General features: G+C 29.7%; 3 protein-coding genes across 8 annotated transcripts; 1 reads left to right on the top strand and 2 right to left on the bottom strand.

Annotated features, from left to right (window-relative positions):
- The first annotated feature begins 1,653 nt into the window (after positions 1-1,653).
- LOC130804063 (oxysterol-binding protein-related protein 2A-like) lies at positions 1,654-13,763 on the top strand. Of its 6 annotated transcripts, none has more exons than XM_057668373.1 (11): positions 1,654-2,593; positions 4,854-5,213; positions 7,631-7,727; positions 8,531-8,949; positions 9,075-9,230; positions 9,936-10,103; positions 10,200-10,340; positions 11,676-11,906; positions 12,012-12,125; positions 13,046-13,237; positions 13,390-13,763. In XM_057668373.1, exons 1-10 carry the CDS (start codon positions 2,171-2,173, stop codon positions 13,220-13,222), a joined length of 2,286 nt encoding a protein of 761 aa, XP_057524356.1. In that variant the 5' UTR covers positions 1,654-2,170; the 3' UTR covers positions 13,223-13,237; positions 13,390-13,763. The 6 variants fall into 6 exon arrangements, with proteins under 6 accessions (XP_057524356.1, XP_057524358.1, XP_057524355.1 ...); XM_057668375.1 differs by having other exon boundaries at positions 13,317-13,763; XM_057668372.1 differs by having other exon boundaries at positions 1,705-2,593; positions 12,006-12,125; positions 13,317-13,763.
- Positions 13,764-26,083: 12,320 nt separating this feature from the next.
- On the bottom strand, positions 26,084-34,824 carry LOC130804019 (protein NRT1/ PTR FAMILY 6.3-like). The gene is made up of 5 exons (XM_057668307.1): positions 34,481-34,824; positions 34,020-34,197; positions 33,112-33,151; positions 31,827-32,392; positions 26,084-27,234 (listed from the first exon to the last, which is right to left on the bottom strand). Exons 1-5 carry the CDS (start codon positions 34,623-34,625, stop codon positions 26,361-26,363), a joined length of 1,803 nt encoding a protein of 600 aa, XP_057524290.1. The 5' UTR covers positions 34,626-34,824; the 3' UTR covers positions 26,084-26,360.
- Positions 34,825-49,908: 15,084 nt separating this feature from the next.
- Positions 49,909-58,028, bottom strand: LOC130804029 (protein NRT1/ PTR FAMILY 6.3-like). The gene is made up of 5 exons (XM_057668321.1): positions 57,815-58,028; positions 57,435-57,612; positions 55,920-55,959; positions 55,162-55,727; positions 49,909-51,063 (listed from the first exon to the last, which is right to left on the bottom strand). Exons 1-5 carry the CDS (start codon positions 57,930-57,932, stop codon positions 50,184-50,186), a joined length of 1,782 nt encoding a protein of 593 aa, XP_057524304.1. The 5' UTR covers positions 57,933-58,028; the 3' UTR covers positions 49,909-50,183.
- Positions 58,029-72,089: the final 14,061 nt, after the last annotated feature.

Here is a 72,089-nt window from a genome sequence, read left to right as displayed (position 1 = left end):
ACTCGGAGTATCTTTTCACCTTATTTATATATTTCTCTAATTGTTCCATAAATATATCTTTTTATCGATTTTTACTTTCTTCATTTTGAAATACTCGCAATTGATTATAACATTTTGCGTGAAAAGATATTACTATCCATAGGCCCATAACAAATATAATATAATGAATTACTTTTCATAAATTCTTGTGAGAGAGTATTTCTAATTGGGTCAATCCATTATATATTTTTTAAAATATTGTAAGTAGGTTTTAAGAATGATGTAAATAGACATTTAAGATATTGAAGTAGGTATTAAGAATACGGTAAGTAAACATTAAGAATAATATTAATTGACATTAAAAATATAATAAATAGACAGTAATCTTTAATGAACTAGAATTTAAATACGTATCTCAAAGAAAAGTATCTCAAAGAACTAGCGGATTACTATTTACTTTTCTTGATGATGCCATGGTATGTTTATAATTGAAGCTAAAAAGTATAGTAGTAGGAGTAAATTTTTTAATCCATGTAGAGTACATAGGAAAAAGTGTAAAATACTCTTACTAATTAATTTAGGTTATGTTTACGCAAGGGGGTCCTTTTGGTGAAGAATTTCATGGTTTTCTGAATCTCAATATACTCCAAGTAGAAGTATAATTATTCATTATATTGGTAATGTATCTACTTTAGCATACATCACCTCAATGATTATATAGTAGATGAAGAAATGAATAAGTAACTGAGAATCAAGATCAAAATTTTATTTAAAAAAGTAATATTATATATATTTATCTTAATTGAAATTAAATTTAATTTTCTTATATCTTGTATTAATGACGATGTATTAATGTCATAAATTTTATTTTTTGTTTGAAATTATTCGCAATTTCAAGTAATTTTTTTTTAAAAAAAAAAACTTCTAGTTATTTAGTTAATGGGTGGTAGAATTGCCTACATGTATTATTTTTTTCTTGTTGCTACCTACCCATTAATCTTAATGGATGTGATTTACCTGTAAAATTAATTTTTTTAAAAATATTATTATACCCTCTTATTTCTTATTTAACAGGATTATCATACCTGCTTGTTTAATTTAACTTTTATATTTGAATTTATTTTGAATTAAATTAAGTTATGCTTAGTTTAATTACTTTGCTCGAATTTAAATAACTCTAATTACAAGTACAACAACTCACAAATAGCAAAATATACCATAAGAATGTGAAATGATATTTTTAGGCTTACAAGACCGCCGTCTTATGTGAATAATGCTATTATCTTTGATTTTGGTGGGTTGTTCCTTTGTAATGATATAAAATTAGACTCTCTATTCACTCTAGTTGTCTCTCCTCCTTCCCTGTATTTGAGGAGCATGAGACTGTACTCTTTTCTCATGATGTTTCCTAACTTTCTTATGTTTAATTTCTATAATATGTTGTATTTCTTTTAAAAAAAAACTATGAGAAGGTCTCATATTGAAACTTACTTAATAAATGAGTTAAATAACCAACTAATACAAAATATTGAAAGTATAGTTCATTGTATCAATGTCGTATCACTCTCATTAATACTGGATGAATAAGTCTAATACTTCCTCAATCCCATTGAAAATAATGATATATTATGAGAAAAAAATGAAGTATGAATAGGAAAATTAACGAGAGGGAGAAAATAAAGATTAGTGCTCTTATTTATGTTATCATAAGACTATGCAGTCGACCAACTCACACTTCTTCGCTAGAAGCGTTCAAAATTAAATATTGAATCAATCTGAATCTAAAAATCCGATAATGATTCAAGTCTAAAATTAGTGCACATATTTTCATCAAAATCAGAAACCTTTTCCCCTCCTTCCTCCTTCATCCCGGCCCCTCATTCTCAACTCCCCACACACTCTCTCTCCCAACGGCAAAAACCTCCCTCTTTTCTTCCTGCTAAAAAAACTTATAACCATTTTACAAACTCTTTACCTCCCATAAATAAGATCTAAACCCACTCTCTCAGTCCCCAAATACACCCACATTTCAATCTCTTTTTCTCTCTCTTCTATTCATGGGGATTTTAGATTTATCCTAAAATCACACCCAAGAATTAACAAATACCCGCCTAATAATGAATGTCAAATCCTAAATAAAAAAATCATCATTTTCTGGGTTTTAATTTGTACTCTCTTCACGATCAAAACCATGCGGGTCAAAGATATGCATCCTTTATGTTGCATATCTTTGGAAGATAATCCGAGTCCGTGTATTGGGTCACCCGAACTTGTTCTTTCACGGGCGGGTAGTTTGAACCAATGTCCAACCCTACCCGGATCCAATAAAGGTAATGTAGGAAGTTTCCGGCGATCTGACCTCAGTGTTGCCGGAGCTTTATATAAATGGACTAACTATGGTAAAGGATGGAGATCTAGATGGTTTTTGTTACGTGGAGATGGGTTACTTTCTTATTGTAAGATTTTTTCTTCTAATAATCTTAATTCTCTCTCTTCTTCTTTGGATGATGACGTCACTGTCATCGGAGATTTGACGTCACCCCGACTAATTCGTTTGGATAGTTCTGGTAACAAGAAGGATTCCAAAAGAAACTCCGTCGTCGTTCATCTCAAGGTATTTAATTTAATCAATAAACAAACAAACAAATACTCAGAATATATGTTTTAATTTCTTTTTGATGTTAATTTCTTTTATTGTATTTTTTTGTTGGGTTTATGTTTTTTTATTTTAATTTGATGAATTTGGGAATTTTGGGTAGAAAAATTTGAAAATTTTAAAAATTTTTAAGAGTCCCAATGTAGAACGGGGAAGAATTTACTGTACTTGGGTTATTTGATTTTAAATTAGAAGGCTGAAACTGGGTGTTAATTTGGAGTGGGTCACATCAGCAGGTGGCTAGACCATGGAAATAGGGCAAAAATTAAGTAGAGTGTAGGCCTAGGTTTATAAGGTGTGGGTCCCTACCATCTATCAGTCATCTCTATCAGCAGCAACCCAAATTTTTTGGTCTTTCTATCTTTCCTTCTGTTTGGCTTACTTCTTTTAATTTGTTGGCCTTCAATTGGGTAGTACTAAAAATTTTCCTCCTTTGCATGTCTTTTTTCCTTCCTATTATACCCAATAACCCCTTACAACATTTTAGTATTTTGGCTCCTAAGGTCCTAACTTTAAGCAATTTTTGGTTTTTTCAAAAGTAACGGTAAGTCCCAATTGAGAGTGCCTACTTTTTCTTAATTTATTAGCTGTTATTGCTATTCTCTGTTTGTTTTTGGGCATTGGTTAGTTGATGAATCATTGAAATTCAAAGCTATGGAAAGTTAAGCATCTACTTAAATATAATTAATAATCTTTGTTCCCCTTCAAAAAGAAGAAAAGCAATAATCTTTAGTTTCAGAATCTAAATTTATTTGACGGGTTGGTATTGGATTTAGCCCACATATCTATTTGAGCTGGATTTTGGTGTTATCATAACTAGTAGTTGGTTGCACATATAGCTCATTGTGGCGATTTGGGGTCAAGATATTTCGATCCATATTGGTTTTTAGATGATTTTAATCCTTTTTTTAAGTGAGGTTAAAGTTGAGTTTGGTTATAAAGTCGGATAAATGTTAGGTCTGATTGAATGTATATTTTAACTCTGTGGTCTAGAGTGTTGAAAAAGTCAAATGGTGTGCATACTTTGCTTTCATTTCAAGTTTAAACAATTTAATGTTTTGGTGTTTAGGTAATTTGCTTTGAATGTGGGTTGTTGATGGTATGTGTTTTGGCTTGAGTAGAGTATCTAAGGAATAACAAGCCACAAGGTGAAGTTTCAGTTTTATGATTCCATATTATGTTTTATTAGGTGCAAAATTTGCCTAATAAAATGTTTCTACTTTATTATATTTTAAAGCATGCAGATCTAAGGAATAGCATTAGAAATGGGTATTGACTGATGTTTCTCATTCATTGATTATAAGTGATGCCTACTTGCATTCGAATAAATCTTAAATCTAGGTGCATGCAACTACATTTTAGTTTATTTAATTTGGCCTTATTTGTGAAATGAAAATAATAAAATCTTATTTGTTTATTTCATAAATGAAAATTATTAAACTAAAAGTACACTTAATATACACTCTTTTAGTGCAACTTAGATCTAAGTTACTCATGATGTGTAGTTTCCCGTTTCTGGAGGCGTTCATTTGTGTCATCGGATTGGTTTCGTTTTGAGTCAATTCAAAATCGGGTGTTGTGTCCAACTATCCATATTAATTTTTAGTCAATTGAATACGGGGTTGTCGAGTCTGTTTTGAACAAATCATCCGTTTCTTTGGCTATTGATCTATTTTTGTTACTCACAAAATCACGGCCAAATCTAGGATATTAGTATAGGGTTGGCTGAACGTGACCTCTAGCTAAATCTAGGGTCTTTGTTCAATAAGCACTCTCTAATTTTCTCCATCAGGTCTTCTATTAGTTTCAAGTTTGAATTTGCAGAATATATAATCTTTTGGTGCTTAAATTAGGTTGGTACTATATGATTTGCTTGTTCTTAGCTATTTGGGTATATATTAACAAATAGTCAAAAATGTACTCCTGCTTCATGCTGATATTGACTACTATAACCCTAATGGAAATTTGGATCTGTTTTGACTTTTGAACATATTTTCTAACATTCTAGATGAATTAATATTGATTATACTGTTTTCCCAATTGCTGCTGTTTTTCTGTTGAGACAGTGGATTTGAAATTACAAAACTGTATGAGTTGCAATTGCCCAAATAAGTATTCATAATTTGATTCTTCCTGCTTTCTGGGGAAGAAATAATAAATTATTTGTTAAATTGTTTAATTGATTGCAGAAATTTAATTATATACCAATTTTAAACAGGTATCATCATTTCGGGAAAGCAGGTCTGATGATAGGAGATTTTACATATTTACAGCTACAAAGACCCTTCATTTGAGGACTAACTCGAAAGATGATAGGGAGTTGTGGTTAGACGCTTTAGCATCAACACGATGTTTGTTCTCGTTGAGACCGTTGAACGATAATCTACGTCTTTCACCTGACAAGATTACCATTTCAGCCGAAAGATTAAAAAGGCGATTGGCCGATGATGGGATCAATGAATCACTAGTACAGGAATGTGAGCAGATTATGCTTTCAGAATTCTCTGAAATACAAGGAAAGCTGAAAGTTCTTTGTGAGGAAAGATCCAATTTGCTGGATACTTTAAGGCAGTTAGAGGTATATTTTACTACTTACGAGTTATATTGTCCTTATTTTCTTTTTAAAGTATGTAAGAGCCATCTGTTGTGTGTTCTTTTCTTGAGTGTAACATAAATTTTATAGCATGTGGATCCCTGTTTGTTGTTAGTTAGTAAGATGTATATTCTGTGGACTGTCTGGGCTGGACAAAAACTATAATGCAATGATCAAACAAACTAGGTAGGATGTACATACTATTGAACGTCTTGGTTGGAAAAAAGATACTACTTGAGCAACCATATTTTCTTAGAGGGGTTTTGTTTTGGCTATAACTAGACCTGTCAAATTTGATCCAACCCAGATACTTGACTGAATCCAATCTGACCCGTTTTTCTAAAATTTGGTTTTTTTAGTTTTATATCAATACTTGTATGTTATAACCTACCATTATTCGTGAATTTTTGTTATTCGAATTCATAATGCACACCTATGACTTGAAATTTTGTTTTTGGTGCACAATATGATAAGAAAAAACTTATTTTTAAATTTTAACGAAAAAAATTACATGGTACTTATAGCTATTTATAGCAATTAGAATAAAATAATACTTAATCTATCACCAGTTGGGTCAAACTCGATCGATCCAACCAACCGACTGACCAATCTAATTGATCTAGCCCTAACAGAACTCACATAGCCTTATTTAGTCGAAGAGAGCTAATCCTTATTTATGACACATTTCAAGATAGTATATTGTTTTATGGAATAGTAGGCTTCTCTAGGAAGAATTCCAAGTTTGACGTTTGCCACATTTTCATGTCCCCCTTGCATGTGCTGAAGACCCTACAACATATAATGGGGAAAAGTTGATTGGGAAACAAAAACAAGAACAACCTTCCTAACGTTTTTAGGTAAAAGCCCAACCACCAAAAAGACATTCCTAGATAGGTTAGGCCCAACCCATTACTTCTTTCCAGTCACCACAAAGGAAAGTGGGGTACATGTAGAGTTTCAACTTGGCCTTCAGTGAAGTCAATATGAAGTTTTGAGTAAAAAAATTCTTGCTGGTATGTGTTTGTTGTTTTCATTTGAAGTTACAATAAGTTGTTCCTTGTTAGTCTGGACTTTAATCTTACTGGCCACTAGTTATTTGTCTACTGACTATTAGAGGAGTTTTAGGTGATCTAAAAACAGATTATTTCCTTTTTTATGAATACTCCTTCCGGCCATTCATTTTGCTCCAATTAGTTTGTTGCTTTGATAAGGGCGAGAGAAAAATGATGGGGTCAAACAAGTAGGGAGGATATAAATCGAGAGATAAAATTTTCAAAACTAAAGAGTTATAAAATTGACGTAACACCCAAAATAATGTGTTGTAGTAAAAGGGAGATGGGGTTAGTATGTTACTTCTATATACTTGGCAGTCTAGGTGTATTTTGGGTTAACCGTTTTGAGACGAAAGTTACATCTCTCTACTTATCCTTCGGTTTGAAAATCGAGTCAATGGACCAAGTCAAAATAGTTTGAAGTTAGCTTGGACTATCCAACAACAAAATTTTTTTGTTAATATTTGTGTCCTAAGAAGCAAACAAGGAAATCCTTTATCCATTATTCAACTTTCTCCCTAACTCTATCCTTGGTTTGTCTTGTAACTCTCTCTTACTCCTTCACACACGTCATTATGGGTATACATTTAATCCATATAATGTGAACTTATCAAGTCACCTTCTGGTTTGAGTTCAGAGAATACAATAGCTGGCAATTTACTGGTCTCTAAGTTACCTATTTGTGTGTCTTTTCTTGTGTGCTTGTTTTTGATAATATTTGCTGCACCTTTCCTTGTTTTTATATTATTATTTGCTTTCTTGAGTTCATTTCTGTAAACATTTTTGGCTCCATGCTTGTGTGAAAGAAAGAGGATGGATTGATCAGATTCGGAACTGATAAATTTGGTATATAAGTTCTTGAATAGAGCTGGAAATCTTGGTTTTTCTAGGAAAAATATAGGCACCAATCTAAATTAGTAGTGGGTGACAGTTTAATAATCTGTAAATGAATTTAAGTTGGTGTGTTTTCATTTTTGTTGCAAAAATCACATGCTCTCTGGAAATGTTTCGGAATTTGTTAGGTTATTTAATTTATTAAAAGTGAGACCATTTAATCTAGTTTGCACGCATCTAGCTTACCATTATTGGAAGGTGTTGTAGCACACAAGAAAGTTGCTTGACTTGCTTTGGCAATTGCAAGCTAAAATTATGTCCATCTAGTCATTAGAGGTGTCCTTTGCTAAGCATTCTCTTTTACTTGAAAATATAGAGTCTAAGATTGCTCTCTTTTAAGCTTTCGAGGTCTTACGATATGTCTATGCTATTTATGGTTTTAGAAATATTGATAAAATGAAGCTATTTGTTTTTTGATTTTAGTATTTGGTTACAATGTTTATGTTTTTCATGTAGGCAGCAAATATTGATTCTGAAGCTCCAGGCTTAAATGATAGTGGATTTCAACTTTCGAAGAGTCAATATTCCAGTTTAGAACGTGCTAAATATAGTGGTATTATTGCTACGGTGCTCCTTCTATCTACTCTTTTTGTTATATTATCAAAGAAAATTGACTTTTCATTGAAGAAAAATCACGTCCAAGTTTCTGTGTTCTTCCTAGTGTCAATGTAGTTTGCAGTTTTGCACAGTGCCTTGTTAAGGCGCAGAAGCTTGGATGTTTTGCCGCGTTGGATGTATACCTCCTTTTGTCTCGCTTGCCTTGTACACACTACATTGGCAAGAACTAATGAGTTAAATAGCTTATTTGCTCCGTGAAATGCATTTTTGAGAAACCCTATGGATGGCAAAGATCTCTGGCTCGTTAGTTCACCTTTTGGATTCGCAATTCGCTCAAAATGGTCAAAAGTAGCCTAAAACCGACCATAATTCGCTTTTTTTGATTCGCGATTCACAAGTTGATTAGCAAATCAGTTGACACTGCATAAGTGTTACCCTATTTTAACTTCTTTTATCTTGACTTTTGAGAATTATCATGTCTAGCTTCATAGCCTTTTCATCTCCGATAGTTAAGTGGAGTTTGTGCCAAGTGGAGGGTTTGCTTTGTAGGGAAATGATTGATTATGTTTGGACTTGAAGTCTTGCATAAGGACTTAAAGTCTTGAAGTCTAGCACCATTAACTATATAAGTGAAAGTATATGATAAGTATTATACTGATCCTTAACACAAGAATACTCGCTTAGAAAACAGTTCTGAGTTCGTATGAAGGAATTTTCATGTGCGAATCTGATGTTGTGATCCTTTAATATAATAATTATCAATCTGAGTTTGACTTATGTTTGCTTTTGAATGTTTAGAATATAGTACGACTGAGTCATCTGATGACACTGAGAAACGAGACGTGGAGGAAGCATCAGATGAAGAGGAACTTTGCTATTATGATTCCAAGGACTACTTTACTGAATCTCCGTCTCATCTTATTGGCAGTGGTATGGACACCAAAGGCCAAGGTGGTAGTGTGAAAGACGCTTGGTCTATGGATGCCTCAAGTGAAGCTCTATGTTCTCATATTGTAAGGCGTAAAAAGCTTCCGGAACCAGTTGAAAAGGAAAGACCTGTCAGTCTTTGGTCTATGATCAAAGACAATGTAGGAAAAGATCTTACGAGAGTCTGTCTCCCTGTGTACTTCAATGAACCTATATCTTCGCTTCAGAAATGCTGTGAAGACTTGGAGTATTCTTATCTTTTGGACCGAGCATATGAATATGGGAAAATGGTAAGCTCACGTTTGTTGTGTGTTTCTGTCTAAGAAGTTTGACATCCATTGGCTTCTAGAGTTCTGTTAATTATGCTTGATTGATACTCTTTGGACTGCATTACTGATCTGTCCTTTTCTTACAGGGTAACCATCTCATGAGAACAGTCTATGTTGCAGCCTTTGCTGCTTCTGGTTATGCGTCTACTGAGGGCCGGCTTTGTAAACCATTTAATCCTTTGCTCGGGGAAACTTATGAAGCTGACTTTCCAGAAAAGGGAATTCGATTTTTCTCTGAGAAGGTTTGGTAACTGTTTCTGTCCTTTCAATTGCTGTCAAAGGTTTTTTTGGAAGTTAGAACTATGAAATGCATGAACCATGCATCGAATATTTGTATATAAAATGTCAAGTTTTAGGAAAAACAAGAATACATGTGCCCTGTTTAGGAATAGATATTAAATGGCGGGAATGTTAAATTAGTGTAACTATGATACGAAAGTTTCTTGACAAGTTTAATAGTCATTCTTAATCTACTTGAATCATCTTTTTTTTTTACAAAATCTATTCCATTGGTTGTCATTTGGAGATGATGCGGTATTAAGTGTGGTAATGGAAACATATGAACAAAAAACTTTTATATATTAGAAGTTTCATCACCATGAGAATGACTTGGTACACTTCATAAAAGTGTACATTGCAAATCATTTCTATTACCACTATTTACTACCAACCAAGACCATAATGATTTATTGAAGCTTCTTTTGCTAAAAAAGGATTTGTTACAAGTTCGTAAAGTTACTTTTTTTATTCGAAAGTAACACTACCTACAAAGAAGAAAGGGGAATAAATTCTTTCTATAAGTTGTGAAAATCGAACTCCTGCCACAAGGGTGAAAAAGAAAACCTTCAACCACTAGGCCAACTCATGATTCTCTATGTTGAAGAAATTATTGGTGTTGTTTATTGTTCGGTTGGTTTCCTGATTGTTCCATCATTGTTATATCCCAGGTAAGCCATCACCCTACACTCATAGCTTGTCATTGTGAAGGTAGAGGATGGAGGTTCTGGGCAGATAGTAACTTGAAGACCAGATTTTGGGGTCAAACTATACAGCTTGATCCAGTAGGAATATTGACTCTGGAGTTTGATGATGGAGAGAGATTTCAGTGGAGCAAGGTGAGATCACTTACAGATGATTCTTAAATTTACTTTCTTTGATTTTCTTCTTATTAAATTGCGAAAATCTCTGTATCTTCTATTTGTTGTTTTCAGGTTACAACTAGCATCCATAACCTTATCATTGGTAAAATTTATTGTGATCATCATGGGACAATGAACATATGTGGTAATCGTCAGTACTCCTGCAAGCTTAAATTCAAGGCGCAGAATTTTCTTGACAGGAATCCCCGCCAGGTAATTGTCATTTCAACCGTTGGTCGCAAATGTAGTGATAATAGAGGTGATGAGCCTGTCATAGCTACTGATAAATATTGGTTGAAAGTCGAAACCATGCATATCCCTTGAACTGACTTTTTTTTTGAAGAAATCCCTTGAACTGACTCGAAAACTACTTTTATGTACTTTATGGTGTGGGTAGTATTAGCTCGTAAATTTGAAAACTTTTTTGATTGGCCTATGAAATGATTTGAACCGTTGTTTTTGCACTATGGCAGAGTTGTGGTTTATTTGTGCCCTAACGTTCTGTATGTCTTGGATGTGTTAGAGCAAATGCACAAGTTATAGATTAAAAAAAACAATAAAGAGAAATCGTAAGGAATTAAGAAGAAAGAGAAGATTTAAGGAGGTGTGAAAAATCCTAAGAACATTGCATTCTTAGACTATAAAACCCACCCAAAAATTGAAACCATGTTAGTGATGTGTTTCTTAGTGTTCTTGATTACATAGCTTTAATTGATCAACACTAACACTATATTTGCATAAATTTTACTGGGAAAGTCTTTCTTGTTTGTTCAGGAGGAAAAGGGGAGGGAGAGGAAGAGAAATTGTATTTAACTTTCAAATCTTTCTTACATTTGGAGAGATTTAGTTATCAACAGAATTAAGGGTCTTAATCCCTTAAATCCCGCCCCTTCATAATTAGTATCCAAATAAAGTAAACTATATTCCTCCCCTTCTTTTCCCTCCAATTCTCTGATTCCAAAAGAGTGTAAATGTAAAGCACTCACTGTTGATTTCCATAAGTTTAATCATCTCACTAAACGCTACTTGGGTGGCTCTCAAATATTCATAAATGTGTTTTACGATGGGTAGATACAAGAACTAATATTCTATACAAATTAGTGGGTGAAAGATACTAGGAGTTTTAATCCCGTAATAGAACAGGGTACATGTGCTTAACGAGAGCAAAGGTGGGCTGGAACGAGCACACACAAAGTCAGCATTGGATAGCTTGCAGCACAAAAAACTCAGCTGGGGGGCACTCGAAGGAGCATATGTGCTACTGCTTGTTCGAGCGTTCCTAGCTGCAGCCAGCAGCTTAGTCTTCAAATCTTGCTGTCTTGAATTCATTCCTATACAAGCTCTCTTCCTTACTCCACCATAGGCACATCCATCCCATCGAGTTGTATTATGAGTTACTCACAACAGGGGGAAATTTTAAACTAAGGCTTTTAAAGCTGTGTGTTGACAGCAGTGCCCATCGCTAATCAAAGACGTCCATGTTTTTTTTTGTCATTCTTTGGTCTCACTATGTTGATTATTTCTAATCTATAATCTAAATTTGTACAGGTTCATGGTCTTGTTGAAGATGGCAAAGGGAACATTGTTGCAACAGTGTTTGGTCGGTGGGACGATAGTATTTATTATATCGAGGGAGATGTGAAGAACAAGTGGAAAGATTTGAGTTCATCAAACGATGCTTCCTTGATTTGGAGAAGGAACAAGCCTACCCCTAATCTTACTCGATACAATTTAACTCAGTTTGCCATTACTCTAAATGAATTGACTCCCGGACTCAAGGTAGATGTGGTGTATAAATTTGTCTCTGTGCAATCAAATTAAGCTCAACTGTTTCTAATTTTTACTGATAGACTTTTGATTCTGGTTATTTGATCACGGATTAAGGAGAAACTCCCCCCGACTGATTCAAGACTTAGACCGGACCAGGGATATCTAGAAAAAGGCGAATACGATAAAGCAAATTCTGAGAAGCTACGTTTGGAGATGAGACAGCGAATGGTATGCTTAATCTCAAATTTCATGTATAGCATCACTCTGATTTTGATTGCTTGTCCTATTCTGATGCTTGTTGGGATAGTTTTGCACTTCTGGTGAGAGTCTGTTTATTCGAGTTTTGAATGCTGTTTTCCTGATATCGTGTTGTTCATTGAGTTGTTATGTTTATGGTGATGTTGACGAGATCGCTTGGTTCGGAGTAGAGGTGTTCAACAGGCTTGGTTGGGTGGGTCATGTCAAATTTAAAAAGGGTCAGGGCGGGTCAAAGGCCGTTTACAACCGGCCCACTTTGACCCTTTTTTAAAAGTTCATATAATAGTTTTTTTATTCTACTTTATGGCTCGTTGAGTCGACCCACCTATGTATATATCATATAAAAATATTTAAAAACAGAGTGGTAAAATTTTTTTCGCAACCATTCTTATAATTATCCAACCCGGCCCGGCCCTTTTCACCATGACCCGTTAATAACCCGTTAAAATGTGACCCGACCCTTAACCCATTGGGGCGACTTGCCTGTTAAACACCTCTAGTTCGGAGTAATAGCAGTGTCGTTCCTGATAATTTCTGGGCCTAGGCGGAATATAAAAAAGAGCCTTATATAATTAGACTTTTGGTTCTTGTTTTCTCTAACTATGCATCATATAATTTCTTTTTTTTTTTTCCATCACATTAATGTAAAATAACTGTATAAATTTAAGATCATATAATAATAAGATACACAAATTAATTTTTAATAATAAAGATTAACTTAATTTGGGCCCCTTTGTAAGCTGGGCCCTAGGCGGTTGCACCTCAAAAATATCCTCAGGAACGGCCATGAGTAATATAAGGTGCATTTTTCACATTGTTCACTACCTAGGCAATCATTTGTATTCTATCAATTCAGTTTCAGTCGTTCTGATTTTCTAATTGTAATGCAGTCAAGGAAATTACAAGAAGACGGATGGAAACCTAGATGGTTCGAGAGAGACAGTGAGGATGGAACTTACTGTTATAAAGGTGGATATTGGGAAGCTAGAGAACAGGGAAATTGGGATGGATGTCCAGACATTTTTGGAGAAATTATACAAGGCGCTGACGACTCCACTGAATACTGAACATAGTTTATTCAGGTAAGCAAACACTGGTTTCTTAGCTTATTTTCTGCTTGTGTACAGACTATTTATCTGTTCTGTTGTCTAATGAATGAAGGCCGATTTGAATTCATGGAATAAAAATGAGGCCGTTCTTGATCGAATCTTTGTTGGGTTTATTTGAAATCCAGAACTTGTCCAAATGTGAAGCTGCTGTCATTGAACTCGCTGTTACCATTTGAAGCGCACATTGATTTTCTTATAAGTTGGAGGCGTTCGAGTGAATCGAACACTCAGAGTTTAGGTTCGATGATTTCAAGTAAAGCCTGAAGATGACAGTAATGTCTACCAAAAACTTTCTGGTGAAGCTGCGGAAAGATGAAATACGTATTCCTTGATGCTGTAGTTAGATGATTATTTGTATTTCTATGACCAATAAATGGAGTCGGAAAATTTTGTGAGGTATGCTGGAATCGTAAAGATGTATCTTAGGAAATGTGGACCGTGGTATATATTCTGTACTCTGTAGCTCATAATCTCTTAATCAAAGTGCCAATTAATTAAGCTCCTTTGTGCCTAATTGTATTAACATTTCACAAATTCTTGTGAGAGACTGTCTCTTGAAGAGACGACCTCGAAACTAGTTTATATTATTATTTTCTCTTTAATTTGTATTAATTGGATTATTTAGCTCATATATTTAATATGTCTTTTAAAGAAATCTCTCACAACAATTTGTAAGAAGCAAAAGAGTAATTAAATGAAGAGAGCATAAGTTTGTAGATTAGATTAAAAAATGTGAGATTATTATGAAAAACAGAAACAATCTCTTATTAACCTAATAGTAGACCATTAATGAGCTAAATTCGGCTAATGAAAAGAAAGAGATCAAAAGAAAGAGATCTTCACTTCAAAATCAAAAGTTAAAAGTTTACATCCTATATTAATTCAAAGTATAATATTTTTTAATTATAGCATACGATGAGAGAAAAGGATATTCTCAGAGAAGACAACGTGCCAACTTTGGACCAATGCATTTAAGATATGAATCCAATTTTAGAAAATTTGAAAAAAAATAAATTATTTAACAACTTTATTCAAAAAATAAGTTTCGTTTAAACTTTATTTTCAAAATAAGCGTCCTTGCCTCCAAAGCTAGGCTTAGTGTATACTTGCACTTACTAACAGCGAAATGAAAGAAATGGTCAAAAATTTAGTCCAGAGTCAAGTCGTTGTTACTAACAACGACTTAATGGTTGACTGGTCAAACTATTAAGTCGTTGTTACTAACAGCGACTTCATACGTTCTAAATTTCTGTTGAAGCTCCTTCTTCCTCAATTCACTTTATTTTGTTGAGAGCCCTAATAACCCACGAAAATCCCCCTCTTCTTTCCACAATTAAAATTAACTTCAATCCTTCAATTAATCTCATCAAATTTCAAGTTTGTACTACCAATTAGTTCTGTCATCTTACTACATTCACTTCAGGTAATAATTTTTTTTTTTTTTTGTTTTTTCGAAAATTTAGGGTTTATGTTCATGAAGTTTCAATTAAATATAGGTTCATAAACTTGCAAATTACTACTCCTTGGTGATCTACAGCTTATTAAAGTACCTTTTTATTATAATTTTTTTATTTTTTTTGGTTTTTTAAAGTATGTCATTTATACTTAAACTCTATAAATATGTCAATGTACTTGTTATTTGCTATGATTTTCATAATGTGGTTGTTTGTTCATGAATTTAATGTAGAAAATGTTCGAATTTAATGTAGAGAATATCTGAATGCAAACCCTAATTTTGAACAATGTACTTGCTTTCTTATGAACTTGATGGTGATGTTGATTTTGTACGTATTGTTGTAGAAATGGCTTCATTTCGTGTGACTGTCGTATGTTTTTGAATGGTTCAATTCGATCAAATAGTAGCAATGTTAAGTATGTTGGGGGAAGACGTAAACTGTTTGCATACAACTCAAACATGGACTTGAATGAATTTAAACATCTTATATGCTCTAAGATTGGCATTTACACTACAAGAAGTACTATTAATGTAAATTTTAAATACAATATGAGTGGAGAATTGTTAGCTCTTCCGGTTGAGGATGAGGAGGCTATAGATGCAATGTGGGAGTATTCAAAGTCTACCTCTATTCCTTCTTTAGAGTTATATGTAGAAGAGGTACCCCTAGGGAATCAAGATGTCAATGTTGTAGAAACAAATGCATTCCTGAATGTAACTTCTTCTGCTCCTTCTCATGTGACGGCCACTTATTATCGTAGTAGGCGTCGTAAACCGTCACAGTTAGATGGGGTACAGGAGGAGGATTAGCAATAGTATACTGTTTGTATATATTGAACATTAGTAACATTTTGTATATATTGAACATTTGTACATATTGAATATTTGTAACATTGGGACATTTATCTATAATTTGTAATATATATATATAGATGTATAAATTTTTATCGTATTATCACATGCTTATTATGAATGAAATGACGTTAATTACTCATAGTTTTCGGCGATGAATCATTCTGTCAAGAATTAAGTATGAATTTAATCAAAATCAAACATACAGTCAATTCAAATAGGGAAAATGCTCTTGAAAATTCAACACAATTACATTCATGTCCAACGAATCCATATCAAATTACATAGTTCATTCGTTAACTTAAACCACCGTCGCTAACTAAGATTGCTTCTTCAACTTTCTCATAATCCTTTCAGCTCTTCTTTCCTATGTTCCATATCATCTATTTGTCTTTTTAGATTAAATAGCTCATCTTTAAGCTCTTGTTTTTCTTTTTCAAGGCATTTGGTACCCTTCGGAGCAACCCACCTAAAGTACGTGCATCTGAATCCTTCATCCAAGTAGAAAGGACAAGCAACAAAATCACGACCAGCATCGACGTCGCTCCAATCTGTATTAATCTCAATTTCATAACCACAATCACAAAGTTCTTCAATAGAATGCTCCTGTGACATCTAAGGAACATATACGATATAGTAACATAAGTAGACATTCAAAAATAATATTAACATTTACAAATTGAGAATAATACTAATATAATACTTTATGTTACCTTCATAATCGATTAACTAGAACAAGAATGATGAAGTTTGGATACAATGAAGTAGGGAAATGATGGAGTTTTTTATAGAACATATTAACAACGGCTATTTTCAACTTTATAATGGCTATTTTTCAATTTTACAACGGCTAGTTTAAATCATACAAAAAAGTCAATAAAAGTCAAATTTTAGTCAAGGGTCAAGTCGCTGTTCCTAACAGCGACTTAATAGTTTGACCAGTCAACCATTAAGTCGCTGTTAGTAACAGCGACTTGACCCTGGACTAAATTTTTTGACCATTTCTTTCATTTTGCTGTTAGTAAGTGCGAGTATACACCAAGCCTAGCTTTGGAGGCAAGGACACTTATTTTGGGAATAAAGTTTGAACGAAGCTTAATTTTTAAATAAAGTTGTTAAATAATCTTATTTTTTTCAAATTTTCTCCAATTTTATTTTTTGTGCCTAGATGTAAACCCAAATCTAAAACCAAATATACATATCTTATGATTTGGTATCCAAAACTAGGCGATTCCATAGGTCTGAGTCCAGATCCATGTCTAAAATGAGTTTCAATTAGAATCCAAACAATAAAGATAACCATATGTATTGACAAGTTCTTTATTAAGACCGTCTCATCGTGAGACGGCTTAATATAGGTTTGCTTAATTCTTATTTATAAAAAAATTTAAAAAAAAAACACAATTTAGAGGTAATTTTAAAATTTTTTTATTTTAATATATTGGGTTTCTTGTATGGGCCCGTTTCTTAGTTAGACGGTCTCATATAAAACTTGTTGATTATATGAATAATCAAACAAGGTAGATATAATATAACTTTAAAAATAACTTTTGAGGGTTTACGAATTAGGGTCTTGATTTAGTATCAAATCTATTTTCGAGCCAATACCATTGGGTATGATATATTAAGATCCGAACCATACAAACAAATTTGGATTCACGAATTTGAGTTGGGTCCAAATTCAAGTGCCAAGCTTTGATTATTTCTTTCCCTTTCAAATTATTCAGCCAACTATCTATACTAATTTGATATGCAAGAGATTCTAATATTGAGGGATTTATCGTGTAAATTAAAAAAACCAATATTATAAACAAATTTATTGGGCATTCTTATAGTCTATCACTCTATATGCCCCAATAAAATTGCACCAATTTTTTATAATTAATTTAATCACTTACTTTACACAAATTTTTAAAGCAATAAGTATACTCCTTTGCTTTTAATCTCAGCTATAAACTCATTTTTTTCCATTATCTTTTCTATTTAGTTCTTTCATTATTTTAAATTGTCTTATTCTCTAATTACGAATTAATATTTTAATCCCAAATATAAGATGCAATTTATTGGGATATAGAAAATAGTCAATTTTACTTAAAAGAGGAAAATTATTGGAAATGTGGGTGACGACCTAACCCAACTAATGACAACTTTGAAAACACATGGATGCATCTACGACACTCTACAAACAACAGTTAAAGAATTAAGAACCACCTACACTAATTCCTCGTGCACGCACTATTCTAGTTTTGAATTCTATATATTATACTCTAATTGCCATATGATTTTGAGATGTTATATATCTGCTTGGCTTATGAAGTGTGTGCACCTCGTGTCTCTCCATTAATATGCCGGCATTCACAATAAGTCCAGCTCAATTTAACATACTTAATACTTGAGCCATCTCGAATAATTTAGGGTTCTGTGCAAAATTTTTATTTAGCGTCTTATTTATAGTAAATATATATGTTATTAATAAGCTTAACATATTTCTTTTTTTATTAGCCTTTTCATATACGGGAGAAAGAGGGGCCCTGTGCAGTCGATCATCTCGCACACTTTCAAAGACCCCTGCTTAATACATTTTTATTTAACACAAATTCTCACTTGAGACCGTCTTTACAAAAGACGTTTTAAGTTTGGGCCAACTCAATTTTTTTAATTTTTTTAAAAAATAACTAAACTTTCTAAACAATGCTTTTTAACTTTCATTTTAAGTTTCTTTTTTTACTTTTCTAACAAAACTACTAATTTTCCTCTCTCAAACTCTGAGTTGTGGTTTTGAATCTCCATCTTCCTCTCTCAAACTCCATTGTTGTTTATTCTCTGTTTATCTTCTTCAACATTTGCAAAACCATCAAAGTTATGTATTTATACTTTATCATTTTCGTTTTTCAAGCTTTCATTTTCATTTTTTTTTGGTTGATAGTGTTATATATTAGTTGGATTTACAATTTTCTGATTTTTATTAAATTAAGCTTCATCAATAGTGTAAATAGTGATGTAGAAGAAGACAATAATGTCTGCTGTTTGGGGGAAATTAATAAAAGCAATTGTGGTTATAACATAATATATTGAGAGTTATAACATAATATACTTGTAATTATATTAGGGACATTTAGGCTGAATAGGAGGTGATAATATATTTGGGGTTATAGCCATAATATATTTGGAGTTATAACATAATATAGTTGGGGTTATAAAAAAATATATATTTGCGGTTATAACGTAATAGATTTGGGTTTATACAGTATATATTTGTGATATAATACTACAAAATTGATATTATAATAATACAAGCAAATATATTATGTTATAAAACCTCAAATATATTAAGTTTTACTTCTAAATATATTGAGTTATAACCCCAGGTATATTATGTTAACCACAAATATATTCTGTTATAACCACAAAAATATTATGTTATAACCCCAAATATATTATTTTAACCCCAAATTATAAAAATTAACCATAATTGTCATCTTCAACATCACTGTTTTCCACCATTGATGAACCTTAATCTATTTAAAAAAAATGAAAAAAGCTAATTTATTACTAAATGATGTTTTATTTGCTTGGAAATAGGCAGTTAATCAGAAAATTTTTTATCTTCCAAAAAGAAAGCAGTTTTCTACAGTTTTTTTTAAATTAAGATATTAACTAAAGAAAGAAAGTCGGCTGGGCACTTGAAAGCCATCTTAGGAAAAGACGGTCTCTCAAGAGAGAGCCTGTTATTTAATCATTTTAAATTACTTTATATTATTGATTTTTGTAAAAAAAAAGCTACATAAATGTCTATTTTACCTTTGCTTTATTTTTCTACGTTATACCTTATAATTTTTACAATTATCTCTTATGTAGTATTTGTTAACAAGTATTTCATTTCAAATATTTCAAATTATGAAATCATAAACGAAGAATTTGAGAATGATAAGGTTTGGGTAATCATTCTCAAATTTTCAACTTTAACTACTTGAAAAATAATTGTGGAATTTGATCCAAATCCAAATTTGAAAATTTTTGATTTGCCAAACAATAGATTTTAGCCAATTTTAAATTTTCAAATGAAATTAATGTTCCCAAACATGGTATTAAGGAATTATAATTGTCTTTTTATCATATCAATACACATTTATTAATTTTTGCGAAAATTTGTACGTAGCAATAAGATGGAGAAAGTATGTCGCATGTCATGTGCTGGTGAAATGTGAAACTATTCATCAAGAAAAACTTTAAATAACCCAGAACTTTGAGAGACTACTAAATCTTTTATTAGTCAAAATTTTATAACTAAATAATAATTGATTATTTGGTCAATTGTCTGCTATGATGATTGTGAGAATTATTTTAATTTGTGTTTTGAAAGTTTTTTGTACTCATATCTTTTTTTTTCATATTAATCTAGGGTTTGTTTATTTGATATATTTTGTTGATTAGTTTAGTGACTTTTCTCCTATTTGTCATTTTCACTTTTACATTTTTATTACTTTTTTATTTTAGATTAAGTTATTTTTATTTGATTTGATTTAATTAGTTGAGAAAAAGGATACATCAATAGGCTCATATTGAAAAATAACAACTATTCCATCATTTCTAGTTAATGTTTCTATTTTTTTTTATTTCAAACAGTTCATTTCTTATTCTCCTAAAGAATCTTTACATTTTTATCACATTTTTTAAACATAATTCATTCGTCACCTTAATTTTAATATATTTTTAATGCTTAATTATGGTCCGTACATATTTTCTACTAATTTTATTTTAACATTTTTATAGTTCTTTTGATCTCCACATATTTTCCATTAATTTTATTTCAATATTTTTAATGTTGTAGTTCCTATATTTTTCCACTAACTTTATTTTATATACTTAATGCTTGTACTCCCCATTTTTTCTTCATTATCTTTATTATTCAATAACAAATTGGCACTTCAACAATTTTCAAGACTCACTTCAAGTCTCTAAATTTTCTTTATTTTACCATTGTTACTCCTAGACAAAGACTCAATTACAAGACTATCTCCAAGATTAAGATTGTTCTTACTCTTAGGACTTGTTTATTATTATTGACTGATTACTAAAAATGTGATTGTGAAAGTGATTACTATTTTCTATATTTTAACTTTATTTTAATTTTATTGTTTTTTTTAGAAAATATTTTATATCTCTTTAATGCTAATTTAATGGGACGGATTAGTAATTTTCACCAAAAAATTTATTTCAATAATGTAAAATAATTATTAGCAAGTGTATAAAATACCAAATCTTGAATAAATAGACATCACCTAGTATAGACCAGTTCAATGAAGTTTCCCAATACCACAAATACAGGATTATATATAAATCATGTGGCTATTGTAACAGCTCCTTCCACTCAAGTTCTCATCACTAAACTTGATGAACAACGTTCTACAACTTATTATTAGTAGTAGGAAAGTCAAAGAATTCCATTTGCATGAAGAGCTACACATTGACGAGCATAGACATTATAATTATGTCCTCCATAAGAAATTAATGTAGTTTCTCGAATCTTATATATATATTACCTTAATAACTTAGCTTGTCAACATGACTTCAAATGAGGGGTGCATGAGATTTATATCATAATCTTTTATAATAATAACTCTGATACCATATCAATGAAATAACGCAACTAAAAACTTAAATTGATAAATAATGTCACATGATATATTACATTGTACTCGTAACTATAAGAGAAAAAGAGGTGTTATTTATTTAAAATTATTGTTCTTATTATTCAAAAATAATAATACAAGTTAATGGGTGGTGGTAGATAATTTGAGGAAGCTCAACGAAAGCCTTTTCTTAGGACATTAAAGCCTTGGTTTTATATTTTTATATATTGAGATCCAAATTTATCTAAATGAGATCCAAATTATCCGTCGAATCTTATTTGTCTCCAGAATCATACTCAATCAACCAAAACTAGACACTCACATGCTACTAATTGTATGGACCCTAATAAAATATATATTGTCTAACTGACATTACGAAACATACTCTTATATAAATACTCCCTTCAATTCTTTTCAATCGTGCCATTTAGTTTTGACATACTATCCAATGCATTAATTCAATTCTAAATATTTCTAATTGGGTATACTTAAAAATTATAAAAATTTAATATTAATAAACTTTACATTGAGACGAATCAAACAAGATCCCACATGACTATATTTTGACGTCTAAATTAAAAATAAAATACAAATTTAGAGTGATTGATAAATAATTTCAAAAAACTAAATTTACAACTAAAAAGAATTAGAGGGAATATATAAGTGTACAAAAATGAGCGTACTCAACATTAATAAATTATCCTATCCAAGTTTATCCGACCAAAATATTATTACTACGTACTACCATTTTCGTAGTTTATAAATGTCAAAAGAATTAGCTATAATGTTCATTCTTATAAAATTTAACTTATATTGATTTTTGATCATGTTTTATATTTATTTAATTTTCATTTCTAAATTTATCTTATCTTTTTATTTCATAGTGCTAATTTAAATTTGTGAATGAAATTAAAAAAATATTAGCACAAGATCTAAAATCTGAATTAATTGATACATAGTGCTAATTTCATCTATATAGCATAAATCATAATTAAATGAGACGGTCTCATGGTGAGACCATCTCTATTGAGGTGACCCATTTACATTTAGTGTGTTAAAGTAATCACATACAATTTAAAAAACTGATCATTTTAAAGAAATGAACTAATTATATGAGTCTGTCTCACGGTGAGACAGTCTCATACAGGACGAGATGTTAATTCTAAACTATAAAAGAACTTCGAATAACAAAAATGTAAAAATAGTACTTTTGTAACAGGAGGGCCAATCTAGATACATAATTAACATATAATAATAATGTTTAATACAAAAATATTGCAAAAGTCTTAAAATGCCGAACTGTTAAAAACTAAAACTGTTTAACATAAAAGTAAAATATTACATCTGATAAGAAATATTGTTTGCTCAAAATGAAAAAAATACATCATTATCAAGTCATCAATAAAGATACAAAAAGCAGCTAAGTTCTCGATAAATAGTACTTGTTGCAGCTTGGATCGGAATCTGAACTAAATTCTGCAAAATGCTGTCATCCATGATACGAATGACAGCCGATTGAATTGGTCAGCGTTTAACGCCGAGCATAACTTCCTATCCAGCTCAAAATACGGAAATTATACGCTACATTTACAAAATAATAATTTAAATACAAACTTATAATTAATTGACACCATTGTATACTTTAACCATATTCTTTTTCCGTTACATACTTTTAAGTCATTAAGATATCATTCTCGAGCCTGACAGAAGTACGTTACTGCCACTTATACAATTCGGTAATCTTAACACTTAAGTAAGTTTGGTTAACACTCATAACCGTACCATGCATCATAGCATCAACACTAATCAAGTTTATCACTGATCAACAAGCACATCAATATGACACCTGATATATGTAAAGGTCTAGTTAGGAGAGGACCGTAGTCCTAAACCTAACTGTGGTGGGAGTAGTCACCCCTCCAATACAATTTATGCCCGAGCTCTACATGATAGGTAGCTAACCCCTTGTCTTACACCACATTTTATGTGCCGGCCAACACGGGCACCGGAATTTTACATGCCGGTTCATGGTTCAACATTACCTTACTATCAAGGTTATTTAATAAATATTCATTCACACAAGTACATGACATTTTTATTACTACAATTTTTCTTTGACTTTGACTTTGCTCAACTTAGGTGATAACCTCTTTTATTTAATAAAATTCTTAATCATAATGTAAAATTAACCTTTATGTCTTTATACATTCATTATTAAATTTTTACACATTAAATTTTATTTATAACTTTATTTTAAATTTTTCGCTAAATTCACACTAATAACTTAATATTCTATCAATAGTCTCCAAATTAATATTTTTCACAAGTAGCTACTAAAATCTATTTGTCTTTAAATAAGTTTCCAAAATCAATATTTTCAGCTTTACAATAAATAAAACTTTATTCTCTTCAAAAAAATCAAATATTCTAATTAAAATTCAAGTTAAAATTGCGTCATTTGGATAAGTTTCCTAAATTCTACAAGTTCACCAAAAATCAATATTTCAAGTTTAGAAAAATAAGTAAACTTATTAGGTTTGCAAAAATCAACATTCTAGTTACAAAACAAATAAATCGATATTTCTAGTTTTAAAACAAGTCAAACTTATAATTTTCACAAAAGTTAATATTTCTAATTATAAAATAAGTAAAACTTGTAATCTCAAAAAATTAATATTTGTCACATAGTTTGAGCGACAAGTATACTAAAAATATTTTTACATCATTTTACATAAATTTTGGTCAAATAGTTAGCAAATAAAATACGTTGTACTAAATAGTGATTAAAAGTTACTTTTATTATGAAATCTCATATATTCAAGAAAAACACTTCAACATTTAATAACTTATAAAAATTTCTCAAAAATATCTTTTTAAATTATTATTTTATTATTATCACAAAAATAGCTGTAATAATTTAAAATAATAAATCAAACTCTCTCTTTTTTATATGATAGTGGTCGAATGACCTATGAGTGTTTTGGGCCCTTTTCACATAAAAAGAACGACTTAATTTAATTTATCATACTAAATCCTAGATTTAAATAATTAACATAACCACTTACAATAATAAAAACTTTACGCAATAACTTAGAAATTTACTATAACCTTAAGGATAAACTTAAATCTCAAAATAAAGTATAATAACAATATTCTTAATATAACCATACTTAATAAAAAATAAGTTCATAAAATAACTTACTACCATATAAACTAATTTGAAGGCTAACATAAACATATTAATAAAGTTTTAACATAAAAATTCTTATACATAATAACATTCCTAATGTAACACATAACTCATAAACATACTAGCACTAGTTTATAACATTCTTAATATCACTAGAATATAATTTTGCACCCAACTTCCTAAACTTGTTTAAAGATTATTAAATTAACATACTTAAAAATACTTTTAGCATACACATACTTAATATAATCTTGATCATAATTTCATTAAACTAACTTTCTACTAAAACATATTAGCATATTTCATACTTTGCATATTATAAAGTAAATATAATGTAAAATTCCACAAAAAAGTAGGGTAAGAAGTTATACCATACAAACACCAAAGATAAGTACTAAGTACTAAATAATAAGAAATAAGACTCTTCAACATAGATGATAATGCTCCAAAGATAATTAATCCAAACTCCCAAATTAAGATGATCTTCTAAGCTCCTTAAATAATTAAATCTAAACTCTAAAAATAATGATACATTAAGTACCCAAAGTAACAACCCAATAATAATGCTCCATAATGATGATGATTTAGGCCAAATAAAGAGCATTCTAAGCTTCATGTTCTTGAATTTCTTCAATTAATAATAAAGGTATAAATGTAGTAAGATTTTAATGAAGTGAAAATATAAGAAAAAATGTTAGAAAGATTTGATATTTTAAAGAAATTACAAAATCGGGAAAGGTTTAGGAATTAAAGATTGTTTGAAACGGATAATCAAAGGATTAGATATTTAGATTGAAAATTCGAAATAATTAATCGGAAGATTAAAATTAAGAATTTTGAGTCTGTTACAACTTTTCCCTATCCATTATTCTTGCTACACTTGACTTTTTACATAAACTCAATTTGTTTCTTTAAATTGATATATGAAGAGAGGCATGGTTTAATAATCTTTAGTAATTGAGATAAAATAGATAGAAAAATATTTAGATAAGAAGAAGAAAATCAGTTTGTGAATGAAACCAAAGAAATATTAGCATGGTCTAATATCTTAATTAAGCGATAAATAGTGCTAATTTAATCTATGTAAGCATTGATTTTGGATAAATTCTTAAATGAGACGGTTTTATGGTAACACCATTTCTATTGAGCTGACCCATGGACATTCATTGTGTTAAAATAATAAATAATTTTAAGACTGATCATTTAGAAAAATAAGCTAACAATATAAGCCCGTCTTCCAGGGATACAATCTCATACAAACGAATTGTTAATTTTAAACTATAAAGAATTTTAAAAAACAAAAAAGTAAAAATAGTACTTTCTCCGTTCTATTATACTTGCTACACTTGACATTTTACGCTTATTTTGATTAAAAAGTTAAAAGTACGTGATGACATGATTCATAATAAAATCCTAAATAATTATTCTTTTAACACATTAGTCATAATATTTAAAATAAGCTCGAATGATTAATTATATCAATAATCATAATATAGCAAGTATTTCAGAAGAAAGAAGGTATGACAAACAAATAAAGGATAAACCACATTTTTTCAACCAATTATTAATTATTATTTATCATTACATGAATTAACAATATCATATTGTGGGTTATAGTTGTTTTAAGCCTTGCACTCGTCCTTTTCCCAAAAAGTGCATAGACTGTCAAACACGACTTTACGAGACTATCATCAATTCATTTACTTCTCTGATACCAACAAAAGCATTGCAAGTCTCATCGCACTTTCACCAAAATACATTATATACCATTCCTTTTTGGTGCCCCTTTTTTGTTACACAGTACCCTCTTAAATTATTTCACGGGTACATCTTTGCAACATGGCAAAGTTTTATAGAAAGCAAATAACTATTATATGATTTTAACATTACAAGAAACGTACACCATTAAAAAACCCAAAAAATATGTAGTTGTTAATGCATTTTCATACCGTCTTAAGCATGAAATTAATGACAACTTGGTCCATCTTCTTCTTCCACAGCGTACCCTTCTTCGGCCAGCCAGGTTTCCTTGTAAACATACCATTTAGCGAATACTAAATATACAACAAAATTCAACAAACTCAAACCTGCGAGTAACCAGTAGAAATAGTCTAATCTTCCTTGGTTTAGATTATCTGCTATCCATGGATGCCTGTTGCCAGTTATTTTATGCACTATTGTAACAAGTACAGAACTAACGAAAAATCCTAGGGAAAGTGTCGTTAAAAATAGCCCAGTACTCATAGTTTTCATTCCTTTAGGACACTCTCTTAAGAAAAAGTCGAGTTGTCCGATATAAGTGAATGCTTCCCCGGATCCAACGAAGAAAAACTGTGGTATGAGCCAGAAGACACTTATAGGGACAACTTCATGAGGCTTATTAACCAATCCTGCATTCTGCGCAACCTTTAAGCGTCTAATTTCAACAAGAGCAGCAGAAAACATTGAAAATATTGAGAATACTAGGCCTACACCGATTCTTTGAAGTGGTGTAAGTCCGTGAGGGTTATGAAGGAATTTCTTGGCAATTGGTACGATGAATCGATCATAGATCGGAACAGTGAGGAGGATGCTACCTACAAAGAAAACGGTGAGTGATGCAGCCGGAATTTCGAATGATTTCCCCATATGACGATCCATTGTGGTAGCTTGTGAGACGGAGAATGTACTCATTTGTGCATAGATAGTCCAGAAAATTATGGTTGTGGCCCAAATTGGTAGCATCCTAAGTACCAATTTCACTTCTTCTACATCAGTTGATGTTGGCAAGTACCATTTGTTTACCTTTGTAACAACTGCTGGCATTTGTGGATCTTTTATAGCTGCCTTGTCCAAAAACCTAAACAAATGTGCAATTCATTAGGCTTATCAGTAAAAGTATAATTTAAACACCATTCATTAATTACTCATAGTCAATAGAACAAGTTCTTAGTTGTCAGACTTAACCAAAAACTTAAAATTATAATTAAGTCTAAATGATGATCTATATTATATTATCTTTCACACGAGAATATTTATGCTAAAGTATGAAAGCAGCATAGATCTTTTTTATATTCAGCAACAAATATTTCATTTAAAATTAAAAGTGGATGAGAGTTTTGAACTTGTGACATTTTTTCACGTTCACCTCTTAATTATGCATATTAAGTCAGCTTAATTAACTTATGGTTGGAGTTCCTCCGTTTCTTTTTGATTGTTCACTATTGACTTTTGGGCAAAAATTTGGAGGAGAACCTTTACTTAGTATAAAACATTATTGAAAAAGAGAAAATAAAAGATTCATTAATGTTTTGGAAAGATAAATGTGAAAAATAAATAAAGATATGCTAATCATTACTCATCATAAATATAGTAATCCATGTCTTATAATAATCTCACTTTTTATTAGTTAATTGAATTGTAACATAAATTACTTAAACATAAAGTATAATGAGTTTGAGGATAGTTTTGGAAAAATTTATGTCCAAAAAAAGAAATAATTCTAAAGTGAACAAACTTATAAAACTATCCGTTTTAGTAATATGGACAAACAAAAAGGAACGAAGGGATTAAGTGGTATAATATTTGTAATGTATAAAATCAATGTTTTTGACATACTTTCTCCGTTCTGAATTACTTGCTACATTTTATTATGGGCACTATTCGTCTTTTAAGATTATTAAATATATTGCGGCTAATGCGTAAGTAAAAATATAGTCAAGTGGGATTTTGTTTGAATCGTCTAATAGCATACTTTCATAATATTAGCTTTTTAAAATTTTGGATGTGTATAATTCAACATATCAATTAACAAAATAACACATTGAATTGCATATGTTGGGATGGTTAGTTTATCTCACATCGATAAAACTGAAGATGATGTGCACACTTTATAAGTTATTGGGGCCCTTATTCCCATTGCCATATGGTTTTGAAATGATATATATCTCATTGGCTTATGAAGTATGCGCACCTTGTATTCCCCGTTTAAGTCCAGCCTAATTTAACAACGTAAAGAGTGAACCTAGAAAATCATATATTCAATTACTAACCTTCCACACAAAACGCAATCCATCAATGGCACCCTTTAATATATTCTAAAAAAATTTAAAAACAAATTTAATTAGGAAAGATGAGTATACCAAGACGTAAACTCCGTCTGAATCCTGAAAATCAAGGTGCTTTAAAAATCACAGGTAGACTGGTCGGTGTAGCACAGGATAAATTCTCAAAAAGTGCTAAAAGTGGGGCCATTTAGCACTCAAAGCCATGTCTTGTAATAAGTTAAGAACACAAGAGTGATCTATGGCAGTTTGATACATATTTTACATATTGAAACACTGGTTTTCTGTGTACTGCATGTGTATTTAATTAATCCCAAAATTCCAAAATTTCCCTTCGCCATGTAACTTGTTTCTATTTGTGTCGTTATTAGGTGAATCCATTGATTTTTTTGGGGACCGTTTTTTTTTTCCCAATTATTTTTCCTACCACATCAAGAAAAATAAACAAACATTTAATTTGCGATGAATATTTTAGCTGAATTGCTAACTCGTTACATTACTAAACACAGCTTACTTATATTGATTTAAATTTATTATTATTATATTAAATTACATGCTAGAAAATCGAAATTAAATGAAATAAAAGAATTTATTTGGACAACCACTAAAACTGGTCTATTATAGGCATTTTCAGCGTAATAGTTTAAGTAGTTTAGTAGTTTAAATAGCTATTTTAAAATGTTATAACTTGTGGTGTTCCAAAAATAAAATTAACGATTTAAAATTTTCTCAATATTTTTATTAACAAATTATACTCCAGCAAATACTTTAATCGCTCAATTTACCGAGCAATCTTACTTTATTCAATTAATTGCTCATCTAAATATATATCAGCTAATAATTATAGAGTTATAACTACAGCTACTCACGATACAACTACTTTAACAGCTAACATCTACCCACACAGATAAGTTGTGACAATAGACAACCGATCCCAACCTTTTTGAATTAACGCGTTGACAATCTTATTTATTAAATTAGATTAAATTTCTTTTAACTTAACTATATTTTAGTTGAACTTGAACATAACTTCTTTTTCAACAACAAACCTATTTATTTTTACGAATTGCCGACCAAAAAATGCTTATCTAGTTATCTTAAGTGAATCAAACTTATTTTAGTATAATATTATTATTTATGGTAAAGAGATTACTACCTAAATATGCAAACGATGTGAAAGAAAGGGAAATTTTAAGGATATTACCTATTTTGTCCAACCTAAATGTCTTTCTTAATTCAAAAATGGATAGAAAAGGGTGGGAGAGACAAGGAAAGTGACCTCCATCAAAACTCCCCTTTTCCCGGAGCTACCTAGTAGTAGTGGAGGCGTTGATTAATCTTGGTAATCAATCAGAGCACCAAAACCTCTACTGATGATCAATAGTTACTCTGAGCTATGACTATATTTACAAATTGGGATCACCATCATATCCAGTGTATCTCGCTTATAGAAAAGTATGCTCAAGGTCTGGGTAGGGAAGGAAGGTGGCAACTCATATCATGGAGAGTACGGCCAAAGAGTCCCCGACTCGAGAAAGAATAAGAGAAGTTTCTGCAACTGATCGGACCAAGTGAGGCTGAAGCCAACTCCGCAAATCAGGAGTTTAAATCATAACCATCCCTCAAATAATAATGGCACATCAATTATATATAAGGAGGGTATATGATACATCTACACATCTAGTCCAATGAGCTCTTGTGTGAGGGGTGTGTTAAAATATACTCTTATAACATATAATTAGAGCCCTCACCATCAGATTTCTTGACAATATAAATTAGTCTTTATTATAACATGAGTTTAATTCTCACTATATATATATATATTAGAGGATTAATTCATTTTCTCTTCTTACTTATCTATATTCTCTAACATACCTAGAATAAAAAAAATTTGGTCAGTATACAGACCAAATTAAACTTTGTCTAGTATGAATTGCTTGCATGATTATTACTTGATATAGTCAGCCTTAAAAAGATAATCTCCTGAATCAGGATGGGCCCTTTATAAAATCAAACGTACATGTCTTTTTCAATAATTTACAAAATTAATATTTGAAAAGTCAAGGAATTAGTTCATTTTTATTTGCAAATGATATATGGAATTTTTAGGCCTAATAGTAAAGGAAAATGAAAAATATTAATTATAAGCTTATAATGTAGTTAAAACGTTTGTTAAAAAGTTTTATTTAATACAATTATTTTAATTTAATTGATTAGTTCAATAAAATAAGACAACTTACATAAGATTTACTTCTCTAATAGGAGTATATGTAAGCACCATCACCTACATATTAGTTCATATAAACTAAAAATACCCAAAAAATTTTTTTTTTTTTTTTTCCATACATGCGAATTTTTTACTATCATATTTCATAATATATTATATAACTTTGAAAATTAATAAACCAAAAAAAGAAAACTCAATAATACTGAACCGACCCTAACAAGTAACAATGTATAGTACTTATATAATACAAGTGCAATACTCTTACACCTGAAAATATAATTAATATAGACTTATCATTTCACTAAGTAATTAATAAGAATCCAATTAATTGGATGAGAGAGTTTCATAATTTAATTTGTTGTTATTATGTATATGTTTTTGTATTGTATTTTACATGTGAGTGCAAACTGTAGTGTTATGGATCATGTCGATTTCATCATATACCATGTTAGGTCTTCTCCTGTCGTCTAATCTTTGAAGCACCGACGAACATGCATTTTTAAAAGTTTTTGGATTATTGCACATTTCATGGCTCATACCAAGCTTTAAAACTTTTTTTATAATAGGATAACAAGCTCATAAATTCATATATCCACTTCTTGATAGTGATCTTTCCGTAATCTTTATTAAGTAAATTTACTTTCAAGTTTCATTCTAATCAACTCTATAACATGCCTCACCTCATAAACTAAACTTATCCACCTTTTAAAAAAACAAAATCATAAAATTTTCTTGTTTTAAAAGAGCGAGAATGTATAATTTGCGTATAGGGTACATGATATAAAATGAATTTTTAATCATAAATTTATGTTTTTAGTTGAGATGGTTCATTGACAAGATATAAAAATTAATCAGATCGAATATTTGTGCAACAGTGAGGACTGAGGAGATCATGTGTTACGTACACTCATAATTCTAACTTAAAAGGTCCTTATGTGAGAGATGATAGGATATATGAGATATTCTAGATTATCAATTATCAGCTTTTAAGTTTTAATTGTGATGTTAAATATACAATATGAGACCAAACATTAACTTGTACGTGTATGTCGAACAAACAATTTAAATTTCCTCCGCTCATGTTCACATACTAATTAATCAAGAGCACTAATTAAGTAGTAAAAGCAATAAAATGAAATGCAAAAAAAAGATGGTACAAACCTGAACTGTTTACTGTGAGGCAATTTCTGCTTCTTGATTTTTCTACCATCAGCTAAATCATCAATATTGAAAAGAAGGGATGAATCTGAAGGCAGTTCCATGTGCCTTTTCCTCCAAGCAACGACAAATACAGCAGCAATTTGAGTCAAGGGGCTGCCCACTAGTTTCTTAAAACGGTATCGTTTTGTACCACATAGGAACACCGCTAGCGCAAATATTATTGCACAAGCACAAATTCCATAACCCCACTGCCTACCCATATTATCTTGGATGTACACCAAAACTGTCACGGCTGCTAGTGACCCTAAACTTATGAAAAAAAAGAACCAATTAAAGAACTTTATCATGTGTCCCTTTTCAACCTTATTGGTTTCATCAAATTGATCTGACCCAAAACCTGATACACTCGACTTTACCCCACCCGTCCCTAAGGCCGTTAAGTATAACGCTAGGTAGAGTACGCCGAGCTGTGTATTTGAGGCCGGAGTACACGCATCTGAATTGGCTGGGCATGGTGGTGGCCGGAGGCTAGGGATTATTGTTGATACGGTCAATACTGTCACACCCTGTTAATAGAAAAAAATTAAATATAAATTATTACTACATTTTTTAGTTTAATTATGAACATACACATTGATTTAAGATTAAAATCTTGTTCATGATTTATTATAATTTTTTTCTATTATTCGTTCGGAATTACTAAATCAAAATAGAATATGTTAGTAATTAATAACTACATGCCTTGCATATTAGTCTAAATATATTTAATATTTTACTTTTTTTAAATTATAAGGTCAGTCAAGAAAAGAAAAAATTAAGTGAAAATCAAACTCAAAATATTTCCAAAAAAATAATAATTTCTGTACGGCTAAGTTAAAATTTAGTTTTACTTATTATATTATATTATGTTATCCAATTTGTGAGTGCATGTCTTTCGATTATACCGTTGAAATATTCCAAAACTATGGGAGTGGGTCGAACGTCTTTACTGTTCCTAGGAGAAAAACACTAGATCTAGAATCATTACTTTTTAAATTATCTTATAATTACATTCAGTTAAAATATTTAAGTTCCTACCGGTGATTTAGCAATAATTTAGGAAAAAAGATAAGGGTGTGGTTGGTACTACGTTGTAATTTGTAATATTTTAAGAAAAGATATGCTATTAACCAATCAATTCATTTAATTAAGATTGTTATACCCTAAAAAGTATCATCTAATTATATCACAAAATATTAATTATTTAAGTTGTATTATTGCAATTATAAGCAATTATTAGACTTACCGATGCTTGAATTGTGGCGAAGATAGCTATGGTCAGATACCTGTCCATACCAATAAGAAAAAAAGTCGCTCAAATAGACCCATAAAAATTGTCTCGGTTAACTTCTAGCACAATATTTCAATTTTTTGTTCTTGCTGGTAAATAGAGCCAAAAAAGAGGTTTTAATAGGAATGGTCTACCAATAGTTTCACCATCTTAGTTTTTTTTTTTTTTTTCAAAATAAAATTATTTTCTTTAAAAAGGTTCCTCATCAATCAAAGAATCATCCCAATCAAAAGCTTATAATTAAAACCCAAAATACCTCCTGTGTTCCGTTAGTTGCAACATAGTAACTTTGGACAATATTTAAGTAATATCTTTTTCAAAAGCAAAATGATCATTTTACTGTATTTTACATGGGTAAGTTCGATAATGATATGTAGGGAAAAGGAATATAGTACTAGTAAAATAGAAAATTGTATAGTTGCTTTATGCCAAAAGGATAATGTTACAAATAATATAAAACATCCAGTAAATTAGAACGGAAGAAGTATATTATATACTGTAACATGCTTCCTCACACGAGAGCCTTTTGAACTAAAAGTATTAGAAGTGCAGAGGTATCACAAATCTACCTTATACCTCAGGCTTAATATTTCACTTTATGAGTAATTGAGATTACTAATGATCTCTTATGAAGCTTGCTCTAATATTATTGGAAGCAAATTTCAAATAACGAAAGATTGCGTACCGAAAAATTTAATAATTTATAGTAGTTAATTTAGACCACAAAAAAATAATTAATAAAATATTTTTTTTTAAAAAAGTATATAATTTTCTTCACAAGGAAGAACACGTATTATATTGGGTGGTTAGAAAAGAAAAATAAAAATAAAGAGAATAAAAAAATGAAAAGTAAAAAGACTAACCGTCCAAGAAAAGTGTCAGCAATGAAACCGCCAAGGAGGCAAAGCATAAAAGAAGTACCCATGAAATTAGTGACAGTGTTAGCAGAAGCAGCATTGCCTAAATGCATTACTCCTGTTAAATATGTCACTAAATTAACCGCTATCCCTAATGTTGTCAACCTTTCACATGCTTCCCCTCCTGCACAATAAATAATTTATGTTATTACATCTTTAATATCCCCAATAGTTCGTTTAATTAATATGTACATCCCACCTTCTAAACTTATATTGTTATAATAATATATTTTAAAATAAATTATAGTTTATTTAACCATGAGATAGACTCATATAATTAGTATATTTGTCTAATTAATAATTTTAAAATTGCAGAAGTTAACGCAGTAAAAATAGTCTCGTCATAAGTCTCATTTAAGAATATTTGAATAAATTTATATTAAAGATTACGGAAAAGAAAAAATGACCTAAGATCATAGCAGCAGCCTTCCAACCACCAGTTTTGGAACGATTAGCAGGACGACCATTACAATCCCATGCATCAGAAACTAAATCTTTTCCAACTTCTATATCAACACTGTTTAAGTTATTGGCTTTTCCAGGGAGAGCCATTTAATATATTTTATTTATATTTTATTAAAACAAGTTCCTCTGAGTTTGGAAGAGAGAGAAAGAAGGGTAGAGAGAGAAATAGGGAGAGTTTATGCGAAGGATAGTAATGGGGAAAGAAGAGTATAAATAGGGCGAAGTAAGCGAAGGTGAGGTGTGTTGTCTTCTTTCTATCCACGTTTGGGGTCTTTAGTTGCGATAACCGTCTTATATCTTTGTAAGAACTTTTTTCTTTTTTGGACTCGTGAGACCTGCTTTTTTCTTTTGGGAGTATTGTGAGTTTGTGACCATATAAATAAAATATTCACTTTTAACCAGATAAAGTAGAGGTACAGCCCCAAATAATTCACATTGTATCATTATATTGTTTGTTTGACATTTTATGAAGTATATTGATTAATTAATGTTTTCTCTTTAATTTATGAAATAAATAAATATGAATTAATTTTTTAATTTGTTTAATTTTTTTTTGACTTAAAGGTATGCTAAAAATTTCCTACATATATTAGATAAAGAATTAACTTATTCTATAGTTAGGTGGTGAGTCGAATTTGTGTCACAACTCACAAGGTTTGAAGTAAAAGTCTTAGACTATTAAGCTAATTCATGATTCTCAATAAATTACATATATATTAGATGTGAATATGATAGTCTATTTTACTAATACATTACATGCATAGAAGGTAGGTCGTGTGTTGCATACTAATACAAATTAGAAATTTGTTGCGTCCTGATTTTTGTCTAGTATAGGTTTGTTAGAGATTAAGGTAATATTTTTATTTTTCAAATAATAATAATAATGAGATGGCAAATAATAATAATAATAATAATAATAATAATAATAATAATAATAATAATAATAATAATAATAATAATAATAATAATAATTAGTATTATTATTATTATTATAAATCTTGAATGTAAGATGGCAGAGCTCCACAAGAAAGCCAAGGAAGATAGAGACTCTGCTCTTCGTCAGAAGGCCAAGATTGCTTGGCTAACTATGGGTGATGAAAATACGAAATTCTTCCACCAATCCATCAAGCACAAAGTCAGATCAAATTCCATCAATGTGCTCCACATAGGTGATAAGGTCACCTGTGATCAGTCTAGAATCCGTGAGATTTTCCAAAAATACTACATGGACCTCCTTTGCACCGATATGGAATACAGACGGCTTATCAACATTAGTATCATCCAACAAGGCCCAGTTCTCACTGTAGCCCAACAAAAGCTTCTAACCTTGTCTTTTACGGAGGATGAAATCAAGAAGACGATGTGGAGCATTCCAGAAGATAAAGCCCTTGGTCTTGATGGCTTCAATAGTGGCTTCTACAAAGCAGTATGGCCAGTTGTAGGCACTAATGTGGTAAGTGCAATCCAAGATTTCTTCAATACTGGAACCCTTCCCAAGGCCTGGAACATCATTGCTATCACCTTGATCCCTAAGTCTAAGAACCCGAATGGCCCTGGAGACTACCGTCCCATATCTTGTTGTAATGTTGTCTACAAATGCATCTCCATGCTAGTCGGCAGCAAACTCAAACTTATACTGGGCTACATCATTAGCTCCAACCAAGGTGCGTTCATCGAAGCACGCAACATCCTCCACAATATTCTTTTATGCCAAGATGTGGTAAAACACTACGGTCAGAAAAACTGTGCTCCTAGCTACCTCCTCAAAATAGATTTGTGAAAGCCGTATGATACGTTGAACTAGGATTTCCTGAAAGATATGATGTTTGCTCTCAACTTCCCGGCTCGGTTCATCAAGAGAATTATGACATGTGTAACTTCCACCCAATACTCCCTGATCATGAACGGTACCCCCATGGATTCCTTCAAGGCGACCCTATGTCCCTGTTATTATTTGTGATCGGCATAAAAATACCTATCCAGAATCCTTAAAATGGTGGGAAACGCAGAGATCTTTAACTTTCACCCTATATGCTCCAAGCTGAAGCTAAACCATCTCATCTTCGCAGATGTTCTAATGTTATTCTACAAAGGGGACTTGCAATCCATAAAGCTCCTCACCCAAGGGGTGACAACCTTCTCCTCAAGCTCGGGGCTCGTTGCTAACAACTCTAAATCGGGGATCTATTACTGACAACTTCAGAACCCTTGCAATTGACACTTTTGACTTCGCTTTTGAACGTCTGCCCGTAAAGTACCTAAGCATGCCCCTCACATCCAAACGGTACACAGCAGCTGGTTGTGACTAGCTGGTGGAAAAAATAACCACTCGGATCCGGTATGCAAGGAAACTCTCATATACAGCTAGACTCTAATTGGTGAACTCAATCCTTATGAGCATCTCCAACTACTGGAGCCAAACTGTGATTCCCCCCAAGAGAGTATTGAACCAGATCAATGCTACATGCCGCTCTTATCTTTGGAACGGAAAGGCTGATAGTAGATCCCCAGAGAACGTAAGGTGAGAAAAGGTATGTAGGCCTAAAAAGGAAGGCGGGCTTGGCATTCGTAACCTGCAAGCCTGGAACCTAGCAGCAGTAGGTAAAATAGCATGGCACATTAGCTCAATGCAAGATTCTCTTTGGGTCAAATGGGTGCATGAAGTGTATATGAAAGGAGGACGATGGGATCTATTCAATGCCCTTATCACGGCGAGTTGGGTAATTAAAAAGCTCTACCGAGTCAAAGAGACGCTCACCAAATGGATGGATCAACCGACCTACTCCATAGAAACTGTGTACATGAATCTAATGGGGTCTGCAGAAAAAGTCGGCTGGGCTACTACAGTTTGGAACAGAGCCGTCACCCCTAGAAGCCGCTTTGCGGTCTGGCTAAGAGAGACTCAAAACAAAACAACGCTTATTGAGCAGGGGAATGGTGAATGATGAACTTTGCCCTATATGCAAAACACAAACCGAAATGATCAACCACCTATTCCTTCAATGTGCCTTCAGCTGCCAATGCATTGAAGCCTTAAAACTCTGGGTGAGGGTGAACTGGAGCATCAAGTGCATGAAAGACATCCTTTGCAAATGCCATGTGCCTCGGAAGAAATCAAAGCTCATTAATGCAATATTCTGTAACCTCATCTATGCTATCTGGAGTGCACGAAATGAAGCTATATGGAAAAAGAAAGTTTCGACCGTTTGGAAGGTAGTAGAATCCATAAAAGTCGAGTCCAAAGTTAGATTCAATTCACTACCGCTCAACAACTCCACTTCAATGTGGTTGAGATCATTGTAATATATTCTGTTTCTTTGGTGTTTGTCTTGGTTCTAACTTGCAAGGTTCATTCACACCTTGCATGCAATGTGTAGATGCTACACCAGAGACTGCTCACTACTGTTGATAATGCCCAAAGTCTACTCGCTACTATCGCTGTGGTCAGTCTATATTGGCATAGTATATGTGGAATCTGATGTATTCTGATCTGCTGTGTTGTGTTCTCTAAGGAGTGCTACTCTATCATGTTCGCTCTGCTACGCATGTGCAACATTTGGAAGCCATGAAGTACTGAGAACCTAAAACATCTGTGCTATCATATTCTCGAGACTTTATTCTTCAGTGTTTTTGTTTTGTACCTATGTCTTGTACCTCTTTTTTGCTTGACAATTTCATAGGTAGTATTTCTTTATGTTGTTTCGCCGTATGTGGCGTTTCTTTGAAATATCCCAGTGCCTCCCGTGCACATGAAGAGTGAGGATGAGAAATCCTTCATAGAAGGTGGGCTCTTCTTTCACATTGATGCAACTTATAGGGAGACCCTTGGATATCTGGGTTTTTTTTACCCCGCTTGTAAATTATCTGGTTTAGTGTTTTATGGAAAATTGTTTGACATAATAATAATAATAATAATAATAATATAATAATAATAATAATAATAATAATAATAATAATAACAATTATTATTATTATTATTATTATTATTATTATTATTATTATTATTATTATTATTATTATTATTATCTTGCACCTTTTGTCCTGAAACTTCATCAGTTTTATAAGCTAAACCTCCAAGCTTGGTATTTTGTACTATTGTTGGTTATAGTCGCCAAGAAATTACACAATATTAAAGAGGATGGGCCATCTCGTGGTGTGTTTTTCAATGTGGACAACATCGAACTTTTTTGGCCTAGGAAAGATCCTAAGAGTAGAGAGCCTGGATTCTTCCCATCTAACATATCTCACCCTCATGCGGGAGTGAAACTCCTTGGCAGGTTTGTAAGTATAGATAAGAGCTTTTGTCATAATTTTTCCTAGAAGAGGGTCTCTAAAACCATTGAGCTCATAAGAGCTGTTAGCATACTCCGTAACCTATAATGTGAGCTCCTCCTTCTTCCCAATTGTGCGGGGTAGGGTGGTTATTTTATGCGCCGAGGACTTGCCTTTCGGATTTGTTTGGGGACGCAGAAGTTCAGTTTGATCTTGCTTTGCGTGCTTTCCTGGAGAAGATAGTTACGGCTATGGGACTGGGGTTTGGGAATTGGCAATGGAGGTTAGCCACCCTCTCAATCAAGATGAGTGACCTTTATCTACTCAAAAGGTGATGTTATTAACTATGCTTTTCTTGCTTCACATCTCCAAATCAACTCACTCCAAGCTAAGATCTTGGCTAACAACGACCTTCCTTTTTTGGGCCCGATTTTTAAACGGGCTTTCGGTGTCTTTTGTGATCTTTGTGGCTCCAACGCTTTTTCTCTCAATAATGAATCCACTGCTCCCATATGATGAAAAAGCTGACAAGGGCCTATTTTTTTTACTAACCACTTTAAAATTACAAGCTAACATTTTAAGATTACAAGTGATCACTTAATTAAAACTGTAAGTGTACAGTGAGTCAGCCCAATAAAAATAATCTTATCATGAAACCGTCTCATTTGTTAATTTGTGATAATAAGTAGTAGTGAATGTAGTATATGACATTATTATACTTGTTATTGACAATAACATTTTTCCCACATAATATATTACAATCGGACGTGAGTATTATCGGGACGAATAGTATCACTTAAACGACTAAGAATTAGTAGTCAACAAAACTGCAATGGTACAAGGGGTATGATTAGACTTGTTCAATAAGTTTGATAACGGTCGGTTTAAAGTCTCAAAACCGATTACACAGGTCTAAATATGACTCGATATACATCCACCATCACCTCTTTGCAAATTAATAATAATATTGATTGACTAGATATAATAGGAGTAGTACACTAAAATAATATTGACTAGTCATCACATTTATTCCATTTTATTAATTTAAGTTTTTTAATCAAATACTTAAAAAGTTTATATTTAGAAAAATGATCTTATATTTTATTTAAATAATTTAATATTATTTTTGCTTTGAAAACATAAAAATTTAATTGTACTTTATTAGTTTAATATTTTTTAAAAAGTTAAAATAATTATATAAAATATTATTTATTTTTCAATTTTAACTTAAAAAGTTAAATTTATTGATAATAAAGATAACTTATTAATTTTTATGTGAACCTTAAGTGGTGTAAATATCAATATTCTTTTATTTAAAAAAAGTAATTGTCTGTAATAATAGCTTTAACTAGAAGCTTAATTTTTTTTAATTGCTATCTTTTCATCGTATATATAGCTTATTTGTCTTACAAAACTTATAAAATATATACATAATAAAAGTTCTTTATATATCCTAGTTTTTTTTTTCAACTCTTTAATATTGAATTTCATATATAAACTTAGAAAATAAACTTTTGTTGGATGATTTAGATTTCTTTAAACACAATTAAATTAAGCTCTCTCATAAACGATCCTTCTAACACATATATAAATTAAAATAAAACAAATTGGAATTTGATTAAGATAATTAAGATTCATTTGAATACACCACAAGAAACAATATTTCCCAACAAAATTTCTCGTGAACAAAATTTAGGATTCCGAGCTACTTTGTATACTTGAGATGTAACATGAATTTCAATTAACCTCCAATTACAACGCAGTTCGATAATATTTCTGCACCTCTATAAAATCCTGTCCCTCGAAAATCGCCCTAAGTGAATAAAAATTATAAAAAATAACAAAATTATGTAGAAAAAAAATTATGTTTTTATAGAAAGCAAAAGAAATATATAAATGAAAAATAAATAAAAAATATATGTCATTGAAAAAAAATAGAATTAACATAAAAATTAAATGAGACGTACGGTTCATAATACTCCCTCCGAACCAATTTAAATGTCCCATTTGCTAGGGCACGGTTATTAAGGATTGTGTGGGGTACATTAAAAAGGGTAAGTAGTAAAGGATAAGTAGAAAAGGGTAAGTAATGAAGGATAGTTGGGTAAGTAAGGTACATATGGGTATATTCGTAATTACTTGTGTGAACTAAAGATATTTAGGTAAAAAAAAGATTGACAAAAATAGAAATTGGACAACTAAAAAGACTTTACCAAATAAGGAAATGACACAACTAAATTGATTGGGTGGGAGTATAATTTAAACGATTGAAAACAAGATATTCCATCTTCAGGTTATTATTAAATAACAACAAGGAATATATCCATTGTTATCTGGTTGTCATTGAGTAAATTGTTATTCTTTCTTGGTTTCCTCAATAATTATAAGATCTTTTTACTAAAAATTCCTTTTATAAATTGTATCAATTTTTTGGAAATTTCTGACCCTTTATCCTTTATCAAGATATTTTTGTACGATTAAATTTTATTATTATTGAAATAATTCCTAAGTATAACAGGGTCAAACTAGTAGCATCTACACCGACTTTTAATTAGCTAGGTTCTACAAATTAAATCTTTGGAGTTGGGGATAAGAAGGCGGAGCGAAAACTTTTTAAAGGTGTTTGATCGAATTAAAATTTTAACTTAAATTACTGTAAATATTACCACAATTAATCATAAATTTCAAAAGAAAATATGATCACATATGTTATAGATGACTTATCAAAAAGAAAAATTATCTTGAATAATCTAAACTTTTTATAATTTTCCTACAATAATCTCATCTATTGATTAACCATAAATAATTCTAATTTTTAGGGGTATTTTCCTAGAGTTAATCCGATAACCGGATGACTTGTTATAGCAAGTTTTAATTTTTTTAAAAAAAGATAAATTGAAATCAAATATCAAAAAAAGAAATGTTAAAAAATTGTTAAAAAAGTTTTTGATTTTTTATCGTTCAAGATTTTTTATGAAAATTTTCAAAAATTTTCTCTAATTTTACATTAATTTTCATTTTACTTTTTTGGTGAATTACCTACTATAGCAGGTCATCGAATTATCCAAGTTTATTTTAGGCAAATACTCCATAAAGTTGGGATTATTTATGGTTAATCAATAGGTGGAATAATTGTAAAAAAATCATAAAAATATTGTATTATTCTAGATAATTTTTCTTATCAAAAATGAATTATTTTAGCCGAGATTTTTTTACCTACTTGCTACATTAAATCAAATGATATTTCGTTGATTGTCGTCCATATGTAAGTTTTTCTATATCGTATATAGAAAGAAAAAAAAAAAAAAAAAAAAAAAAAAAAAAAAATATATATATATATATATATATATATATATATATATATATATATATATATATATATATATATATATAACTTTATATACTTGAATAGTTACAGCCACTGCTACCAATAATTTATTATAGGAGAGAACCTTCTTCGGATTGTTGTTGTAAGTGGATGTTTTTCCCAATTGAATAGATAACCCAAGCCCATTTCTTAAATTTTATCATGATATTAGAGCTCAAATTAATGTTAAGATTTTATAGTTGTATATTTTATCAAACCACTACTTACGGGGTCTTTAGTTAAATTTTCATTTGCAATATGTTAAATTAGGCTGGACTTATTGTGAATGCCAGCATAGGACGCAAGTGCACACACTTCATAAGCCAAGGAGATATATACCATCCCAAAACCATATGGCTATGGGAAGAAGGTCTCTAATAGCTTATAAAGCGTGCACACCATTTTCAATTTATCGATGTGGGATAACTCATCCCAACACCCCCTCACATGTGAACCCCCGTCAAGTTCGCATGTGGGAGTAATCAATTAGGGTAGGAACGCGATTCTTTTCGAACCTGCCATTTTTAAATTGTTGATCGAACCATCGGCTCGGATATCATGTTAAATTAGGATGGACTTATTGTGAATGCCAGCATATTAACGGGGGGACTCAAGGGCACACACTTCATAAGCCAAGGAGATATATACCATCCCAAAACCATATGACTATGGGAAGAAGGTCTCTAATAATTTATAAAGCGAGCACACCATTTTCAATTTATTGATGTGGGATAACTCATCCCAACACAATATGTTTGTGACCCTTCTGATATGCTAAATTTCTACGAACGCTCGGAGTATTGAAATGCTTTTGTTGCTTTGAAATGCTCTTGTTGCTCACAATGTATTGTTCTACATCGATCATAAAGAAGAGCATATATATATGTATATATCAATTAAAAACTTAAAAAGGAATTCCTACTTCTATTAATTGATTTTAGTATTTAACTTATTGGGCTTATAATAAATAATTTATTTCTTGTTCGTATTTTGAGTTGTTTAAGACACATTTTTTTTAATTCAATACTTCACATGCATGGCATAAATATATATAATACACAATGAATTCAATTATTGCCTGTGTAAGGAATCTAATCCAATCCAAAGACAAGAGTCAAAGCATCATTGGCCATATTCATGCATTACAAAAACTCCACCAACACATATATACCTTGGACAATCTTTTTTAAACTTATATATCTCCATACATCACCAAACAACTCATATACACTAACACTTTCTCATGATGATCAAACTCAATTATTTCAGAGTAGATAACATATTTTAGGACTTTAATCATATATCAGCTTAAGCTGTTAATTAATGTCTAAAATATATATTATATACTCTAACACACTTGACCAAGAAAACATATGTCATGTAAAACCATAAATGGGTTGATCCAAAACACAAACTCATCTATGCACAAAACATGAAATGAACCATGGTCAAAGTACCGAATAAATGAGCCAAAAAAATTTTTGCTCAAATAACTTTTTATAACGTACAATTGATGACAACAACGAACTAAGGGGTGTTTGGTATGGGAATATAAAATAAAATGGAAAGGAAAATGATAAAGAGAAGTAAGGGTAAGGGTATGGGTTGTAGTTATATGTTGTTTGGTATGAAAATATAAGGAAAACACTTAATTGATCATAGAAAGAAAATTTGTTACTTGACATAAATGGATAGTTACAAAGTAAGGGTATCCATTACCCTCAAGAAAGGGATTGGGTTAACCTAATATCATACCAAACAAATATGTGGAGTAATGGTAATTAAATCCCTTACTTAATATTAAAAAGTTCATACCAAACACCCCTAAGATTCTTATTACTTTTGAAATGATGGAATTAATGCACAAATATACCGATCACACAAAGCTCATCTCTTCTCCACACCCGACCACATACATACCCCAGTGTTAATAACACTTAATTACGATGATAATAACTATACTTGAACATGGCATGGTTATCTTTAGTTGTGGGATCTAGTAGATTGAGACTGATTATAACTTATTTACTACCAAAAAGTTAAGCCAATAATCTATTTTGTCTTTTTGACTCCTATATTGTAGGGTGGATCTCAAAAGATATGAAAGATCTCCTTCAAATTACTGTGCATGCAACTCATTAAATATGTCTATCTATAGAATTCGATATGTATCTATAAGATTGAGTATGAAATTTTATTTACTTACTTTAATTGAGTATTTTTAGTCTTACGCTCTTATATATGACTCTCTCAACTGTAAATTCGTTGTATTACACCAAAAAAATCATTAGTTTTTTCATAATTGTTTGTCACGTTGTGTAACAATAAATTAAAGCTATTATAAGTACCATAAGGATAGTGTATAAAATGCTCTAAGGATAGATATCTAGAAGTTTTCGTTGCACATTTTGATTTTTTTTCTTTTTTATTTGAACCATTATAATATTTTAGTAATCAACCCACAGACATTATAAAAGTTACTTCTTGACTTGCAAATTCTGAATCGATGAGCATACTTGGTAAGTAAAAACCATTCTTAAAATATTTTCTTAGAGGTGATGATCTCTAATCAACAAGAAGTCTTTACATGACTTTTTACCTGCGTATATATACATACATTAAAAACTATTGATTTTATAATTTAAGAACTCATGATAATAAGTGATTAAAAAATAATATAAGCATAAAAAATATAATAATAATGATGATTGACGCTAGTTCTTTTTTAATTTTGGATCACATATTAAATGGAATATTTTTATCATGACGTATTGACATTTGTGTCACTCTTTAAGTCTCAAATTAGTTGTATATTATTACATGATTTAAGACCCCATCTACCATGCAGAGTCTGAGAAGATGCCGAATCATCGGTGTAACGAATGGTTTTTTTAATGGATTAGTCAAATACATAGTTAGCCGTCCTAGGCCAATCAAACCTTTAGAAAAATATATAAACTGGTATTAAATTTATATTCAATATAATTATTGGATGTATGAGCTATTACATGAAGCATTACGTAGTATCGAACAATGAAGTGTTTTGCAAATGGTCTTTGATTTGTTTAGCTAGTTGAACGTGTTGGTTGCAGGGCCAATTCTGATCATATACGTTATACAAGATAGACATTTGTTTATGACTCAGAGTTAAAAAGAGTTTTAGAGTCTGAAAATTCTTGTTAATTAAGTAGACACTTAAAAATTTACAATTTATGATAAGTTCTTTTATCAATTAAGAAGTATTGACACGTTTACATTTATAATGATATTATAATATATTGGGTCCGTCTATGTTATTTTTCCAAACACCCATTAAAGTTAATTCAGAATCGACCCTCCATAGAGAATACTCATTTCTTTGAATTTGTCAAGGGTCCATAAAATGTCAAGAATGACATTGGTCTTGTAAGTTAGCTGAATAAGCCAACTATTTAAGAAAATATTTGATAAAATTAATTATTGACAGTTGAATATTTGTTAGAAAAAATAGGCTAATAATTAAGGTAAAAATGCCAATCAAAGCAAAATTTTCATTTTGCTTAAAAACCAACTTTTTCAACTGGCTTAAAGTCATTTATGAAATATTTTTTTTTTTGCTTTTTAACCAATTAACTAGCCAAAAACCTATTAATAAAGCCAACATCAAAGCCATCTATCATATACCTTGTCTAATTAATCATTTAAATATGAAAATTTAGACAGCCCTAGCTAATCAATTCTAAATAATTATACAATCATAACTTAAAACTACTAATTTATTTATTACCTAATCTATCCGGATTATTGTCGACTATAATGACCATTTAGAGGATTAAAAGAAGGGACGTGAAATGAAAGAATAGGGTGTTAGGACAACATTGTCACAACTCGCATACAAGAATGATTTGCTTGTCATTTTCTTGCATATAAGCAAGATTTGGTTCTTTTAAAACTAATTATATATTCTCGTTGTCTCTTTGAATTTACTAATAAAAGTGATATTTCTTCTCTTAATATATTACTTTCATTAGCAAACTCAAAGGAATAAAGGAATATATAAATGTTACCTTGTATTTCATGATGTATAAATGGACTTTGTTATGCTAAGCATCAAATCACATGAGCATAAAAATAGTGTGGTGAATCTACATAGAGAGAAAATAGGGTTTGAGAGCTCTAATTTGTCTTGCTTGTAAGAGTGTTAATCGACAAAAAAAGACCTTAATAAGCTAGTTTTGTATATTGAATCATTATAAAGGCAACTTGTGACCACATTGTTTAAAAACCACACTAGTCATTGACAACTTTTGACTTCTAAAAGCTAGGTTTTGGTATCTCCGAAAAAAGGGTAGGTTTTGGTTCTAAAAAATGATATTACTTAGTAGTTTAAGTCATACTCATCTTGTCATATAATTATCATTATCATCAATCTTGTATTTTGCATAAATCACTTTCTTGTTATATATATAATTTTACTATATTTTTTAGTCCATTTTCTAAGTTAATATATTTTACTATTCTTTTATCGCTTATATTTTTTCTTTAATTCTTATTTAAACATTTAACTTACTTTTTTATCGCATACATCCATTTCTCTCATGTTTTCATAATTACACCTTTTTAACCTCTTTTTCTCGTGTTTTTGGTTTACACGAAATTTGTATATATAGCAAAAGTTATAGGACGAAGAGACTAGTTTGTTTTTGCTTTGCAAGATCAAGTGTGTCATTAATAACCTTATTTGAGTCCACAATATCTAAATTTTAATAAATCAAGATATTTACAATGTATTTGGATAGCATTTTGAAAGGAAAGGAGGGAAGGAATGATGAGGCGAAGAGAAGCAAGGGGAGGGAGGAAGAATATTTAGTTTTTCTTTCAAGTCTCTTAAAAAATGAAAGGATTTGTTTAATATAAAATATAAGAGGCTTCATCCCTCCAATTTCCTCTCATTTATTTTCCTTCTCTTTCATTTTGGTATTCAAATATGAAAAACATCATCTATTTATTTCCTTTTCAATTTTTCCCTCATTATCTTCCATCCAATTAACATATCATTAAAGATAGAAAAAACATCAAAAAGTAATCTTAAGTACTTCAATCAATTATACATGGTATGATAAATAGATAACATTGGTTTATCTCAAGTAAATTTCATAGAGTGATCAATTTAATTAATACAAAAATGGAATAATCAAAGAAAATTATTGAGGCCAAATTAAAATTTGCAATAATAAAAACTAACTTAAGGGGGCAACTCATCTAATAAAGAAGGTCTACAATTTAAATAAATCAAGTATGTAACTTAATTAGCTTAGTGATGGGACGATGTGCACTGCTTTATTTACGTCTTACTTTATAGATCGTGTGGTTGACTCTTACTATAACGTACATTGTTTTAAGTTTTTAAAGGTAACACATATAAATTGGACCCCATAAATAAAGAGACCTGAGCAATTATCCATTCCATCCACCTCAGCTTCAAAGTTGACCCTATATATAATCTCATCCATAATATATAATTTCATCCATAGGCCCATAAGATATGATATTTGCTTTTCATGCACCAAACAAGCTTGATTAGTTTGTAATATCAGTGCATACTGATTAAATATGATCGTGTGTGATGAGGAGAATGGGTAGACTTCGATTTTGTTCATTGTGGAGCTCCTCTCATATGACTCATCATACAAATAAATATATGCACATATGATGACCTAGGTAAATTTTAAATTTGTTAATTCTACTTTGGATAATCAAAACATTTAATTCATAAAATTTTTAATATAGGTGTGCGTGGATCGTTGTTCGTTATTGATTATGTAATACAATGAATATGTTCTTACACACTACATCACACATGGAAGTTAAGAAGTGAACACGTAAATGATGTGTCTATATCAAGCTTTGCTCATTTGAATATTAAATGATGCGTCTATATCAAGCTTTGCTCATTTGATTATTAATCATCTTTCATTGGATAAGTTGCATAGGACGAGCTTTTGAACTTTAAGCATATTTTTATAAGGGTATTAATTAGTTAATGGAGGTATGTATTTCTTAGACAAGCTAAATAGATCTGGTTGGATTAGGTTCGAGTTTGGGTCATGTAAAAACAGGTCATAAAACTCTTAACCTAAATCTAACTCATATAGTTAATTAGATTAAAAATCACAATCTTAACCTAATTTGCAACAAATCAGGTTACCCTGATTTCAATTTACTTAACCTATTAGAGTTATTGTTTTCATTTATAGGTTTTCTTTTTTTTTTTTGCATTGACTACTGTTAAATAATTAGGTCGAAAGTCTCAACTAGGTACCCAAACTCACATATTTTGGGTTAGATTCAGGTTGGATCAACTTTGTTGGGCCTAGTCTTTCTAGTTGTTGGGAAAGATCGACAAAGGTTTTTTAGCTCAGAAATTACCTATGTATAATTCTACACAAACTACACTTCTAAAATTGACTATTTTAATTCTAATTTCTAGTTCAGTTTTAAGTGTTATCTTGAGTTTACACCTTCACTTAGTGAGTACACATCAGTATGAGGGAGAGTGCGTTAACCAGTCCCAAACTCCAATTTTCCTAATGATGTTGTCTTATTGATTTTCAAGTTCCTAGACTTTGTTTTCTTAGTTTTCATGGGAACACCGAAATGTGTAAAGGGTCGTGAAGTAACCTAGAATTTGGAGTATATAACATGAATATGGGAAACAACTAGCTAGGCTTATACTTTTATTTATTTATTTTTTTAAAAATATATGTAGTGAAATCCAGAACACTAGTAAATCTTCAATAATCAATTTAAGCATTTACTTGAATTAGTTGTTGGTCCTGGTATTAAAAACTAATTTAACATAACGTCTTAATTTAAATCTCATCCAATCCTTGATAATTTTAAAACCCGTTAGGAAAACATATATTGTATCTATATTTTATAATTCAGAGAACTTTCGTGTGAGGGGGCGTAATATAGTAAGATAAGCTAATAATAACAATTTCTCTTCCAATACTTACACTTCTGTGAGTATTTAATGGATTGACAAGGATACAAGACTAAAGACCCTACCCAAGCACTTTTGGACCCTACCTTTTTAAATAGCTTGAATTTGGAAAATAATAGTACCCTCAGAAGATGGGCATACCACACGTTTACAATTTGTCTTCAACCTCAAGTTGTATAAAGTTAGAGAGTTAGATATTATCTCAGAATAGTTAAAGAGCAAAAATTAAATTTTAAGAAAAATTTTTAATTTGATTATCATATAATTCTTCTCTTATCTCAGCTTACTCTGTAATCTAATAAACAAAATTGTGTAAAGTTAGCAAAACAAATCTCGTAAAAATTGATCAAAATAGATTATAGATTATCCGTTAGAAACATAATGCGAAAATGTGGTAACGATTGCATTCATAATATCGAAACGTTGATGCGGCAACGAGAATGTTGTTGTTATGGTAACACATAAATATCAGAAGAATCATATGATGACCTTTGATACGGTCTAAAGCGCAGCTTTTACACCTTTACAACACAATAATGATTGATTTGTCTGTTTGATGCAATACGACTTTCTTTTTACACTATGGTTGGAATACCAATAACCCTTCATGAATGAGGCTTGGAAACTTGGATAATACATGTTCAATCAAACTCGATTTTACAAAATAGTAAATATGAAATTCTAGCGAAATATAATTACTCATTTTAATACTCATGACAAAATATAATAATTAGAGACAAAGGGAATAGTAATTAAGCAAGACAAAGAAAAGGAGTTGTATATATGTTGAAATATTTGTGTATGATACAAAAAGGCCCCTTATTAAAGCCACTCTTGCGAGCTATCATGAGCAATGTATTTTGGCCATGAACAAAATTAGTAATCCTATTTTCTTATGTATGTTACACCATCATTCCCAAGTTTATCATTCCTTTCCAAATATAGAAAGAGTTAAATTAAAAAAAAAAAAAAAAACATTCACAATATCATGATCACCAAAATGATCTAAAATTCATCTCTCTTAATGACAACTTGGTCCCGGTGTTTCATCCATTTCTACTTCAAACCCTTCAGCAGCAAGCCATTTCTCCTTGTACACATACCACTTAGCACAAAACACAAACGCGACAAAATTAACGAGACTTATAATCCCCAAAAGCCAATAGAAATTATAGAGCCGTCCTTCATTTAGATTATCCGCTAACCAAGGATGTGAGTGTGCAGTTAAGGAATTAACTATAGAAACAACCAATGTACTTAAGAAAAACCCTAGAGAAAGTGTACTTAAAAACAACCCTGTACTCATAGTCTTCATTCCTTTAGGACATTCCCTTAAGAAAAAGTCTAATTGTCCCGCATAAATCATAGCTTCACCCGCACCCGTTAAAATAAATTGTGGAATCAACCAAAACACACTCATTGGAAGAACGGCATGTTTGTTTTGGACTAAATTATGCGCTTCCGCCACGCGCAATCGTTTGATTTCCGTAAGAGCGGCCACCACCATGGCAATGGTGGCAAAAAATAGGCCGACGCCTACACGTCGTAGTGGGGTGAGTCCTTGTGGGTTTTTGAATAGACGGGCAGCTAAGGGTGCGACGAGACGGTCGTAGATTGGGACGGTAAGGAGGATACTTGCTATAAGAAAAGCGGTCATTGAGGCGGGTGGGATTTGGAATTTGGACCCTATGTGACGGTCCATTGTTTCGGCTTGTGACACGGAAAATGTTGTCATTTGGGCGTGGATGGTCCAAAATTCTATGGTTGTTGCCCAAATTGGGAGCATTCTTACTATCATTTTTACCTCTTCTACGTCTGTTAGTGTGGCTAAATCCCATTTGCTTACTGATTTTATGTCTTCTCCCATTTCAGATGTTTTTATGGCTGCCTTGTCTAGAAACCTATTCATTTTCACACAAAAAATATATTCATAGTTAGTATTACTCGATCGATTAGTAATTAAAAATAAAGATATTGATAAACTATACAACTAGGTGGCATCCCTGTGATCTACGACTTTAATAATTTTTCTGATATATTTATAAAAATGCATAAAGTAAAATAAAGTAATTTAAAATAAATTATTAATGTATTATGGACTCGTCTTACAATAAAACAGGGAGTTATAATTATTAATATTATTTTAAAGATTATCGTAGATTTGAATTATCTTTTTAAATGAATTAACATCCAATAATGGACATGTATGGACGTAATGAACCTTGAAAAACCATCCAAAATTAATGGGCCAACAAAAAGAAAATTGAAATACACAAATAGGAAAAAGTAGCCTAAACACATTTAAGTACCCATAAAGTTAGAATTGACTAGTGACATGCATCTTCATTGATTATTGGGTCATGAAACTGAGGTATACATTCAAGTTATTATTTTTATACACAGTTATTTCAGATTAAATGTTATTTCATATTAAATTGGGTAATATGATTGTGATTGATCTGGTTAATTTTAAACAACTTAAAGTAGATGTTTCTCTATTATGTAGATGTGTTTAAAATAGACTCGACAATCTAATATATACCCGATCTTGTAATCGAACCCGACATGATAAATACAACTTGGTGATATCATTGATATTCAAAATCAAAGGCCCAGCTTATTGAACCAATTAAATGAGAGTAGTTAGGTGAAGAAAAGTAAGCTTATTACATTGCCTAATGTAGAAAATCCATGGATAGAATTAATAAAAATAATGTTACTTATCATCATCATCAAACTCAATATATTCCGTTCATAGAAAAAAACTATGGACAGGGCGTAGGGAGAAAAAAATGACGATAATTCATATTCATAGAAGAGAGCACGGCCAAAGGAGTCCTCTGACTCGAAAATGTATATATAAAAAAATAATGTTACTTATATGAGGGACAAAGTATATATAAAATAAAAGATCCAATGAATGAAGTGCAATAATTAGGAGACAAAGTATGAAATTGTTTAGTTAGATAGATTCTTAGTGAAGAAAATGAATATTCTACTGTTAAGTTAGCAAGGCCGGTGTGTACTCTAGACTACAGCTAAGAGGTGTGTTTCTTTTGGTATTGTTGTTTATGTAACTGGGGGAGGTCTATCCTTTACTCAAAACAATAATCGAAGTTTTAAACGTGGGTTTTAGTGACACATGTTACTGTTTTTGTGCTCACTCTTCAGTCCTCACAATAATATTCCTCAAGAGTATATATAAATATACTTCCATATTGTATCTTAGGAGTATATTTTAGATTAGGTTGAAATTTGGATGTATATTATTAAATTAAATTAAATTGAATTAAATGTTTAACTAAAGAAATATCTGAGATGCCACATCGGGTTGCAGATATATGTTTAACATAAGAATTAAATAATTAAATATTACAAAATTAAAAACAAGTGAAGTTTAGTGATCGAAGTAATAAAAAATTACCTTAAAGTTTATGCTACGCGTCTTAAAACAAGTGATGAATAGACGTACATCTTAAATTACATACTTTTTCCATTAAAAACATTAGAATTTAAATTGTTTCATACAATAATTAATTGTTAGTGTATCGATTGTTTGACTATATAAACATAATATTACTTATATACCAACAAATCTGCCTCTATTTTAACTTTAATTTCAAGTTAGGTATTAAGATTGTAGTATTTAGGTTTGGAAGAAATTGATTATCAAAAGATTTATTTTTTTAACTATTTTCCTTATTATTAAAATTACCAAATATTTCAAATTTGGCCAACTATCAATCTTGGAAAATCTTGTGTTTAGATTAATGATGATGGTTAATACTAAAGTAGTGGGCGGAAATATTGAGAAGCAGCCAAAAAATACTCTTTAGACTAAGACAAGTACCGCTTTGTTGATTTTGGAAACCAAGAATCTGATCTGAATCTTTAACAAAGTATGGGAGGATTCAGGAATCTTCTTCAACTAAATGCGCCACCATTTTCAATGAATTTAATGACACATTTACTTTCAAAATTTTTTAACAATATTAAAAAAAATAAAACCTTTTGTCCCATGGAAATAGTTGAATTTATTTTTGACACGAAAACTTAGAAATTAATACTACTTTAAATAATAACTCAAAACAGTAGGATATATTTTTAGAAATAAGAAATAACGATTTAATATTCAAAAATAAAAATGATGTAAATTCGTTAAGACAAATTAAAATAGAAAATGAGGTTAAATATTATAGATCACCAGTATAAATTTTAATGTTATGTGGTCATTGCATTCATTCATCAACTTCAAAGAAAAATCAGGTGGTCACAGATAAAGATATGTTTGTATACACTCTTGGGTTTCTAAGTTTCTTTTTTGTTGCCTTTAAATTTGAGCCATGCAGTATGTTCATCAACTCACGAGAGAAGATTACCTTACTTTTGTTTTTCTTTTATGGGAAAGAAAAAAATGGAAATTATAATTCACGAGAAATAGTTTTATTGATAAGACATATACTGCCTTTTCTTTGGATTAGAGGCTTAAAATCTCTTGAAAAAGATATTCTATTTGTTTGAGATATTAATTACAATGCTTGAATGTTCTAAAACAAACTAAAATATATTCTAATCAAATTAAATGAACTTGCTTTTATTGAGTAAATGTAACAGAATTTTATGCCATGTTTAGGAATAATAATTTCATTTGAAATTTAAAATTAGATCAAATTTATTATTTGGCAAATTAAAAATTTTCAAATTTAGATTTGCATTAAATTTTACCATTATTTTTAAAGTAGTTTAAGTTGAGAATTTGAGAATGATTACCCAAACCTTATCATTTTCAAATTCTTCATTTATGATAATTTCATAATTGAAATTCATAATTTGAAATGAAATACTTGTTCCAAAACACTACATTAGTTACTTCAAAAAATATTATCAGTACTTTAGGTATTTTAAAAGTAATGTGAATTTTGTTGAAAATTAATTTGTTAGCTTTAGTAGATTTAAATTTATTCTTATTTGCTTTTTTTCATTTTTTAGAATATGTCAACAAATTAATTTCAAATTGTTTTTGTTTTCATAAACGTTTTGTATCACATATAATAAAAAAACTCGTATAATTCAAAGCTATATGGTTTAAATACATAAGAATCAAGGAGTATTTTTATTTACTTTATCAAGAGTATTTTCTTAAAGGGGTTAAACTGATATATAGATTATAATATATAGATTATAAATTAGATATTAAATAACCAACTAGTGTTCCTTAGCATAAAAAAATTGCTTACCAAATAATAAAAAAAAATCTAGCAAACACCAAAATAGACATTGAAATACAAACAAAAGGATTACCACACAAATATATTCCTAATGGCTGACGAGATGTTGGTGTTGTTGTATACTTGTAAAAACAAATTAATACGTCTAGTAATAGACATTTTTGTCACCTAATTTTCACGTAAATGGTCCAGCTTATTCTAGTCTTATTAGGACGTATGCCTAGCAACTAGCCAGCAACTAACCACTCCTCCCCAACTTACTGTATTTAAGAATTAATCTTATACTAATCACTTAATTACTACCCTTACGTAAAACTTATTCAACAATATATATTTATATAAATAAATATACATACATACTATAATTGTATTTTATTATTCATCAGTGCCTCTTGATCATTCTAAGAAGTTGTTTTATTTTTATTTCCAAAGTTTCTTAATGTTTGTGAGAAGTTTAGTTGGATAAATTATAGTAAACCAAACTTTACTTAATGGTTAATAAGAGAATAACACCTAATTTTTAGACAATTACAAAACGTATTTGTTTTATTAGATTATATTAGGCATAATTTATTAGGTTTATATATACAGCTTCAAATACAGATTATACCTGTATTAATTGTTGAAGTGTAATTACTATGACTTGATAGAACATATACATGTTGTGTGACTTTAACTATAAGATTAAACATTTAGTTGAATTTGATTTGTCAACATACTATATTTAATTTTAAATTAAAAAAAAAAAGATGATAGATAAAATTGACAAACCTGAATTGTTTGCTATGAGGAAGCTTTTGCTTCTTTTTAACACTAGTCTCAGCAATATCATCAACATTAAAAAGTTGGGAAGGATCAGCAGGGAGTTCCATCTTTCTCTTTTTCCAAGCTGCGATAAAAACTGCAGCAATTTGGCTAAGTGGGCTACCTGATAGTTTCTTGAAACGGTACCGTTTAGTTCCGATAAGGAACACAATTAGGCACACCACAATTGCACAAGCACATATACCGTAACCCCATTGCCTTCCCAAATTGTCTTCTATGTATACTAATACTGTCACGGCAGCAAGTGACCCTATGCTTACGATAAAATAAAACCAATTGAAAAACGTTGTCATCATTGCCCTTTCGTCCTTATCCTTATCGTCGAATTGATCTGATCCAAAACCGGATACACTTGATTTTAGACCGCCTGTTCCTAACGCGGTCAAGTAAAGCGCTAAGTGGAGCACTCCGAGTTGGGTTCCATTGGCTTGGACACAAGTCGTGGAATTCTCCGCGCATGGTGGTGGACGTAGATTTGGAACGATCGTAGATATGGTTAAAATTGTCACACCCTATAAAATAAAGAAAATTAATTTTTAATATTAATACATCATATATACATGTATCATTTTTAAAAATTTTCTTTAGTGTCAGTTAATATTAAGACGCTTATTTTATTCAATTCATTAAACAAAATTTCTTCCACTCAAAGGGAAATCTTCTCCACATTTGACAAGAGATTAAAAGATTATGGTGTTATTTACCAGTGCTTGAACTGTGGCAAAGATTGCAATGGTCAAGTACCTGTTAGATCAAACACAAACATACAACAAACAATTGGAAAATTTTATTATAAACCATATCAAGCATTAAATTCTTTTTTAAATAAAAAAATATTTATTTTTCTTAACAAATAAATTAGATACAAAAAGAACTACTTAAAATAGTAAATGACTTTAAAAAAATAATACTGTATTTAAAATCAAATTAATAAACATATGTAAGTAAATAACGTTAATCCCAAAATTAATTTAAAAGCTCATATTCAATTAATTTATTTTAGAGGTCAGATTTGAAACTAAACCCTATAGAATTTCAAGGAAAAAAAATTGGCAAAATATAGAAAAAATATTTTCTTTTAATTTTTTATATTATTGATGTAACTCACTATATCATAATTTTTTTTTTTATGTTCCTTATATGTTATTTCATCAAGAGTTCTAATTAATAAGTGAATTTTGACAAAAATACCATGTGAAATTCATAGTTTTAGTATTGATGAGCAAGACATTTTCATTTTCTTGTTATGTGTCTAACTCGAAAAGTGACAGCAACAAAAATTAAAAATATAAATATATATAATCTCTAATATTGCACCACCATAAGTTTGGGAATGGGGATCGTAGGTGACTATTACTAGAACAGTGGAACATGCCACAACCACAACAAGTTGTAATTTGCTAATAATTCGTATGTTTTGATCAAAACATATTCCAGCTTGGGCAATCGCGGACCAGAAAGGGAACGGATGTGGTCACAACTCATAGTCACAGGTCTCGTGCAGATATTATTTTTTTTTTCATTTCTATGTTTACATAATGTCTCATTATTTATGAATTTTTTTTGGTTTTGGATAATAATGGACTACAGTAAAATGGTTAGTTTATCATGTGCACCCACATCTTATATATGTGAAGTTGTAAATAATGTTTGTTACCAACGGTCAATCAGAAACAATCATTTTGTTTGTTTTATTATTAATAAATGAAAGTTGAGTATATCCGACCCTCCTAAATTCTACCTTAAGTAGAAGTCACTTAGTGGTATTGGAGTAATAAAATATTATTGTTGCTTGTTTTTGTGTCTATATGGAGAGACATCATTTTTGTTTCTTTGGAACATGTATTAATTATAACTATAAAAATAGAAATAAAGATTTTATTTCTTAATTGTTAGAGTTTAAAAATCACAATCTTTCTTATCTAATTGTTCACCCTTTAAATTATCAATTCATTCTTACATGAATATTTTATAAATATAATTTATACCCTATTTTGGAACATCATGACTAGTTTACTTCCATATATATACTCCTTTTATTAATGCATTAATAAACAATTGCATTTAAAATCAATTAAATTATTGAATTTGTCAACAAATTGTGTAATTAATATTATAATACGTTTTTATGTAGCTTTATTTTTGTAATTAGTTTTAAGTACTAAAAATAAAACATTGAAGTACTTCAATTAAAAGTAGTAGAGCTAGAAAATACGAACCGGCCAAGAAATGTATCCGCAACAAAACCACCAAGGAGGCAGAGCATGAAGGATGTACCAAGGAAATTGGTGACTGTATTAGCAGAAGTAGCACTGCCTAAATGCATTACTCCCGTCAAATATGTCACCAAATTAAAGGCAATCCCTAAAGTTATCAACCTTTCACATGTCTCAACACCTGATTACACAAAATAACAAATTAAAAAAAAAAAAAAAAAACCTCGAATAATTAATGTAACAAAAAATAAAATAAAATCGATCGTGAGTACAAAAATTAACTCAAATCGATCATACGATAAACTACTATAGTATATGATAATTTAACTTTTAATTGATATGATTTTTTAAAAAATATACGACACAAAGAAAATCATGGCGACCTAAAATCATGGCGGAGCTGATCCACCCGCCAGTTTTGGACCGATTAGCGAGTTGACCTTTATAATCCCAAGCATCATTGAGAGTTTTTCCATAATCGTCAGTTATAGGAAGAGCCATTTTAAAACAATACAAACTATTTTTTTTTGTTGCTCACGTTAAGTGGAATAGCAAAAGAAATGAAAGGAAAGGAAGAGGATGTGTTTATTCACGTTAAGCAGGAAATGACCCTTTATATAGCAGTTGCTGAAGGGAGAAGAAAGAAGGAAGTAATCTGTAGGCCAACCAAATTATATCCTACGTGTTGTATTGGGAATCTGGACCCACCTTACTACAGATTATAGAATATACTACTCTTTTTTCTTTTATTATCTTTTTGTTAATTTGGTTAAAAGTGAATAATTGACAATTTGGTGTTTTCCTGGTTTTGACAATTGTCATCATCGCAGATGGAGATATTTGATATTATTTAATTCTCACTAAATTAAATTTTATCAAAAAAATTATTTTTATTATACTTGCTTTAAGAAAAATTACCTTCAATAATCTAACTTTTTTATGATCTTTCTATAATAATCTCACTTATTGATTAATATTAAATTAGAATACACTCAGGTAATCCAACTTTATGGGTATTAGCCTAGAGTACACTTAGGTAATCAGATGACCTGCTATAGTAGATAATTACAAAAAAAATAAACTAAAAATTAATGTTAAATTAGAGAAATTTTTTAAAAGTTCACATAAAAACTCTCAATAATAAATAAAATCAGAAAAAAATATAACATTTTTTTCAACATTTTATTTTAATTTTTTTTTTAAAAAAAATTGCTATAGCAAGTTATGTAATTACAGAGTTTACTTTAAACAAATACCACCTAAAGTTTGGATTATTCATGGTTAATCAATAGGTGAGATTATGATAAGAAAATTATGAAAAGATTGAATTATCCTAGTCACATTTTTCCATTGTTTTAAATTAAATACTTATTAAAAAACAATGTATTTTGTTTAAGAAAAAAAACATTGTATATTAATTTAATTTCACTAAAATTCATCAAAAATAACTACACGTGATCATTACTTCTAGTATTAATAATTCATCAATCAATTTTATTTTATAGAACTAATTTTTTTTTTTAAACGTGTAAAAAAATTAGTCAAATGAGATCTTATTTGAATATCACTTAATGCATATTTTTATTATGTCATCTTTTTTAAATTTTTATTTTTATTATGCACATTTTAAAAGATATTTGATGTTAAATAGTATATTGGATAGAATAAAACCGAAATCACAATCAGTAAAAAGAAATGGATGAAGTAAATTACTATGGTCAAACTTAGTAATTGTGGACTATGTTCGATAATTTATAAATTAACAAGTAAACAATAAAGAAATTTTTATATTATCAAAATTTTATAATGTGATGTAGTTTAAAGCTATCAAATTTAGTGTTGTTCAATAATAGTTGTCAAAATTTTTAACAATAAATAATCAAATATAAATATTTAACAATATATAGTTACATGTTTTACAATCAATATGGAAAATTTTTAGTTTTTACAATACAATGTAGTTGGTCAAAATGTCATCCTATATTTTATTTTATTTTTTTTTTAAAAAGTTAACAGTTAAGTTGCTTGAGATTTTCCAGACATTTATATTGTTATATAAATGAGAATGATCAGTGATTCAATAAAATGTTCTATTATTGGTGATGAGATCAGCATATAATTATAAATTTATTGGTAAAAAATCAAAACTCTATGTTTTAAAATTAATTTACTATGTTTTTTTGATTGTTTCGTTTGTGTCAGAATCTCTTGTTTTTTATTGGACGTCAGTATGAATTAAGTTAATAATGTTTTTATTTGTACAAAAATCAGAAGTCTATATTTTAAAATTCATTACATGATGATGTATAAAATGAGTTGTGTGACAAATAAGATGAGATGTAAATTGAAATAAATATTCCGCTAATTGGGTTGGAGTTGACTTTTGAGCCACTTATCTCTTCCCATCTCACAACATATAGCAATACAAAGAGGGTAAATATTAAAACAAGTAATTGTGTGGGTAATTGTTATTGATTTAAGTAATTGTAGCTTTTGATGTAAGATATTTAACTGTCTAATTAACTGTATAAAATAATTTTGTTGAGTAAATGTAGCGCATATGATATATGTTTGAGCATAATTGCTACTTTGGTTTTGAAACACAGTATATAAGTTTTTACATGTATTTTGAAAAAAGTTACATATATTGTTAAATGCTACTTAAACTGTTACTTTAATATACTATAAAATTAATGACAACAAAGGGCGGTTTTCTTTGAATTTAGGAATATTATTCAACACTAGTATGTGAAAAACAAAGTAATAATATTTTTCGATATAAGCAAAATGAATTAATCTGATCAATTATAGATATTATCCATAAATGACTTATTGACATCAAAAATAATCCAAGAATTTATTAGGAAAAAGATATATCAGTTGTTAACTTGTGATAAGGGTTCATATTGTTAATAGGGTTGTTAATATTTTCTCTTTAAAATGTAATGATCTTTAATTACTAATTTATTGTTAATATTTTCACTTTATTACAAATTCATATTATTGTATTTTTTAATATTTTTCACGATTTCATCCATATAATAATCATCTACAATATATTTAATTTTCCTTTACAAGTGTTAACACATGGAACAAAAGATTTGGACTTTAAAACTGGGTTAAAAGATAGAGAGTGCAAAGTTTTTAACCTTGTTATGACAAACGCAAGAAAACAAACAGAAAACAATAAATATTACACGAAGATTTAGCGCGGTTCACAATAATGTATTGGCCACATCCATGGGCAAAGAGAAAATTTTTATTATTATATTAGGAGAGAGAATACAAACTATAAACCTAAATTTAATTAAATTTGAACTGATTATAGGCTCAAAAATAGTCAAACACATATAAAACCCATAGTGTACCAAAGTCTTGAAGGCGTTACCCCCAAACCTCCATCACGAGAGTTCTAGACCCCCGCTTCCGAACATTTGCGAAGCGAGTACATGGAGATATATCTCATATTATCTCAAATGTGTAATTTAGCCCTTAGTTACAAAAATAATAATTTTACCACATATCCAATCAATGTTTAATGATACTTGATGGTGTCATTATACATATTAATTATATTCTGAAAAAATATTAGGGGCAAAGTTCCCTACCGCTCCAACCATGTTCTATGAATTAATATGTTTTATTAGTATGAAATTATCAATAACTCGAGATGTAAATTAAGCCAAAATATAATTAGGAAGACCCACAATAAATACATATATTTAGAATAATAATTTACAAAGTGAGATTATTTTACTAAAAATAAGTTCTAAAAGAAGATTTTATAGATTCTACGTAGCCAAAAGAGAAGAAGTGGCATTGTTGGTTGTAAATTCCCCAAATGAGCAAACATGTGGGAGTTTGTTAGTCCTCCACTAGTGTGAGAAAGTTTTCTAACTTTACGGACCATAACTTTTGATGGAAAACTCCTCGATGCAGGGCCAAAAAGTCCCACGGTTGCAGTAAAAAGTCAACCAATTGGGCACTAGCCACCGTTCAAGGTGCTTCATTTAATAATTGTTAAAGAGTACTTGCATTTATTAAAAGGTTTTATGTAAAAAAAATTAATAAACTTAATACTTAATAGAATACAAAATAGGAGTATATATGCATTACAATTACCTACTCCATTTACCGTATAATTGTATCTTTATTATGCCTTTTTTTTCTCATAATATGACATTGTTTAAGGCGAATTTTATATTAATTAATTACTTTCTTAGTTTTTTTATTTTTCTTATTTACTTTTTCACAGTTTTAAAGTAAATTTTGAGTCTTATTATCTCTAAATACGCATTTTAAAAAATTATAAAAAATATATAATAAAAAGTATACATTTAGATGAATCTAACGAGATCTCACATGAATATATTTTATCATTTATATATGCCTTAAAAATCTTAATCAGATTTCTCTCTCCAAAATAAAGTATTCTAAACCGTAAGAACATTAGAAAACGGAATAAATAGTTCATAATACTTCAAATTCAAATAAAATTTATATAATTAAGGTTAATTTTTCATCGATGCATGCTTTAAGTAATTATTTATTCTTACCTTAAAAGATATAATAAAAAATAATTTACATTTGATTTTCACAAATTTAATTTTAAGTATTTGGAATTCGTAACATTAGTTACAACCGTAAGTAAATTCATAAACTTATTGTCCATTTTGAAATAAAATCCTCACATTTTTTGACAAAACTATTTTGTTTCCTTCTAATATAAGGATATTTGGTGAAAGTAACGTGGTACTTACTCCAATAATAAATAAGAGCTATAAGAAAAAAGATTTTTGGCAACTAAAGAATTTATGGCCCATACAAAAAAAAAAAAAAAAAGATAAAAAGAAAAAAAGAGGTTTCTTCCTATAATGGATCTCTCAAATAAAAGAACTCTTAATATTATCAATGAAACTTAATTATATATCTTATAAAACCTTGTTTGCTCTAGTTTGATCAAATTTAAAATGTTATATAATTTTTTAGCTTCATTGATATAATCTATAATATGCTTATAATAAAAGTTTATTGTTAATAGTTTTGAAAATTGTATGTTAAAGACTCTGTTTTATTTCTTTTTCATAATAAGTAATTTTATCTGTACAAATTATATTAATTTGATATATATTAATTTAAGATTGTATAGATTGTACTATTGCTTATGAAAAACGCTATTAGTACAAATTATATTGCTTAAGATAAAATAAGGGCTATATTCATCTAACAATTACACTCCATAAAGAAAAGGTTTAAAACAAAAAAGTTCAATTATTAATATACAAGTTGTAAATAGTATAGTAGTACGCCCCCAACCTAGTAGGCTCACAATACGTCTTAGGTGGTACATTGACATACATACACCATTGAGGCCATTATCAAGCGAACCTGAATTATCCTTCAATTTATAAAATAATTAAATAAAATAAAGTAAAGCCAACCTAACTTATTTTGAGCTTTATTAAATTTTCCTTGACTTTTAGCAGATAATAGTTTCTTTTAATTTGTTTAAAAAATTTATTTTACCATTTCTGTCTCAATGAAATAACATCAAAAACAATAATATAAAAATTAAAAAAATAAAGTAAAACAGTAAAAATATGTAATTAAAACTGGATAAAATAAAAAAATATATTGATTAATATTAAATAAAAATTAAAATATAATTTAATAAGACCAACTAAAGATAAACCTTTGGGACGAGTAAATTCACTTGTCTGCAAAAATTCTGCACTTGATTGTCATGGATCTAGGTCTAGGTCTGTCCTATTCGGCATCTTTCTCTAGTACAATAATTTTTGGAATATTGGCATCTAAAAGTGTAGATGTAGATAGATATATTTAATTAGGAGTTATTAGATTTTATTTAGTATTTTTTTTCAAAAGGAATTCGCTTTTACCACATTAATTCTTAGGTAATTCTATCTTTCTATTTTTTTTCTAGTTACCAAGAACTCAATCACATATCTATATTTGTTAAAGGAATTATAGAATATTCAACCTTCATGTACTAGTAACAAGGAATAAAAATCGCTCTATATCACTTAAAAATGTTGAAATTTTGAACCTATGGTCCCTTACTATATTCTCTCCGTCCCATTTAATTTGCAATATTTTCTATTTTGATACGTTTTACTTAATTTGTATTATTTCTATTTTTGGATTATGGCCCACCATTTCCTTTTAATTTTATTTATACATTTTAACTCTCTTTTAATTTCATCCACACAATTATTCTCTCTCTTCATTTGTTACCATTATCCACATTTTTCTTAAAAAATATATTTTTTCTCTTTAATGCAAATTATTCAGGACAGAAGAAGTAATTAGTAAAATATTTCATAATTTAATGAAGTTGGCCTCAAAATTAATTAACCTAAGTCAAATATAAAAATTTAGAAAATTAATTTGGGATTTAAAAATGTGCTACCAGTAAAACTAAATAACTTAAAAAATATAGTAAAATCTGTATTATTTATTTAACGTACCAAACATATTAAAATGGATATACTCATACGTAGTTTGTTTGGAGAAAAAGTAAAAATAGACACATTTCGTGTGCACCATGTCTTATCACGTTATCCGTTGGTTATATATTCACCAATTTATCTTTGATGATTTTAGGGACAGACTTAGGGTTTATAAACCACTTGTTACAACCACAAGAGTGTGATGGAGAATATATATATATATATATATATATATATATATATATATATATATATATATATATATATATATATATATATATATATATATATATTGTTAGTCTAATGCCTGCGTGTTATTTCTTTCACTCTTGTAAAATAAGAGTTCAACTCTATTTTACCTATAAATTTGATTAATTTTCTCTTTCCTTACCTTTCCTCTAAACAAACCTAATCAATATTCTTTTGAAGAATAAATGAATAATGATTGATATGTAGAATCCAAATTTATCCCTACTTCTCTAGCTAGCTTCCTATATACTTGTATAACATTCTCACTTTCTGGGTGCTATGTTTTTCTCCTTTGATGGCTATTAATAGGCTCCCATGCATGCATTTTCCCACAAACATAATTCATTATGCATTCTTTTTCTTTTGCTAAAGCTTAAAGAGAATCTTTGATTAGATTAAATCTTAGGTTTTGTAAGATTCTCTCATTATATTACAGACAATATAGACAAGCAATATATATACTTCTGAGTAAGTGGAAATAGTAGGTTCTCAATTTCCTTATTAATCAACATTGTTAAAAGACACAAAAGTAACCATGTAGAATATTCAAAAGAGAATACTTCATGAAAGGAATAGTGCTAGGCTCACCGGCACCATACAACGATAAATTTAACCAATAATTTAAGCTAATAATTGATACCTAAAGATATGTTATATACTTTAATACGTGCCCTCACACCATAACCCTTTGGATTAGAAGTATGGAAGTGGTCATGACCATCGATTAGCAGGGACAAAGCGAACTATCGTCCAAAGCCATAAATTTTTAGGGTCCAAAAAATAAATTCTTGAATGAAATTAAATATCGCTATATAATATGAGCTATTAGGTTTTTCTAAAATTTACGAAACAAAATGGTATCATTATTTATTACGCTTTAAGTTTTTAGTGGGCCTTTATATCTTTTGCTCTAGGCCTAAAAATATTTGAGACGACTATAGAAAACAACATATGTCCTAATGTTGAATATTACTCTAAAAAATATAGCCGATTTTGTATAAGGATGATACGGATTTATTTTAAGGCACATTTCCAATAGTGATATGCTTGACAGCCTTCTTATTATTATTCTTATGTATAAGACATTGGGAATTTGGGATGACAATCACTTAACAATTCTCCCCTCAAACCAAAGTTTACTCATAAAAAAATCCATAATTTTGAATATTTGATCAATATTATTGTTATTTTCGAAGTGAATTACTATTCTACTAGTATTGTTACGGTAATTTAAATGCCAACAAATGCAAGAATATTATAATATTATGCATATAATAATAGGACTAACCTAAAAACATGGATTTGCAGTATTGCGTCAGCAACTCTATAACAACAATTAAAAAGACCTTTGTATGTAGTGGTAAAAGCCAAAAAAACCTTCAAAGCTTAAACATATGTCAAAAGCCTATGAGTAGCAAGCACAAACACAACTCCCACCACAAAATTTTTATATTTTTAATAACAAAAGAGAGCACGAGAGATTATTAATAATTAACTAACTAAATTTGAACATTCCGACGTTGAAAATTTTAATAATAAATAGACTAATCAATTGAGTTAAATAAAATTTTCTTTTTGATTGGTCGGTTTATGTGACCTTTAGCATTTGATCGTGACGTTGATATATTTATAATAAATAGTATAATATTACTTTCTTTTATTAGAATTTTTTAATTAATTAAATATTTATTTGTTATAATGCATTAATTTTGAGAAACATGAAAATAAAGAATATGAGAGGAGTAAGTAAGAGAAAAAGTAATAGGAAATTACTTTCAGTGGTGTAAATAATTAAATTTCATGAAGATATAAATAAGGTTATAAGGTTATTTGATAAGAAAAATAAGACATATTTAATTTGACTTTACCAAAAGATAAAAATAGAATATTTAATTATAATAAGAGGAAATATGTATTTTCACTGATATTAAAGTAATGCCGCATGAAGAGTGAATAATACTCCCTCCTCCGTTCTACTGTACTTGTTATATTTGACTTTTTATACAATGTAATGTGTTATTTTGATCATTTATATATTGACATGGTATCAGAAGTCAGCGTGACAAGAGGTTACGAGTTTGAATCAACCACCCTTCATTTAAAGTGGAATATTCAACGCCAGGTATGAAGAGGGCCTGTAAAAGGACGTGTTAGAGTATATCACATATCCTGAAAGTTCAACTATAAGGTTAAACTTTGAGTTGGTTTCTTGACAATAGTGGCTAATTAATGGACCAGAGACTTAGGGTTATGGGTGTTCAAAAGTATCCGCTTTGGAAAACTCGACCCGAAATACTCGGTATTCGGTATTAAAACCGAATAAATTACCCGGTTAACTAAATCCAGATAATCCGGATCGGGACCCGGTTTAAAAACCGGGTATTCGGGTCGGATACGGATCACATTATTTGGGAATCCGGATACTCGGTATCCAATTTTTAATTTATTTATATATTTTTTTAATATGTTTTGGAAACCCTAATTTTAACTTGGAGCTTTTAATTTCCAATTTCCATTTTCCAGTATCTATTGCCTAGACAATTAGACAGCCGTTTCTTAATTCTTTCTCTCTTCCAGGTCAAACTCTCCATCTTCCTCCTTAATCTTCCTCAAAGCTCAAACCGCACTTCTGTTTCACGTCGTCACCATCTTCTTCTTCACGCCAACTTTACTCGTCGGCCATCGCCAACCACCATTAATTGGGTAATTTTTGTTCATCTCATTACCATTTTTAGATAGGTTTTTAGATCTCGTGTGTATTCTCTTTACATATTCTCTTTACTCTACATTTTCAGATCTTCTTCACAATTTAAACTTGAATCTCCACTTGGTTTTTCGGTATTTATTTATTTATTTATTTGCCATTTTCGATTTTGACATTTGTGTGTATTACTGTTTTTGTGTGTCTGTATTAGTGTATTACTGCATTTGTGTATTTGTGATGCATTACTCGCACTCTCGCAATAATACTCTGTTGGTGTATTACTTTCTGTCATTGAACTTGAATCTCCATTTTCATTGAACTTGAATCTACATGGAGTATTACTGTACTAGTCTATTGAAAAATTTGACTCTATTCCATTGAAACATTATAATTTATTAGTTTTATAGTTTTATAGTTTTATTCCAATGAAAAAATTTCACTGTATTCCATTGAAAAAAATGGATTGCATGTCCATTTGAATAAGTTGTAATTTGCATTATTATAATTTATTAGTTTTATTGTTTTACACAGAGATTTGGCTGAGCTATTTTTCAATTGAACATTTAATATTTAAGTATAAAAATATTGTTTCTTTAACCTTACATTGTTCTTTGGTTTAGGTAATGCATTGACTTTGGAGCAATTGGAGGTCATAATTTATGAAACTTAACATCCTCGAAGATGTTTAATGGAGCTTGAAGTTTCAACTTTTAAATTTTAATCACTTGCTTTTAGTTTTTAATAGTTTGATGTGTAACTTTATGGTTGTATTTTAATTGACTTATGGTTGTATTTTAATTTTTAAACTCTCCCAATCCCTTTCCTCATTATTTGTCTTTTGTGACTAATTAAGTTAAGTATTTCTAGAGAATGAGTATTCAAATTATACATAAAACAAATATTCTGAAAGAAATAAGAGCAAAAACAACATATGTTTAAGAAAATAAACAAAACTAGATATCCGGTTTCTGACCCGATTTAGTTCGGATATTCGAAATCTGGATACCCGGTTTAAACCGGATCACATTTTTAGATATCCGGAAAAGCGGATACTCGGATTTTTAAATCTGGATTAACCTGATACTCGATTTTGAACCCCTCTACTTAATTTGTGGAGTAAAAAGTAAGAAAAGTGAGTTAATAGAGGGAAGAACGAAGTGTGATGCAAAATCAAAAAGTACGCTCGCAAAGTTTATGTTAAACTTTGTCCTATGTTTCAGCTGAACAAATAGCACATAATGTTCGCAAGTTGAAGAAAATAGCACCTAATTTTTTTTTCCATTAAAGACAAATTTCAAATAGGGAAAAATTATATCAAGTATTACCAGGTTAGAATATATAAATTATTTTCAATAAATATTAATTTAGAGCTTTTTTATTTAAAATTATAAAAGCATTAATTATATCAACTAAAGAATCTTAAATTTGAAATATATCATAAATCACGCATATATTATTATTATTATTATTATTATTATTATTATTATTATTATTATTATCTTTTATTTTTCAAAGAAATAATTCTTTTAAGTATAGTATTATCCTCAATAATAAACGCCCTAGGAACATTTTCACCTTTTGATACCTTTTTCAAACTAGCAATCCGCTTATTTGAGTTCTTCTGATCTTCTTACTACACAAGTTTTGCATGTACTTAATCCACACTAAATTAGAGTTCACCAATTTTAATATTCTCTACTTAAATCAGTTGATTTAATTATTCTTTAAATAGAAATATGCTAATATTTTAGTCTAGACTAAAGTTTATTCAAACATTTTACATGACTCTTGTTAACTAACCAACTAAACTAAAAGTTTAATCTGATGATTAAGACCCTAAATCACACAATTTAGTAATTTTATTGTAAAATTACAAGAAAAGTCTCATAGTCATTTGCCAAATAGATCAAAATTATTAGATGTCAAATTTTGATACAGATCCTTAATTAAAATTACATCTAAAAATGGTAGTTTAATTATAAAAGCTATTACAACAATGTCATTGAAATCTTTTATTAGAATTAATTTTATTCATGTAATAAATATTAAAACATATATCTTTAACTTGATAAATGATATAATTCGTGATTAAAGGATTTTCTAAATTAAACAATTTTAATTAGAATGATGGTATCACTACTATTATGTGAACTTATTTCAAATCTTTTGCAAATAATATGCCTTATGAATAGTATCTTTAGTTGGAAAAGAATTTCCAAAATTATTTAAACAATTTTTTTTTTGCAAACAATGTTTATTGCAGTTAATAAAAACCTTAACATTATCTTTTAAAATCTGTTTATCAGGTTAGTAAATTTTGAAAATAAATCAATAAAAATATTAAAATTTACATGTGTTTTATATATATCTTATACTTACAACTCCGTATATTGCACGGGTTTTATACTAGTATGGCATATACTCTAACAACTCTCAAAAGCTAGGGCTAGCCACATGTCGAGTTAGGACAAATTCTTACATTGTTTGGGCTTAATTAGTGTCATTGCACTTATCTAGTTTAAATTTCAAATTTAAATATATATTGAGCTTATGAGGAAGAATCCTATCCAAAAGGAGAGTATAATGACATATTATTAATTCATTCATTGTGAAAGGTATATGTTAGGAAACATCAATAAATGTAAAACTATAAAAGTCAAATGGGAATCAAGCAGAATCAATATTTTTTTGGAAAATATTATCTTCATCGTTCTTTCAAGAGATCCAAAAGGTATTTGGATTCCATTTGGCACCGCAATACTCAAACAAATTGACCAATTTATTATTACTTTTTTATTTTATTATATTTTAATAATTTTATATTCAATTATTGCGAAGTTGATTTCGAATTACTTCTTTGTCTTAGTTGTTCGTTTTCTAATTCATGCAAGCATAGATATTATATTGAATATAATAAGATGGGGTCCAAAAACCAAATGATGTCAATACATTAAGTATTGTTTATAAAAAATATTGATAATAAGACTTGAATTTGGGATAGTGCTGTCACACTCATACCATAATATTTTAACCAACATAATTAGTACACTTATTAACATATTTAGAGATATAATTTGTCAAATGTTGTTAGTGACAAATGATACATCCACCTTTGCTTCTATTCTAATTTATATTAAATGCTTCATATAATTTTACACATTTGTCGATTCACTATTTCAATCTTAAATATCTCTAATTATAAATAATTAAAAAATATAAAAAAATAATGTTAATAAATCAAATAAAATTTAATTCATTATGTTTTAACTTATTGAGATGGTGTACATATTGTGGATTTTGTAGTATATACAGTCCAACTATTGTTGAAATTATAGATTCCCATGTCTCATCCACTTTCTTGTTTATGGTGTATTGGTGTTCTCTCATGGGGCTTAGCCTTGTTCGGGTGTACTCGTTTCTGTTTTTTTTTTGGCTTAATCATGTAACTAGATTAGATAATACGAAACTGGATCAAATATTTAATTGTGGGGATTAGATAATTCGAATGTATTTCTATGCATACCCTTACTTATAACCTTGTGTAGATAACTTCATAGATGACTTTTATCTTTAATTTTAGGTAGTAGTGAACCTTATGATATCGTAGGTCTGCGGTTTCATCATTATTTTCTAAATACGGATTTTTTTACTAACTTGTAAAAAACAAATAAAAATTTATGTTAGTGTATTTATATTGGTTATTAGGCCACTTAAAAAAGTTTACAGGTTCTGCTTTAGATTTTAGGTGCATGAATGATATTGTATTCTCAAGTGGGAGTAAATTTAATATCAATATATTATGTTGAACTTTAAATAGGTTGATAATCACTCAAAAACAAGGCGGGTTATCTTTTAAATGAAACTCATCTGCTAAAAATTTCATGAAAAATATATATTAAGACGATACTAAATTTTTATTTAGACCAACAAAATAAACTTTTATAAAATTTAAATTTGATGAAAATTCCTACTAAACTCTAACTTGTTTTTACGTGGTAGAATACAATTAATAAAAAACGAATGTTTGTATTGAAAAACAAGGTGCAAATAGATTGGTATAGTAACCTAGGCACACTTTGAGTGAACAAACTCTATGCAATCCGTATGTCAAAACATTACTTATTAGAGAAATGACTTGAGTTTTACTATTTAACATTGAAGAAAATAGAAAGCAAAGAGGAATAAAGAACCTCAAAATGAAGGGTAGATATAGCGCGTGGATTTCATGTCCGTTATGTGCCACTCACAAAATTGAGTACTTAAAGATAGGCACCAACTAGTGTAGGCAAAAATAAAATAATTTATTAAAAAATTCCTAAAAGTGAGTCAACTACTCGATTGACTCACTCAAATCTAGAAGCTGGCCACATGTAATGTTATGATTGGGCCCAAGGGCTTTGGAGTTTGGAGCTCCAAAGTCAAATATCAACCAACTAAATGGAAAATATCTATAATAAAAACAAAACTATCTTTATATGGGGCCCATAATAATTAACTTCTTTTTACCGGCCTGTTTTTAATGTTAACTAGTTATAAATCAAATAATCTTTTAAGAGGAAAATTAGAATATTAATAATTGAAGTGATTTATATTATTTTTATTTTAGTTTAAACATTTATTGAGAATATTTCTTGAACGTGTATTAAAATTTAACTTTTTCTTTTTTAAGTGTAATAGTTGTCATTATAAAAAGGTTTATATTTTATTGCATTTTTGAGCAAACAAGCAATCATGAAAAGTACATATTTCACTATTTTAAATTGTAAAATTTAAAGTTTCAATTATCAATTCAATCAAACTTTTAATTAGCAACTAAGTACATAAATATAATAATAAATAGAAATATAGTTCATAGTTAGTGCTTTAAGGTGAGGGACAACAATGTAAAAAATATAATGAAAAATATGAATTAAATATATTTAATAAGATATTTCATATCAGAAAAAGTTAAATTCAAATTGGATTAGAGCACCAAAACAACAAATATAAAATCTAGTTCATCATAAATTATTCCCACTTCTTCCATTAGATTGCAACACTTTTATTTTTATATGTAAGCTTTAACTTTGTCACATTTTTTATTTTAGAAAAAATTGATACTAATAATTTAAACTTTCACTTATTTGCCGTAAATAATTCCACCTTTAAATTGTTTTATAATTAATCTATCATTTACCATACATTTGCCCACAACATACTATATTACTAAAAAAAGTAATAATAAGTTATACTGTC

Source organism: Amaranthus tricolor, chromosome 17 (genome assembly GCF_026212465.1).
Source record: "Amaranthus tricolor cultivar Red isolate AtriRed21 chromosome 17, ASM2621246v1, whole genome shotgun sequence".
NCBI lineage: Eukaryota > Viridiplantae > Streptophyta > Magnoliopsida > Caryophyllales > Amaranthaceae > Amaranthus > Amaranthus tricolor.
This window is presented reverse-complemented; position numbering and strand designations above follow the sequence as displayed.

Bases quoted from the DNA above. Each gene is read 5' to 3' on its own strand.
- LOC130804063 (XM_057668372.1), top strand. From the start codon at position 2,171: ATGCGGGTCAAAGATATGCATCCTTTATGTTGCATATCTTTGGAAGAT. The intron at 8,950-9,074 runs GTAAGCTCACGT...CTTTTCTTACAG, and splicing joins CATATGAATATGGGAAAATG to GGTAACCATCTCATGAGAAC. The intron at 11,907-12,005 runs GTAGATGTGGTG...ATTTGATCACGG, and splicing joins AATTGACTCCCGGACTCAAG to ATTAAGGAGAAACTCCCCCC.
- LOC130804029 (XM_057668321.1), bottom strand. From the start codon at position 57,932: ATGGCTCTTCCTATAACTGACGATTATGGAAAAACTCTCAATGATGCT. The intron at 55,960-57,434 runs GTTCGTATTTTC...TTGATCTAACAG, and splicing joins GCGGATACATTTCTTGGCCG to GTACTTGACCATTGCAATCT. The intron at 51,064-55,161 runs GTTTGTCAATTT...GAAAATGAATAG, and splicing joins CCTCATAGCAAACAATTCAG to GTTTCTAGACAAGGCAGCCA.
- LOC130804019 (XM_057668307.1), bottom strand. From the start codon at position 34,625: ATGGCTCTCCCTGGAAAAGCCAATAACTTAAACAGTGTTGATATAGAA. The intron at 34,198-34,480 runs GTCATTTTTTCT...TTTATTGTGCAG, and splicing joins GGCTGCTGCTATGATCTTAG to GAGGGGAAGCATGTGAAAGG. The intron at 33,152-34,019 runs GTTAGTCTTTTT...TGGTATGGACAG, and splicing joins GCTGACACTTTTCTTGGACG to GTATCTGACCATAGCTATCT.